At 37.3% G+C, this 60,948-nt stretch overlaps 1 protein-coding gene across 2 annotated transcripts; it reads left to right on the plus strand.

Annotated features, from left to right (window-relative positions):
- Window positions 1-26,619: 26,619 nt before the first annotated feature.
- Window positions 26,620-54,220, plus strand: TMEM64 (transmembrane protein 64). 2 transcript variants are annotated; one of them, XM_079902062.1, is made up of 3 exons: window positions 26,621-27,527; window positions 44,792-44,947; window positions 51,123-54,220. In XM_079902062.1, the coding sequence occupies exons 1-3, from the start codon at window positions 26,712-26,714 to the stop codon at window positions 51,312-51,314; spliced, it is 1,164 nt and encodes a 387-aa protein (XP_079758188.1). In that variant the 5' UTR covers window positions 26,621-26,711; the 3' UTR covers window positions 51,315-54,220. The 2 variants fall into 2 exon arrangements, with proteins under 2 accessions (XP_079758189.1, XP_079758188.1); XM_079902063.1 differs by lacking the exon at window positions 44,792-44,947 and having other exon boundaries at window positions 26,620-27,527.
- The last annotated feature ends 6,728 nt before the right edge of the window (window positions 54,221-60,948 follow it).

The raw sequence follows: 60,948 nt of genomic DNA on the forward strand, positions 1-60,948 counted from the left end.
AGTCTGATATGCTAAAACTACTTTAGTTTATTCTTTACAACACATTTTCTCTATTTGTGACAAGTATTATGAATTATTTTTAATTCCAAGTTATTTTGTTCTTTAACAACCCCCAAAAGTCAGTTAGGTAAATCATGAGGCTAAAAACAGAAGACTTCAAATAAGCACAATTTACTAGCTGATTGATCTGTGACAGACATTAGCCCTCCCACAGATGATATATCTGTAGACATTACCAAAACATGACATGAGGCTATCTGGTATTAATTACCCTAACATGTAAATATTTTTTTTAAAAAATTGCAATACAGGTTTGCAAAAGCAAACAGGGTAACTGATAGTTTACAATGAAAAAATGACCATCCGCTCCATCCCCTCTTTTTTAGGAAACTGGTGTTTCCAAATTAATTAGCAAAAAACTGAACATGGAAACAGGAACTCCTGCTTAAAATAATTAGGACAAGAAATGATATAGGCCTTTCTATGAGGCTTTAACAATCATTAAAAACCCTTATTTTAGCCAGAAATGTATGAATGTATAACTCCTGTTGGCTTCAGTAGAAAACATCTTTGTGTAAACAGCTGAAATATTTAGTCAGGGAGGTACATTTTCCAAGATTATTTCTAAGAATACATGTATTTGTACAATGAAGTTTTTCTTTAGTATTTGTCCATGCTTGCCTTTATTCTCATTTAACTATATATCATATAATGGCAAACATTATTTCACCAGGTGGAACATTTTTCAATTTGAGAATATGAGTGTTTTTATAAGTGAATGTTTTAAGTCTTAAAAACAAAAACTCTATTCTTTGTCTCATTTGAATTTTTCTTTTTTTGTGTTTTGAGGTTGAAACTTAACATTTGAAAAGCAATATTACTAGTTTCATATTTCTCTTTTTTTTTTTTTTTTTTTTTATGGTACGCAGGCCTCTCACTGTTGTGGCCTCTCCCCTTGCGGAGCACAGGCTCCGGACGCGCAGGCTCAGCGGCCATGGCTCACGGGCCCAGCTGCTCCCCGGCATGTGGGATCTTCCCGGACCGGGGCACGAACCCGTGTCCCCTGCATCAGCAGGCAGACTCTCAAACACTGCGCCACCAGGGAAGCCCCATATTTCTCTAGTTATATATGTTATTTGAAAATATCCATATGAAAACTTGGCTGAAAAAATGTGAAAAAGATTCACTCCAAGAAGCAAAATGTCATCTACCCCAACAAAAATCTTAGAGTGAATAAACAGCAACACCAAAACAAAACTGAGTTTGTTGTTTCCCATTACCTGAATAGTGTTTAAAATAAAAAAGTGTTCCTGGCTGTTTTAATTTCATAGAACTATGGGTTTCATGTTCCTTTCCAAAGAGGTTAACAAGTTATCAAACATTATATTACCAAATACCAATATTACTAAGATAAGCTATATACAAAATTTAGTGGCAAAAAAAGACAATTAATAGAAATGCCATGCATCTACAACTGTATACAAATACATTCCAATCTGTACCTAATAAATTAGTAACCACCATATGGTTTTCTAAGATCATAGTAAATACCTAGGTACATATATAAAAATCTAATTTCAATACCATTTTTTAAACTCATGCTAAAATTGAGTATGTCAGTGATACCATTTGACTTTTTTCCACTGGGATTATAGCTTCTGAACATCCTTGTAAATATTTATTACTTAAAATGAATTTGGATTGAGTAAAATGTTTAGAAGGTTGGTTTCTTTTTGTCTGCTTGCCTTAGGATTGGTAAGAAGAATGAGAGCTCTTCAGTGCTACTTTTGCCATATAAGCACATCTAGGTAGAGATTCCTTAGAAGGGATTCCTTAGAAAAGATACTCTAGTCTCTCCATCTGATCCTGGGGAAGTCAACTGTGGGCTCAGTGTCTTCACTTGAGGATGAGCATTAGCAACCTCACTAAAATCTCCTTAAGCCTATTTACATTTGTAGAATAAAGTTGATACCTCAAATTGCAAATAAACAAACATAAACAAACATCAAAATAGATTAAATTTTTATTATAGAAAGTTAGAAAGGATAGAAAGCGCTAAGAAGATATTTTAAATTCACTCATAAATCCAACATCCAAAGGAGAGCATTTTGGTGTATTTTGTTCTAGTATTTTTATGCATACTTAATTTTCAGTATTTATTTCTTACACAGTAAGTCCTCATTTTATGTGTCAATGTAAGACCTTTAATGCCCAGCATAAAAGAGAATACTGTACAAGTTCTGCACTGAATGAAAAAATAGAAGTGAGTCAAAATTTAAAAATAAACAGACTAAAATACTAGGGGAGTGGTGAGGGGATAGAATTAGATTTTCACATTACCTATGTCATGTGGAAGACAGTAGGTGTAACTAAGGAAGATACTCCTCCCAATAAAAAAACCTAGTAGTGATCTTAGGTTCCAAAATAAAATTTAGAGGTAACTTAGACATAGATTCCATATTGTTTAGTAGCTTACCTGTAATACCAGGAAGGAAATCATTCTTTAGGGCACTCTGTAGCCTGTTGCACTAACGTGAAATGAATATGGGGGACAATCTTGGATTGCTCATACCAAAGTCTAAATGCAGCCCAAAGAATAAGGCTCAATGCATTCTTTCTATGTGATCACGGGACCAATTTTTGTTTTACCTGAGGAATGGCTCCAGTAAATATGTAATTTTGAAATAAATATTTTATTTATGGGGTGCCAAATATTAAAAAGTGAATTTTATAAACCAAGATGTGAAGAGGAATTATTAACAATAATTGACTTCACTTAAGAGAAATTTTCTTTGTGAAATAGATTTTTAAACCTTATTTTAAATTGGTGCTGCTATGAACATAGGGGTGCATAAATCTTCTTGAATTATAGTTTTGTCTGGGTGTATGCCCAGGAATGCGATTGGTGGATCATATGGTAATTCTATTTTTAGTTTTCTGAGGAAACTCCACACTGTCTTCCATAGTGGCTGCACCAACTTACATTCCCACCAAAAGTGTATGAGAGTTCCCTTTTCTCCACACCTTCTCCAGCATTTGTTATCTGTAGACTTTTTAATGATGGCCATCCTGACTGGTGTGAGGTGGTACCTCATTGTAGTTTTGATTTGCATTTCTCTAATAATTAATGATGCTGAACATCTTTTCATGTTCCAAATGGCCATCTGTATGTGTTCTTTGAAGAAGTGTCTATTAAGGTCCTCTGCCCAGTTTTTGATTAGGTTGTTTGTTTTTTGTTGTTGTTGAGCAGTATGAGCTGTTTGCATATTTTGGAGATTAAGCCCTTGTCTGTTGCATCATTTACAAATATTTTCTCCCATTCCATAGGTTGTCTTTTCACCTTTTTTATGGTTTCCTTTGCTGTGCAAAAGCTTGTAAGTTTGATTAGGTCCCACTTGTTTGTTTTTATTTTTATTTCTATTTCCTTGGGAGACTGACCTAAGAAAACATTGGTATGATTTATGTCAGAGAATGTTTTGCCTATGTTCTCTTCTAGGGGTTTTATGGTATCATGTCTTAAGTTTAAGTCTTTAAGTCATTTTGAGATTATTTTTGTGCATACTGTGAGGGTGTGTTCTACTTCATTGATTTACATGCAGCTGTCCAACTTTCCCAGCATCACTTGCTGAAGAGACTTATCTTTTATCCATTTTATATTCTTGCCTCCTTTGTTGAGGATTAGTTGACCATAGGTGTGTGGGTTTACTTCTGGGCTCTATTCTGTTCCATTGATCTGTATGTCTGTTTTTGTACCAATACCACACTGTTTTAATTACTGTAGCTTTGTAGTATTGTCTGAAGTCTGGGAGAGTTATGCCTCCTGCTTTGTTTACTTCCTTAGGATTGCTTTGGCAATTCTGGGTCTTTTATGGTTCCATATAAATTTTTGGATTATTTGTTCTACTTCTGTGAAAAAATGTCTTGAGTATTTAGATAGGAATCACAATAAATCTGTAGGTTGCTTTGGATAGTATTGTCATTTTAACAATATTAATTCTTCCAGTCCAAGAGCATGGGATATCTTTCCATTTCTTTGAATCCTCTTTAATTTCCTTTATTAATATTTTATAGTTTTCAGCATATAAGTCTTTCCCATCCTTGGTCAGGTATATTCCTAGGTATTTTGGGTGGGGGTATTATTTTAAAAGGTATTATTTTTTTACATTCCCTTTCTGAAATTTCATTCTTAGTGTAAAGAAATGCATCCAATTTTTTAATGTTAATCTTGTATCCTGCTACTTTGCTGGTTTCATTTATTAGACCTAGTAGTTTTTGTGTGGAGTCCTTAGGGTTTTCTACATATAGCATTGTGTCATCTGCATATAGTGACAGTTTCACTTCTTCCTTTCCAATTTGGATACTTTTTATTTCTTTTTCTTGTCTGATTGCTATGGCTAGGACATCCAATACTGTGTTGAATAGAAGTGGTGAGAGTGGGCATCCTTGTCTTGTTCCAGACTTTAGCAGGAAGGTTTTTAGCTTTTCACCATTGAGTATTATATTAGCTGTGGGTTTGTCATAAATGGCTTATATTATGTTGAGATATGTTTTCTCTATTACCACTTTGGTAAGAGTTTTTATCATGAAGCCATGTTGAATTCTGTCTAATGCTTTTTCTGCATCTATTGAGATGATCATATGTTTTTTTTTAACTTTTGCTAATGTGGTATATTACATTGATTGATTTGTGAATGTTGAACCATCCTTGTGAACTGAGGATGTTTTTGTTTGTTTGTTTGTTTGCGTTATGCGGGCCTCTCACTATTGTGGCCTCTCCTGTTGTGGAGCACAGGCTCCGAACGCTCAGGCTCAGCAGCCATGGCTCATGGGCTTAGCCACTCCATGGCATGTGGGATCTTCCTGGACCAGGGCATGAACCCACGTCCCCTGAATTGGCAGGCAGACTCTCAACCACTGTGCCACAAGGGAAGCCCTTTTTTGTTTTTTTTGGTTTTTTTTTTGTTTTTTTGCTTTCATTTCTTATTTTATTTATTTGGGTTCTCTCTCTTTTCTTCTCAGTGAGCCTGGCCTGAGGTTTTTCAATTTGGTTTACCCTTTCAAAGAACCAGCTCTTGGTTTTATTGATTTTTTTCTATTGTTTTTTAATCTCTATTTTATTTATTTCTTCCCTGATCTTTATTATTTCCTTCCTTCTGCTGACTTTAAGTTTTGTTTGTTCTTCTAATTCTTTTAGGTGGCAGGTTAGTTTGTTGACTTGAGATTTTTATTGTTTTTTGATGAAGGCCTGTATCACTTTGAATGTCCCTCTAAAAACTTATTTTGCTGTATCCCATAGATTTTGTATGGTTGTGTTTTCATTATCATTTTTCTCAAGGTATTTTTTTAATTTCCTTTTTGATTTCCTCGTTTACCCTTTGGTTTTTTAGTAGCATGTTGTTTAGTCTCTATGTAGTCATTTTTTTCTCATTTCATTTCCTGTGGCTGATTTCTAGTTTCATGCCATTGTGGTCAGAGGAGATGCTTGAAATAATTTCTATACTCTTAAATTTGTTGAGATTAATTTTGTGCCAAAGTATGTGGTCAATCCTAGAGAATGTTCAGTGTGTGCTTGCAAAGAACGTGTATGCTGGGTTTTTTTTGTTTTCTTGTGTTTTTCTTGGATGTAATGTCATGAAAATATCAATTTAGTCTAACTGTTCTATTGTATTATTTAGGATCTCTGTTGCCTTATTGATTCACTGTCTGGAAGATCTGTCATTGATGTGAGTGGGGTGTTAAAGACTCCTACTATTATTGTATTCTTATTGATTTCTCCCTTTATGTCTGTTAGTATTTGATTTTTTGTATTTGGGTACTCTGATATTAGGCACATATAAGTTGATGAGTGTAATATCCTCTTCTTGTATTGATCCTTTTATCATTATATAGTGTTCTTCTTTATCTTTCATTATAGTCTTTAAAGTCTATTTTGTCTGATATGAGTATCACAACTCCCACTTTCTTGTCATTTCTGTTTGGCTGAAATATCTTTTTTCATCCCCTCACTTTCAATCTATGTGTGTCGTTTGCCCTAAGGTGGGTCTCTTGCAGGCAGCATATTGTAGGCTTTTGTTTTTTTTATCCAGTCTGCCACTCTATGTCTTTTAATTGGAGCATTTAGTCCCTTGACATTTAACCTAATTATTGATATGTATGTATTTATTGCCATTTTAAACCTTGTATTCCAGTTGAGTCTTTGTTTCTTCTTTGTTCCTTTCTTTTTCTTATTGTATTTCTTTTTGTGGTTTGATGATTTCCTTTTATTTTATGCTTGTGTTCTCTTCTTTTTCATTTTTGTGAAGCTATTTTATGTTTTTGATTTGTTGTTGCCCTGTTTTTCAAGTATGGTAACCCCTTCATATATTTGCTTGCTTTAGACTGATAGTCAAATAGGTTCAAACACATTCTAAAACAAAATAATAATAATAAAAAGAATCTGTATTTTCTTACTCTCCTTCCCATTATGATTTTTTAAAAATTCTCTCTTTCTCTTTGATATTTGGTGGGTTTTTTTTAATATATTAAGTAATTAATTTGGCTGCATCAGATCTTGGTTGCAGTGTGCAAGATCTTTTGTTGCGGCTCTTGGGCTATTCATTGAGGAGTGCAGACTTTTCTCTAGTTGCAGCATATGGGCTCTCTAGTTGTGGTGCACAGAATGAGAAAATATTTGAAGAGATTATAGTTGAAAACTTCCCTAATATGGGAAAGGAAATAGTTAATCAACTCCAGGAAGCACAGAGAGTCCCATACAGGATAAATCCAAGGAGAAACACACCAAAACACATATTAATCAAACTATCAAAAATTAAATACAAAGAAACAATATTAAAAGCAGCAAGGAAAAGCAACAAATAATACACAAGGGAATCCCCATAAGGCTAATAGCTGATCTTTCAGCAGAAGTGCTGCAAGCCAAAAGGGAGTGGCAGGACATATTTAAAGAGATGAAAGGGAAAAACCTACAACCAAGATTACTCTACCCAGCAGGGAACTCATTCAGATTTGACAGAGAAATTAAAAACGTACAGACAAGCAAAAGCTAAGGGAACTCAGCACCACCAAACCAGCTTTACAACAAATTCTAAAGGAATTCTCTAGGCAGGCCACAAAAGAAAAAGGAAGAGATGTACAAAAACAAACAAAAAACAATTAAGAAAATGGGAATAGAAACATACATATCGATAACTACCTTAAATGTAAATGGATTAAATGCTCCAATGAAAGACATAGAGTGGCTGAATGGATACAATAACAAGACCCATATATATGCTGTCTACAAGAGACCAGCTTCAGACTTAGGGACACATACAGACTGCAAATGAGGGGATGGAGAAAGATATTCAATGCAAATGGAAATCAAAGGAAGCTGGAGTAGCAATTCTCATATCAGACAAAATAGACTTTAAAATAAAGACTACTACAAGAGACAATGAAGGACACTACATAACGATCAAGGGATCAATCCAAGAAGAAGATATAACAATTGTAAATATTTATGCACCCAACATAGGAGCACCTCAATACATGAGGCAAATGCTAACAGCCATAAAATGGAAAATCAACAGTAACAAAATCATAGTAGGGGACTTTAACACTTCACTTTCACCAATGGACAGAACATCCAAAATGAAAATTAATAAGGAAACACAGGCTTAAAATGATACACTAAACAAGATGGACTTAATTGATATTTATAAGACATTCCATCCAAAAACAACAAAATACACTTTCTTCTCAAGTGCTCATGGAACATTCTCCAGAATAGATCGTATCTTGGGTCACAAATCAAGCCTTGGTAAATTTAAGAAAACTTAAATCATAACAAGTATCTTTTCTGATCACAACACAATGAGACTAGATAACAATTACAGGAAAACACCTCTAAAAAATACAAATATATGGAGGCTAAACAATACACTACTTAATAACCAAGAGATCACTGGAGAAATTAAAGAGGAAATCAAAAAATACCCAGAAACAAATGACAATGAAAACAGGATGATGCAAAACCTATGGGATGCAGCAAAAGCAGTTCTAAGAGGGAAGTTTATAGCAATACAATCCTACCTCAAGAAACAAGAAAGATCTCAAATAAACAACCTAACCTTACACCTAAAGCAATTAGAGAAAGAAGAACAAAAACCTCAAAGTTGGCAGAAGGAAAGAAATCATAGAGATAAGATCAGAAATAAATGAAAAAGAAATGAAAGAAACAATAGCAAAGATCAGTAAAACAAAAAGCTGGTTCTTTGAGACGATAAACAAAATTGATAAACCATTAGCCAAACTCATCAAGAAAAATAGGGAGAAGACTCAAATCAATAGAATTAGAAATGAAAAAGGAGAAGAACCAACTGACACTGCAGAAATACAAAGGATCATGAGAGATTACTACAAGCAACTATAGGCCAATAAAATGGACAACCTGGAAGAAATGGACAAATTCTTAGAAAAGCACAACTTTCCAAGACTGAAGAAGGAGGAAATAGAAAATATAACCAGACCAATCACAAGCACTGAAGTTGAGACTGTGATTAAAAATCTTCCAACAAAAAAAAGCCCAGGACCAGATGGCTTCACAGGCAAATTCTATCAAATATTTAGAGAAGAACTAACACCTATCCTTCTCAAACTCTTCCAAAATATAGCAGAAAGAGGAACACTCACAAACTCATTCTACAAGGCCACCATCACCCTGATACCAAAATCAGACAAAGGTGTCACAAAGAAAGAAAACTACAGGCCAATATCACTGATGAACATGGATGCAAAAATCCTCAACATAATACTAGGAAACAAAATCCAACAGCACATTAAAATGATCATAGACCATGATCAAGTGCAGTTTATCCCAGGAATGCAAGGATTCATCAATATATGCAAATCAATCAATGTGATACACTATATTAACAAACTGAAAAATAAAAACCACATGATCATCTCAATAGATGCAGAAAAAGCTTTCAACAAAATTCAACACCAATTTATGATAAAAACCCTCCAGAAAGTAGGCATAGAGGGAACTTACCTCAACATAATAAAGGCCATATATGACAAGCCCACAGCCAACATCATTCTCAGTGGTGAAAAACTGAAACCATTTCCACTAAGACCAAGAACAAGACAAAGATACCCACTCTCATCACTATGATTAAACATTGTTTTGGAAGTTTTAGCCACATCAATCGAATAAGAAAAAGAAATAAAAGGAATCCAAATTGGAAAAGAAGGAGTAAAGCTGTCACTGTTTGCAGATGACATGATACTATACATAGAGTATCCTAAAGATACTACCAGGAAACTACTAGAGCTATTCAATGAATTTGGTAAAGTAGGAGGATACAAAATTAATGCACAAAAATCTCTTGTATTCCTATACACTAATGATGAAAAATCTGAAAGTGAAATTAAGGAAACACTCCCATTTACCACTGCAACAAAAAGAATAAAGTACCTAGGAATAAAAGTACCTAAGGAGACAAAAGACCTCTATGCAGAAAACTATAAGACACTGATGAAAGAAATTAAAAATGATACAAACAGATGGAGAGATATACCATGTTCTTGGATTGGAAGAATCAACATTGTGAAAATGACTATACTATCCAAAGCAATCTACAGATTTAATGCAGTCCTTATCAAAGTACCACTGGCATTTTTCACAGAACTAGAACAAAAAAATTTCACAATTTTTATGGAAACAGAAAGGGCCCTGAATAGTTAAAGCAACCTTTAGAAAGAAATACGGAGCTGGAGGAATCAGGCTCCTTGACTTCAGACTATACTACAAAGCTACAGTAATCAAGACAGTATGGCATTGACACAAAAACAGAAATATAGATCAATGGAACAGTGTAGAAAGCCCCAAGATAAACCCATGCACATTGGTCACCTTATTTTTGATAAGAGAGGCAAGAATACACAATGGCGAAAAGACAGCCTTTTCTTTTGGTTTTGGGAAAACTGGACAACTATACATAAAAGAATGAAAGTAGAACAGTCCCTAACACCATACACAAAAATAAACTCAAAATGGATTAAAGACCTAAATGTAAGGCTAGACACTATAAATCTCTTAGAGGAAAACATAGGCAGCATGCTCTATGACATAAATCACAGCAAGATCCTTTTTGACCCACCTCCTAGAGAAATGGAAATTAAAAAAAAAGGGACATAATGAAACTTAAAAGCTTTTGCACAGCAAAGGAAACCATAAACAAGATGAAACGACAACCTTCAGAATGGGAGAAAATATTTGCAAGTGAAGCAACTGACAAAGGATTAATCTCCAAAATTTACAAGCAGCTCATGCAGCTCAATATCAAAAAAACAAACAACCCAATCCAAAAATGGGCAGAAGACCTAAATAGACACATCTCCAAAGAAGATCTACAGATTGCCAATAAACATATGAAAGAATGCTCAACATCATTAATCATTAGAGAAATGCAAGTCAAAACTACAATGAGATATCATCTCACACCAGTCAGAATGGCCATCATCAAAAAATCTAGAAACAGTAAATGCTGGAGATGGTGTGAAGAAAAGGGAACCCTCTTGCACAGTTGGTGGGAATGTAAATTGATACAGCCACTACGGAGAATAGTATGGACATTCCTTAAAAACTAAAAATAGAACTACCATATGATGCAGCAATATAACTTCTGGGCATATACCCTGAGAAAACCATAATTCAAAAGCAGTCTTGTATCACAATGTTCATTGCAGCTGTATTTACAATAGCCAGGACATGGAGGCAACCTAAGTGTCCATCAACAGATGAATGGATAAAGAAGATGTGGCACATATATACAATGGAATAGTACTCAACCATAAAAAGAAATGAAGTTAAGTTATTTGTAGTGAGGTAGAGACCTAGAGTCTGTCATACAGAGTGAAGTAAGTTCAGAAAGAGAAAAATAAATACCATATGCTAATACATATATATGGAATCAAAAAAAAAAAGTTCTGAAGAACCTAGGAGATGGACAGGAATAAAGATGCAGCCGTTGAGAATGGACTTGAGGACATGGGGAGGGAGAGGATAAACTGGGACTAAGTGAGAGTGTGGCATGGACTTATATATACTATATACTACCAAATATAAAATAGATAGCTAATGGGACGCAGCCACATAGCACAGGGAGATCAGTTCCGTGCTTTTTGACCACCTAGAGGGGTGGGATATGGATGGTGGGAGGGAGACGCAAGAGGGAGGGGATATGGGGATGTATGTATATGTATAGCTGATTCACTTCATTATAAAGCAGAATCTAACATGCCATTGTAAAGCAATTATACTCAAATAAAGGTGTTAAAAAAAAGAATAAGTAAGGTGATCATGTAAGAAAAAAGAATAGTTTTGTTTTTTTTTTCTTTTTGATCTGTATACTGGCTAATTTAAGTGATTTACTTTGTTTGTGATTTTCTCATTCCTATATCTTCTTGCTTCTTTTCTATTTAGAGATGACTTTTCAGTATTTCTTGTAGGGTAGGTTTAGTAGTGCTGTATTCTTTTAGTTCTTGCTTGTCTGAGAAATTCTTTATTTCTCCTCCTATTTTAAATGATAATCTTGCTGGGTAGAGTATTCTAGGTTGCAGATTTTTCTCTTTCAAGACTTTGAATATATTTTTTCACTCCATTCTGGCCTGCAGTTTTTCTGTAGAGAAATCATCTGATAGCATCATGGGGGTTCCTTGTAATTAACTCTTTGTTTTTCTCTTGCTGCTTTAGAATCCTCTCTTTATCTTTAACTTTTGCCATTTTTATTATAAGATGTCTTGGTGTACGTCTGTTTGTGTTCATCTTGTTTGGGAGACTCTGTGCTTCCTACATCTGGATATCTGTTTCCTTCTTTAGGTTTGGGAAGTTTTCAGCCATAATTTCTTCAAATACATTTTCAATCCCCTTTTCTCTTTCTTCTCTTTCTGGAATCCCTATTATGTGCAGATTGGCCTGCTATATTTTATCCCATATGTCTCATATTGTTGTGTTTATTTTTTTCATTTGGTTTTCTGTCTGCTGTTCCGATTGTGTGGTTTCCATTATTCTATCTTCCAGGTCACTTATTTTTTCTTCTGCATTATTCATTTTGCTCTTCACTGCCTTGAGCTCAGCTTTCATCTCAACAAATGACTTTTCTAATTTTTCTTGGCTCCTCCTTATAGTTTCTAGTTACTTTTTACAGTAACCTGCATTTCTGTAAATAGCCTTTCTTAATTCCTTCAGTATTTTCATTACCTCCTTTTTGAACTTGCTGTCTCTTAGACTGAAGAGTTCTGTTTCCTTGTTATTTCCTTCAGGGGAATTCTCTTGGTCTTTTAACTGAGAGTGGTTCCTCTCCCTCTTCATTTTGCTTATATTTCTCTTTGTGAGTTTAGGAGAAACAAATATCTACTGTAGTCTTAGGGGGCTATTTATATGTGGGAGCATCCCTGCATAGCTTGTGTGGCTTTTAATTTTTTTTTTTTTTTTTTTTTGGTGTGAAGACTGTTTTTGGTTTGGATGCTTGCTGTCCCTTTCCCCAGTATGTGCTGGCTGTTATCCCCTTGATAGGCGGTGTGCAGCTGCACAGCACTTGCCCATGCTCCCAGGTAGGCGGGAGCAGCCACTGGCTCCCATTGCAGGTCTCTCAGCAGAGGTAGCTGGCTGCACCTATTCCTGGGGAGGTGGGGGCAGTTGTTGGCCATGGGTTGTGTGACCCTTGGCAGCAGTGGTGAGTCATGCATGCCCCCAGGGAGGTGGGGGCAATTGTTGGCCCTGGGTCGCTCGTTCCTTGATGGAGGCGGCTGACTGCATGTACTCCTGGGGAGGCAGGGGCAGAGGTTGGCACCAGGTCATGGGACCCTTGGTGCTGGTGGGCAGTGCACACTCCCAGGAAGGTGGGGGCAGTGACCTGCACCCACTCACAGGACCCTTGACAGCAGCAATGGTTTTCACCCGCCTCTGGAGTCCAAGATGGCAGCTGTGGCTCACATCTGCCACCATAGCTCGTGTATGTGGTGCCCTGATACCTGAGAGTGTGCAGAGAAAGAAGCTCCTATGGCAGGCCCACCCCTCACCTTGCACACACCCCCAACAATGGTGCATTTCCTCTGGTGGGCTCAGGCTTCTTCCCGGACTCCTTTGGTTGTGGCACACCATACCCTAGCCCCCTCAGGCTGTCTTTGTGCTGCCAACACCAGTCCTCTCCCCAGGGTCTGACCTCTGAAGCCTGAGCCTCAGCACTCAGCCCCTGCCAGCCCCAGTGGATGAGCATCTCAGGCTGAGTAGTGCTGACTGGCACTGATCGTCTGTGCAGGTCTCTCTCTCTCTGCTTTGCCCTAAACAAACCTGTTGCTATACTCTCCTCTGAGGCTCCAAAGCTCCCCCTCTGTCCTGGCTGATCTCCCCACCAGTGATGGGACTGCCCCACATGTGGAAACTTTTCCTCTTTCACACCTCCCTTCCAGGAGTACAGGTCCCATCCATATTCCTTTCTCTCCTCTCTTTTTTTTTTTTTTCTTTGTCCTACCCAGTTACGTGGAGATTTTCTTGACCTTTTGGAGGTCTGAGGTCTTCTGCTAGTGTTCAGTAGATGTTCTGTGAGAGTTGTTCCACCTGTAGATATATTTTTGATGTATCTGTGGGGAGAAGTGAGCTCCATGTCCTACTCCTCCACCATCCTGATCCACTTGCAAGTCCTTTTCTTCTACATGTTATAATATTGTTCCATTTCAATCAGTCATTAAGTGGTAATATTTGCTAAGAATAAAGCTTTTAAATTCCTTTCTTTCTAGCATAATTCTCAAGTCATTAATTATTAACATTTAAGTAAATCAGTTGCTATTTTATTTTAACAAATTCTTTTATAAAGTGAATTGCTTTAGGAATACAAGGAACTTTTTAAATAACAGTTTTTATCAGATTTCCCAGATAAAATTATCACTATGTACAAATTGTATATCTGATTTTCTTAGATGGTCAAACTTGTTTGTTCAGCAATTCGGTGGGTGGTTTTCTCTTAACCAAGTAGCCTATAATTTTGACATGAAGTTTCTTTCCTTTTAGTTTCTTTTTAAAATGAATCAGTGTTGCTGATGTACATATATCCTCTCCAAGGAGACTATGAACCTCTTGAAGGTTAGGATTGTGTCTCACTTTTATACACCCTGTACCTTTCAGAGGCTGACACATTTCTGGCAATCAGAAAATGTCTTATGAGCCAATTTTATATTAGTGCTCTATGCTCCTTTCAGTACTTCATAAGGAAACAAGAAATTATTCCTTTTATTTCTCCTGTCCAAATTCTTCATCCTTGTTATCAAATTTTATTAGGTAGCTGTATAAGTTTCCTAGTGCTATCATAACAAATTACTACAAACTGGCTGGCTTAAAAACAATAGAAGTTTATTCTCTCAGTTTTGGAGACCAGAAACCTGAACTTGAGATGTAGGCTGGGCCACGCTCTCTCTGAAAGCTCTAGGGGAGAATCCTTCCTTGCCTCTTCCAGATTTTGGTGGCTCTAGGAGTTCCTTGGCTTGCAGATGCACCACTTAAATCTCTGCCTCTGTCTTCACACGGCCTCCCTCTCCTTTCTCTCTGTATTTTCCTCTTCTGTCTCTTATAAGTGCATGTGTCATTTGATTTAGGGTTCAACCAGTCAATCCAGAATGATCTCATTTTGAGATTCTTAATTACATCTTCAAAGACCCTTTTTTCCAAATAAGCTGACATTTACAAGATCTAGGTAGATTTATATTTGCGGGGGGGGCCCTCTATTCAACTGACTATAGTACCTAATTGTACAGATTTCTTCCTATTGAATATTTTAACAAATATCATATAGAATAGGCATAATATTTGTACTATTTGGTATATATGTTGACATTAAAAAAAGACCCATGAGTGGTGGGGGTGTGGGATGAATTGGGAGATTGGGATTGACATATATACATTAATATGTATAAAATAGATAACTAATAAGAACATGCTGTATAGCACAGGGAACTCTACTTCACTTTGCTGTACAGTAGAAACTAACAAAATTGTAAAACAACTATACCCCAATTTTTAAAAATGATAAAAATGTAAAATAAATAAAAATAAAAAGAGACCAAAAAATCACAGTGGCCTAAATAGGTAGAAGTTTATTTCTCTCTCATCTTATAGTCTGGCCAGGCTAGGTTAGTAGAAAGGCTCTGCTCCATTAAGTCATTAAGGGTCCCTGGAACCACTGGTCTCTGCCACATCAGCATCTCAGCCCAAGAAGGGGAAAGAAAGTGGAGACCAAGTCATTTCCATTTAAGCAAGTGAGGTTGGAGTTGCACACATCACTTTTACTTTGCCATTTCATTGGTGAGAACTTATTCACATGGCTACCCCTAGTGGCAAGTGAGACTGGGCAATAGTTTCTCTAGCTGGTGGCCATGTATCCAGTTGTAAATTTACTACTATGGAAAATGGAAAAATGGTGTGGAGGATAACTAACAGCATGTGACAACTTTTAAAAACTTTAATTCCTCTAATTATATATATATATATATATATATATATATATATATATAAATTAAATAGATAATTGGTGGAATCAACACAACTTATGCATCTAAATACAGATTTTGTCATCTTCATTCATAGCCTGAAAAATAAATATTAACTTTCCTGATTTTCTAAAATTCCTAATTGTGTGACATTAATTATCTTAAAGGAAGAAATTATTTTTCTACAGTTCAGAAGTCATTGTTAGACACTGTTATGGTTAACCATTGTTATTTTCTTTAAAATTCTATTATAAAATATCTGGTTTCCACGAGGAAGTGTTTATCTTGACTTCTTGCCACTCTACCCCTTTACTCCTCCACATGGTGGTGGAATGAATTACCTGAGAGGAGGGTAAGAACTTAGGTTAATGTGTCTGCCCTCCAGATTCAAACTTTCCCTCTACTGGGTTGTCCAAAGGACTAGACTGGCAGCAGGTTGTTATACTTGGGTCTCACTCTAAGATACATTCTTCATCAACATTATCAGTAATAGAGTTAAAGTTTTGAACTTCATTTTCCTGACTCATGTCTCTCTCAATTAGTTCAGAATTTATATGGTGAGAAGAAGGAGTAATTTATTAACCCCCTCTAATTCCAATAGTAACTAAATGCATTATGAAGCTTTTGTTTCCCACAGGAATTATGAACATAAGAGAATGAATCAGAAAAGTCCCTGGAAGGCTGCAGCCAAAGGCTATGTTTAATATTTAAAAACAGAGTAGCATTTTCTGTCTAAGGCAGGGATCTGTTTCCAGTTTAGACCCAATCTGAAAGTTACTCTTCTAGTCAAAAGGAGCAAAGTATACCATGTACCTTACCCCCATTCTACTCCATTCTCTCCTTCCAACCTACCTCTCCCTATCATTACCAAGGGGCAGAACACAGAGGCTGCAGCCCAATGCAAGAAGCACAGAGGGTTAATGGGCTGCAAAAACAAAGAGAAGTTAATGGCTTGTAAGTATTTAGCAAAGAGGATTGAAGAAAGCAACCTCCTTAGAAATGCTATTGGCAGAGATTATACTGATGGAAAAATTTTTTAATAACAAAAAGGTAAAAAATGGTTTATACAAGGAGCTGACCATTTCAACAGCCCTGCAAGAGAAAAGAACAGCACGAACAGAAGAGGGTCAGCAGAACTTTAAGAACAACAACGTTCAGAGAAAAAGAAAGCAGATCAGTGACATTTCCTTAGTTACACTTGGCTAAGGGATCAGTTGCTAGAAGGAGAAACTAGAAGTTAAAATCAAAACTTCACTTCACGTTACAATGGGTTTAATAGAATTAGGATCAAGTTAGTCACATATACTTCTTTCCATTTTGTGGTTTCAGCCTGTCTCAATTTATCCTTCATGTTGCATCTATAAATTCCTATGTATTGAGGGAACCTCCTACAGTTAACAGTATACTAAGGTCTTTCCAGACCGCAACTGATACTTGCAGCCAAGGTTCTGATACTCAGAGTAGGCACACTGGGTAAACAGCACCCCTAGATGGAAGCTTCCTTAGGAATGCTTGATCTTACCTGAGTAGGCTTCATGTCATACATTTTTAAGGTGTGACTGCTGAATGACCATGGCCAAGCCATCTCACTTTCTTTAGATGTAAAGGTCTAACCTGTGACACTGGCAAGAGAATGATCTGAAACTCTGAATGAATTGTTGGACCCCATTTTTAAGATTTTGGTAGGATAAGATTCTTTGAATACCTAAGTATTATAATGTTTCATTTACATTATGGAACATAATTTTAACATTCTGAGATTCCTTCCCTTTCCTTCATTCTCCATATTCAATCATTCCAAGCAATCTTGATCACACCTCAAGTCATTCTATTTCATCTTTCCAAAAATATGTTGAGGCCCATTTACTCTGTCTCTTAGACATGTGAAATAATCTACTAATCCTTCCATGATTCTCCTCATAACTTCCAATAAACTTTCTAAATTCAAATCTGACTCCTTTATCAGCTATAAAAATTCCAGGTATTCTCAATTGACTATAGAATAAAATCCAAACTCTAGAAAGTGGTTCTTAAGGTGTGTCCCAAGACCAGCCTCATCAACATCACTAGGGAATTTGTAAAAAATGCAAATTCTTGATCTCCCTCACCCCAAACCTTCAGAATCAAAATCTCTGGGGGACCCAGTAAACTGTGCTTTTAAAAGTACTCCAGGGGAACTGATGCATGCACAAGTTTGAAAGCTACTACTAGAGAATGGTGATATCTGCCTCGCTTCCTCCAGACTCACAAGTGTGCTCTGTGCATCTGTCCTCAAATCTCACCACTTCCCAAGCATATCGTACTTTTTCACACTTCTGTGCTTTGGTACTGCCTGTGTCCAAAATGCAATTCCACTCTTCCACTGTGTGGTCAACTCTTACAAGGCACATAGAATCCTTTTGGAATGAGCAGGATATAAATTAGTGTATACTCATCCTTTAACACAAAGCTCAAATAATCACCTTTGCTGCAAAACTTTCACTCCCAGACTTAGTTATTCCTTCCTCTGTGCTGTCATTGTGTGTAACATGCTGTGTTACAGTTGTTTATGGCTGTAGCACTGGAAGATGAATACTTGAGGCCCAGTCTCACCCTCAAGGTGCCCTTTAAAATACTGGAATTATAGATTTTCCCAAGTAAATTATCGAGTAAGATCTTACTGGGTGGTTTAGTAGACAAGCCTATCTACATCTCCTGTGTTTGTTTGTTTGTTTTTAACTCCTTTCTCTTAACTGAAGATGAATCCTCTTCTTTCTGGGGAGATTCCCCTCTTCATCCTCTTCAACTGAGAGCACAGATTTGAGAGGGGATGACACGAAGAGATGAGGTAAAAAAGTATCAGCCAGATGGGTTACTTTATGCCTGGAGATCAGCAGAGTATGCCTTTCCTCCTTAACTCATACCTAATAAATGAAACAAATACTCTCTATAAATAAAAATAGACTATAAATTTTTTTTAAAAATACAAATTCAAATTTTTTAAATGCTCTCTAATCATATATTGTCTTTCAATTTTGACTTATGAGAAGAGTTGAAAGCCATAAGTACTTAATAAATATTGGAGAAGATATACTTCTGTGCATGTGTGGCTAAAAAATAAAGGATTCATTTTGTGGAATTAATCAATATCAGTCTCAATATCAGTATCTAATCATATTTTCTATACTGAGAAACAAGGCTCATTAGCAGTAGGATATTCTAAATTTTCCTTTCTCTTACTTTCTAACAAAAATTTAAAGGTGATATTTTATACTCATTTTTCTCCCTGATATCCTATATGGTATTAATTAGTGTAGAGGCTAGACTGAGCAGTACTTTGTGTGTACATCAACTTACACAGTAACAGAATTATAACAACTGCAAGGTTTGGCATTTTCATCCAGTATCATGAATAAACAACAGTTTTCTAATTGAACCCTGAGTTACTATTTTCCACAGAATTGAAACTACTTGAAATGGGAAAGACAAATCTTTCTGACTATTCTGAACTGGAAGTTTTATCTGTAGAGTCAGCCTATTGCTTTTCATTTTCTTACTGTGAGTAGTAATTACTAAACAATTACTTAGCTGATATGAGTGCATTTTTCCCTTCTTTCCACTAATCCTTACCTGCCATCTCTGACAAGATCCACTTCTTTGGGGTCAAATATATAGTGAAGAGCAATGAAAGAGGAGAGGGGAGCTGGAGATACTCCTCAGGAAGATGTATACTTGGTAAAGGATGGACAGGCATGTAAGCGTAAGGATGGCAGATTGAGTCTGGATGAGATTGTTGCATTTCCCACCATAACTGTAATGCTGGACAGAAGGCATTGTAGAAGATTGATTATATTCACAATTTAGCTCAGGGAATTAAGGAAGCCTTTAATTGGAAGTATTCTAGTTAAATACAACCCAGGAACAGAAGTAATAGCACTCTTTGGAAATGACTACCCCATCAGTAATTATCTTCCTTGTCTCTGCCATCCCAAACCTCTTGGCATCACTCTGATGCAGCTATCACACATGATTTGTAGTGGAGTTATTTTTCTCTTCTCCACAATTAGACTCCCCAAAGGTAGGAAATGCCTTTAATTCATCTTTACATTCTCAATGGAATCTATCAAAGTATGTATCTCCAATATGCTCTTGTTGAACAAATAAGTTAAATACACGTCATTCAGAAAGAACTAGTTGCTAACATGAAATAGCAACTTCATACAGGGTCCAGATATACTCATTTAAATTATATATCTTAAGCAGGTCTGAAAAGAGAAGGCATTTGTCTTTTATACAGTGCTCCAAAAGGGTGTTCAAAGTATCCATCTTGCTAGCTAGAGAGCCTACTGATGAACAGCACTGTTCTCCTGTTACTACCTTTGATGCAGTACTTACACTTCCATTTCCTTTGGCTGCAGTAGTCATTGAAAGATGCCTGACGTGTGTTTATTTGACACAGAGTTTGTCATGAAGAATTCAAAGGCTTCTGGAAGCCTATTATAAAATAAGCCAGATTCTAATTTTGATCCCAGAGCCCCAAAATCTCCCCCAAAACATACAAATCAAAGACATAAATAGAAGCAAGAGAAAGGCAAAGACATCACAGACCACCCAAGTCAGAAGAAAAAGAGATGCCTAATTGTGCATGAGAAATAATTTGCATGAATAACAACAAATCACAGCAAAACAATTTTAACTGTTAGCTTCAATATTCACATATCAAACTGTATTTATCACTACTTAAATTTAAGTGAAGGTAACATTTTACAGTACATGGAAATCCATAATTGTAAAATAGATAATTCAGAGTTTGCAGAGTAATTTACCATTGAATTAGTTTTTAATAGCATCTTCCCATTTTGCATTTAAATATGATTACTTAACAATGTTTGACTGAATTCCCTCTTCTACCCCATTCTCTGTTCTCACAGATACTAACAAAGTAAGGTATCTAAATGACAAGCACAGTGGAAAGTCTACAACAAGGAGGCCGGAAAAATGTACCCATTGTATGACTGACACCTGAAGAGCTGAGAAGACAAATCAGTCCTTACTTGTGATGAGGGAAATTCATGGAAATCATGCCCTAGGCTACCAAAGGAGAAAGAAAAACTATCAGCATCTCCCCAAATACATTCAAATAAACCCTCAAATGACAGACTCCATTACAATTAGAAATAAGCACTGGCAACTCTGCATTCATTTCTATATCTCTTCTTTGAACTTCAAGCATTGTCTCCTCTGCATCTAATCCTTTCCCCAGATCTTAATCCCATTCCTTCTAATCTCCTTCAGAGCCTGGCTTCATCACTTACTTTCTCCCTTCTGTTCCTTAACTGTTTTCTCACTCCAGCCTTCTTTATCTCAGTTTATAAACACACTGGAACATCTCACTTATAATATCCCCATCTTCCTCATCCTGCATTACCTTCTAGCTGTCATCCTTTCTTTCCTTCCTTTTTGTTCAGGATGATCAAAAGAGCTATTTAAACTCACTCTTTTTTTATTTTTTCTAATTTTCTATTGTAAATTACTTATAAAATTTACCATTTTAATCACTTTAAAAAATTTTATTAAAGTATAGTTGATTTACAATGTGTTAGTTTCAGGTGTACAGCAAAGTGATTCAGTTTATATATATATATGTATATATATCCACATATATATATTTTCAGATTCTTTTCCATTATAGGTTATTACAAGATATTGAATATAGTTCCCAGTGCTGTACAGTATGTCCTTGTTGTTTATCTATTTTATATATATCAACAGTAGTATGTATATGGTAATCCCAAACTTCTAATTTATTCCTCCCCCCCTTTCTACTTCGGTAACCATATGTTTGTTTTCAATGTCTGTGAGTATATTTCTGTTTTGTAACGAAGTTCATTTGTATCTTTTTTTTACATTTCCCATATAAGTGATAGCATATACTTGTCTTTCTCTGACTTACTTCACTAGGTATACTTGTCTTTCTCTGACTTACTTCACTAGGTATTATAATCTCTAGGCCCATCCATGTTGCTGCAGATGGCATTATTTCATTCTTTTTTATGGCTAATATTCCATTTTATATATATATATATATACACACACACACACACACACACACACACACACACACACATACACACATATACCACATCTTCTTTTTCCATTCATCTGTTGATGGATATTTAGGTTGCTTCCATGGCTTGGCTATTGTACATAGTGCTTCTCTGAACATTGGGGTGCATGTATCTTTTTGAATTAGAGTTTTCATCTTTTCTGGATATATGTCCAGGAGTGAATTTCCTTTTTATTGAAAGTAGTTTACCTAAGGCCCTAGTGGCTACTTTTGAAATAGATACCTAAGGGGCACTTATTGGTCCTTCTCTCACCTTGAATCCTTTGCTACATTGGGCACTGCTGACTCTTCCTTCTTTCTTAACATTCTCTTTTCGTTGGATTTCTAGTATAACAGTTTCTCCTGATCTCCTCAAATTACCTGAACTTACTTTGAATTTGAAACCTGATTCCATCACTTTCTCTGTATAGCCTTCGGCAAGTTATATGAACTCAGGTGTTGTGTTGAACTCATCAGTCTCTGACCCGTCCACCTATGTCAGTCAGGGTCCCAGCAGGCAACAAGAGTCTAATCAAGGGAGTTTTACAAGGGATGGTGAAGCATCAGGAAACCATTATCAGAGCTAGGAAAGAGCTGGAAACTTAAAGGCCACTCAACAGGAACTTTGGACATGGAAGAATTCAGTTACTACCAAAAACACAGTGAAGCTGGGTTGGGAAGAGATAAATACCCTGACCACCTCTCACTCTACTATCTTCCAATCTTCTTCTGGTGACACTCATTGGTCAAACCTAATTGGAAACCCAGAGCACAATGAAGATTGGGTGATGCAAACTCTAGAAGTCAACCTCCTGAGATGCACAGCAAGGCAGGGAAGAGTAGAGAATGAACCTGGATAGAGGACTAGCAAAAAATAGCCAGTAGATGAGCACACTACCTACCATCTCCTTCATTTACTTAAAAAGTATTTTGTGGGGCTTCCCTGGTGGCGCAGTGCTTGAGAGTCCGCCTGCCGATGCAGGGGACACGGGTTCGTGCCCCAGTCCGGGAAGACCCCACATGCCGTGGAGCGGCTAGGCCCGTGAGCCATGGCCGCTGAGCCTGCGCGTCCGGAGCCTGTGCTCCGCAACTGGAGAGGCCACAACAGTGAGAGGCCCACGTACCGCAAAAAAAAAAAAATTATTTTGTGTGTAAGGGACTATTCTCAGGAATACAGGGGATCACAAGACAGAGAAGATGCCCATTTTCATGGTGTTTTCATTCTCTTGGGGAAGACAGATAGTAAAGCAATAATCATACAAGACAATTTCAAATGGTAGGTGCAATGAAGGAAAGGAGTATATGACTAACATAGATGAGGTGATGGCAGAAGAGCTTAAAGTGGTTAATAAGAAGAAAGGAATAATAAGAAAGCTTTCTAAGAGGTAGGGGAAGAGTATTCAAACAAGAGAGATCATCAAAGGCAGAGTACAAACGTCCTGACGTTGAAACCAGTTTGGCTTATCCAAGGGAGAGACAGGAGGCCAGTGTGGCTGGGGGAAGTGTGGCAGGAGATGAGGTAGGAATGGTAGGTAAAGGCCAGATCATAAAGGGCCTGTAGGCTACGCAAGGAGTTGGGTGTTTTTGCTAAAGCAACAGAAAGGTTTTAGGCAGAGGGTGGGAGGTTGGAGCATTTGTAGGTTAAGACACATCTAATTAACATTTGTAAAATATAACTCTCACAATTCTTTGAAAAATAAATTTTGGTGGGACAAAAATGGAAATGTCCCATTATAGTCTGACCAGAGCTCCCATGTTCAGGAGTGGTATTTTGCAAAGCGGTGGCACTGTTTGGATCAGGATGGGCACCTGATATAACAGTGGCCCAACCACAGGCTGGTTGGCAGCCCATGATGTGGCTTAGAGCTATGGGCTCTTGCAACTGAATTGTGCTCCTCTGAAATGTGTATTATAAGATAAGAAGAGGGTTAATTAGCTGTCAGTAGTGTGAGAACTGATCAAAGAGGTAGAGAAAAACAGAGATACAATGGGAAAGAAAAGAACAGCTTCTCTTTAGAGGTGCCTTGATTCCTAATAGCTACTAATATATCCATATAAATACTCCTGCTTCCAACCCTTTTAATTAAGGTGGCTTCTTGATCTCTCTTTCTTGCATGAAAATAGTCTAATGAGCACACTGGTGTATCCAAGTTTTTGCTCTTCTTCTCATTCATTCAGTAAGAAGTGACAAAGATTTGCTCTGAAAACAAACAAACAAAAACACCCTCAAATCTCAGTTGCTTTAAAGAACCAAAGTTGACTTCTCATTCACTTTAAATACCATTATGAAGTGGATGGGACACTATTCTGCCTCAACCTTCCAAGACCAAGATTAATGGAGCATATTCTCTGGAACATTGTTGATTGCCATGGCAAAGAGAAAAAGAGCTCTGGAAGGTCTTGCATCAGCAATTAAACTCTGTGCTCATAAGTCACGGGCAGAATGTGTCACTTAGCTCATCCCAACCACAAGGAGACTGGGAAATGCAATCTTACCATGTACCTGAAAGACAACAGGAAATATTTGACACACCCACCACCATTCACTCATCCATAACCATGACTTTAACTGCTGTCTATATACCAATGTCAAAATTTCTAGGAGAGATGCCCCGTTTTCCCTCTTTATCCATATTTTCAACCACCTACTGACATGCCACAACTGGATTGTATCATAGACATTTCAAGTCTCATGTACCAAGACTGAACCCTTCATCTTTCTCACAAACTCTGTATTTTTTCTCTTGGTCAGTGGCTCCAATATCTATCCACTACCTCAAATAGAAAACCCAGGTGTTATCTTTGACTCTTTCTCTCTCTCTTCTAACATCCAATCAGTCGACAAGCCCATAGCTTCTAATTTATCCCAATTCTACTAACTCCATGACCATTACCCTACTTTAGTCCCTCATGGATTCTTGCCCAAACAATTCTGTTAGCCTCCTGTCTGGTTTTCCTGCCTTCATACCCTCCCTTGTAAACTGTAATTTATTCATTCAACAAACATTTAAAGAGTGCTTACTGATTCTTAGATTAAATAAGTAATGGGCCCACCTTGAAGAAATTCAGTGTAAAGAGGGAAACATTGATGTAAACAAAAAATTTCAACACAGTGGACAAATGATAATAACTATGTAAAAAGAGGGGTGGGAACGGAAAGGAGACACGAAACTGGGTGTGATGGTGATGGGAAGGTAGTGTTGGAAGCTTCTAGGGAGAAAGTAAAACTTTAGCTAAATAAGGGAGTTGCTCCTCCATGTGAACCACAGGAGTTAAAAAAGAGGTGAAGGAAGCAGCTTGTGCCTGACATCTTTGAGAGACTTTGACTCAGTCAAACCAACATGGATTGAGAGGAATGGCATGAAAGAGAAAGCAGGCACCTAATCGGTAAAGACTCAAAGTGTCCTGGTGGCTACTTGGCTGATAAGTGGGTGGAAGATCATCCACTGAGGTTAGAAAAGAAAGAGCAAGTCTATGGGCTACAATACTTTTTTTCGTGTGTGTGGCATGCGGGCCTCTCACTGTTGTGGCCTCTTGCGTTGCGGAGCACAGGCTCTGGACGCGCAGGCTCAGCGGCCCTGGCTCACGGGCCCAGCCGCTCTACGGCATGTGGGATCTTCCCGGACTGGGGCACGAACCCGCGTCCCCTGAATCGGCAGGCGGACTCTCAACCACTGCGCCACCAGGGAAGCCCTACAATACTTTTAAATTATGGATACCTTCCCATATTGATTCCAGGCACAGTGCCAAGTATCTTTATTATTTTATTTAATCCTCACAACAGTTTTATGAGGTAAAATTGTACTATTGTCTTCATTTTGCAATTTAAAAACAAATACTGAGATTCAGGGATTCATAACCAGTTACATAGTTACCAAATCTGTTCTGCACCAGAGCCCAAGTTGGTATCTTTCTACCATGCTATGCTGAATTTGAGGTGCCTACAGGAATTCCATCTGGATGTGTCCACAGGCAGGAGTGCAAGGGAGGGATAGGAAAAGAGACACAGACTTGGGGCTTATCAGCATATGGGGACGCAGTGGGATCAAAGCTATGGGCTCAGATGAGAGGGTTTAGCGAGCTCTAAATAGGAAGAAGGAAAAAAGAGGACCTGGGGAACACTAACCTTAGAGGGCAAAAAGAAGAAAGGAAACCAGCAAAAAAATAGTTTGAGAAGGAGCCATCTGATACTGCGAATCCTAAAAATGTCCTTCGGTGAATCTTTTTGAGAAGTCCCTAGTCCAGGTGTCTGGCGCTCAGTAAAGGACTTCTGGGGTCAGAAGTGGCATTCTGTCAAGGTTGGGCCTTTGTACCTAATTCCTTCAGTTCTTTAAGGACCAAACGACGACCTGAAACCTATACGGGAACTTCACTACCTGGGTAGGTAAAAATTAGCAAATCCTCCTTAAAGCAGATCAAGAACTTTTTCCTCTAGTGTCCCAAAGGAGCTGTGAATGTGAACGATCAGAGGTTACTGCAGAAACAACCAACAGGTATTGGGCAAGGATCCAAGCAGCTGGCGGACTGCGACTGGGTCCGAGAAAAGGAGAGCTTGCCCTGACAGGCAGGCACGCGCACGCCTAATAGGAAGGCCGGGAGCGCCCGGCGCTCCCCGCGCTCACCGCGCGTCACCCGACTCTACACCTCATTGCAGTCCCCTCCTTCTCCGGTGCCCGCATACTCTCTGATCTTTCTGCCCTCCCAAACGCTCCCCTCAGCATTCCAGCCCTCCCTACGCGGTCACAACCCCTCTCTTTACCCGCTCAGCCGGCTGGGCTGTGCGTCACGGTGGCGGGGCCAAAATGTAGCTCCCGCCAGGCCCCGCCCCGCGCGCCTAAGGCCCCGCCCCCTCTGGCCGAAACTGGGAGGGCACTGCTTGTGTGGGGTCCGGAGTTTTCTAACTCAGCGGCATCATCCCACCGTCTCCGAGTCCTTGCCTTTTTCTGAGGCCCTCTACTGCCACCTGAGCGAACGCGGGGAGTCAAGGCCAGGCGTGCGGGGCGCCATGAACGGCCGCCGCCTGATGGGCGCGGCGGCGGCGGCGGCGGCGGCGGCGGCGGCGGAGGGACTGGTCGGCTGAGGGCCTGTTTGGGGCCGAGGCATGTGGAGCCCCAGCGGGAGCTTGCTTCAGACTCTGCCACGACTTCTGCAGCACGACACCCTTCCGGGCCACGCAGAACTGCCGCCCCGCTGGGCCCTGCCGCGGGCGGCGGGCGGGGACGACTCGGCGGACCGCCTTCCTCGCGGGGGCGGGGCGAGCGCGGCGGAGGCGGCGGCGGCAGCGGCCTCCGGAGCCTTGCTCGGAGCTTATCTGGGGCACCACGGTCAGCCTGCGGCCTCTGAGCTGCCGGCGCCGGGCGCGGCCTTGGCGGGCAGCCCCGGGAGCGGCGGCGGCGGCGGCGGCGGCGGCGGCGGCGTGGTGGTCGGCGTGGCCGAGGTGAGAAACTGGCGCTGCTGCTGCCTCGGCAGCACCTGTTGGTGCCGGAGCCTGGTGCTGGTCTGCGTGTTGGCCGCTGTGTGCTTCGCTTCCCTGGCCCTGGTCCGCCGCTACCTGCAGCACCTCCTGCTCTGGGTGGAGAGCCTTGACTCGCTGCTGGGGGTCCTGCTCTTCGTGGTGGGCTTCATCGTGGTCTCGTTCCCCTGCGGCTGGGGGTACATCGTGCTCAACGTGGCCGCCGGCTACCTGTACGGCTTCGTGCTGGGCATGGGACTAATGGTGGTGGGCGTCCTCATCGGCACCTTTATCGCCCATGTGGTCTGCAAGCGGCTGCTCACCGCCTGGGTGACCGCCAGGATCCAAAGCAGCGAGAAGCTGAGCGCCGTTATTCGCGTCGTGGAGGGAGGAAGTGGCCTGAAAGTGGTGGCACTGGCCAGACTGACCCCCATACCTTTTGGGCTTCAGAATGCAGTGTTCTCGGTAAGTGGTGTCCCGCTGGTCCATCTCTCTCCAAGTCTGTTTTTGAGCGATCTTGTGACAGCCCTGGGAGGACGCTCCAACAGATAAATGCCAGCAGAGAAGTGACATTAACAACAGGAATTAAAATTACTTTCCGTCGTGCCCTGAGAAATCTCAAACAAAGCAAATCTAAGTCCGGCACTCAATAGGAGATTTGGTAGAGAAAGAGCTACTCCTTTTTTGGCGTATGAGTTTGATTAAAAATGAAGAGCCCTAGAGAGGGTGGGAGGGAGGCTCAAGAGGGAGGGAATATGGGGATATACGTATACATATAGCTGATTCACTTTGTTGTACAGCAGAAACTAACACAACATTGTAAAGCAATTATACTCCAATAAAGATATAAAAAGAAATGAAGAGCCCTTTTAACTATGAGGGGAGATGAGTGGAAATATCCATTTTAAACATTTGTCATCTGATTTCTGTAGCAGCTTTGGCAACAGTCAGGGGGTAAAGGCTTCACATGCCTAGCTTTCTCTCTAACCTGCGTAAATGCATCCAGTGTTTTGACTCAGGTTTTTAACAACGTGGGGCTAAGGGAAGTGTTTGGGTAAACAGTGTAGAGGGTAGTTACAGACTCCATATTTTGGAGTTTCCTAAAATTTTTAATAGGCTTTTTTTTTCATCAAGTAATGTGCTTTTACAGTGTAATGGGGGGGAAGCCTCCGTTTTATCTTATTTTGGAGGAACTTCATTTTGAAATCACTAGGTAGTAGGATAAAACAAAATAGGACAGATAACCTTTCTCCCAGTGAGAATATATTTGTCTTTCTACACACCTTCTGTGCTCTTTTTGCCTTGTATTCATATGTTCTGCTTATTCAGTTTAGGTATTTCTAGTTAATGTACATCACATTGTAACTGACTGAGGAAGAGAAACACTGCGAAGTGAGGAAACCATCCCATTGGAAGAAAGGAATCCAGTATTTACAAACTTAGTGTCTTTGGAACAAATTATTAACACTATCTGCCCTTGCTTTCCACTTTTCTAAGGTGAAGGGGTTGAAGTGGTTACTGAGTTCCTCAAATTCAATGATTCTAAAGTTCAAAGAGTTCATATAGAGATTCCCAGGAACTCAACTCTTCAGCTAGACCTAAAGAAAACTGTGTGAAGAAAGAAATTTAGCACTCAAATCCATAGGAATCAATGTATTTTATGTTATTCCGACACATTCTTTTGTCTCAAAAATAAATTGGTAGTCTCTAGAAACTTTCTCATTTGTTTTATGTTAAGAATAATTCTAACCAACCTACCTCTCTGTGATGAAGTTAAGATTTTTCTCTTTTTTCTTCTTTTCTTTTTAAATGCCTTTTGCAAATCTCATGTTGATTCTAACCAACAGCAGTAATGACTGTAGATTGAAGCTTGGGGAGGCATGGATATAGATAAGGAGTTTTCTGTACAGATACAGTTTGGTGTTTACAGGCAGTGTGGTATGTTCGCTTCCTTAAACTTTTACCTTTTCACAACCTCCTATAAACATGAACTTTGACCCAACCTTGGATAATAATAGGTCAAGTATCCTAAGACTTTGAAAGAGAGTGGGAACTAAGGAACCTGAATAGTTTCATACCTTTAGTTTGCTTCCTCTCTAGTATAATTTCCATGTGCATTTTCTTGTCCACCTACATGTGCCTACTATCCTAGGCTCTTTCCCACATATTATTTCTAATCTAAACTAACCCTGCAGAAGGTGATTATACATATTTTATAGACTATTGTCTAATAGTCTGGAACACAGGGCTGGTGCTCTGGAATTCTACTGTCCCCATAGAATCTGTTGACCTTGGTCAAGTTACTTATCCTCTCTGTGGTTCATTTTCTTATTTGCAAAATGGGGAAAGTAACGGTACCTACTTCATAGGATTATTGAGACAATTAATAAAATAAATACTGCTACTGACCTTGGATTAACAAACACTCACATGTTGGCTTTTGTCACCATTACTGTTGTTATTACCCAGGGTCACCTAGGTAGAGTCAAACTTTGCACTATGGTTTGAAGATAGGGTCTCAACCCATAACTCTGTTTCTTCATTGTATATTTAATACCTAGTATAGTCCCGGGTATATAATGTGGACTCTATATATTTCTTAATTAAAAATAAGTTAGGTTTTTTTAAAAGTAATCTCTTAAACATATTAAACATGTGATTAAGAAGTTATACTTCGTACTTGGAAATAATTTAAGGTAATTATGTAATTGAAACCAAACTTGACAAGGGGCAATTCTCAGTTGGCCTTGTGGGGTCAAGAGAAAAGAAGGAAAAAAAGAAAACTGGCCTCTTAAAATAGGTATTATTGGTACAGTTTTACTGAGGAAGAAATGGAGGCCCAAGCATGCAGGAACTTGTTCAGGATCACCGACCTACCAAGTGGTGGAGCTGAGTTATAAACCCCAGACCAGCTGAAAAAGTGCATGGTACTGTGTGTAATTCTCACTCTTGGCCATAAGCAGGGGGTTTGTGGAGCCATTGGATATAGTCTATTATATCTTGTTCATTTCTATTATTGACTGTCTGCTTAGTAGCTCTTTCAACCAAAACTGTTTACTGAATTCACCCAGGGTATGTGAGTGAAAAGAAAGCTTAGTTTAGGCTGATTTTTGTTTTAGCCTGACTTTCCCTTCTGCCTTCTAGAACTTCATTCTGCCTCTAACCTCTCTGCCCTTCTACCCCTCAGGCTACCCACAGCTGCCCCCTTTCCAGGCATATTTCTTTTGTTTTTTTCTTCCCTACTTATCTTTTTTTTTTTTTTTTTTTGCGGTACGTGGGCCTCTCACTGCTGCGGCCTCCCCCGCCGCGGGGCATAGGCTCAGGACGCGCAGGCCCAGCGGCCATGGCCCACGGGCCCAGCCGCTCCGCGGCATGTGGGATCCTGCCGGACCGGGGCACGAACCCGCGTCCCCCGCATCGGCAGGCGGACTCCCAACCACTGCGCCACCAGGGAAGCCCCCTACCTATCTTTTAAATTATCCCATTTCCCCGCTATTTCAGTTAAAACTCATCTTCAGTGTCCACGATTGATTGATCTTTAATCAATGCCCATGATTAAAGAAATTTATCTGGGCCTACTTCAAAGAGGAAGTGAAGTATAGTGGTCATGAGGGGCACAGGCTTTGGAAATAGACAGTCCTTGATTAGTCTGTGCTGAGTTATGAGGCTTAAATAAGCTAATGCAGTGAAGGCATTGAGTATTTGCCTGGCACATACTCAATTCTCAAAAATTATTAGCAATTATTATTCTTAGTGGTTTTTATATTTTAGAGGCAGGAGCTGATTGTAAAAGGTGAATGTATAGAAGAAGGAAAGGTGCTCTCCCTTGCTTCCTATCTATTCTTTATTTCTTTCCTTCTCCCATGTGTGCTAGAAAGGGATAAGCAAACTGACACTCACTTTTGAAAAGCTTGAAATGGAAAATAAGTACATAACACTTCATTGTATCAATTCTTAGATTATAAGAAATATAATTTCCAAAGGACATATTTAAATTTTTTCCACTTTTAAAAATGCACTCATTGTTTCTGTTGGGAAATAGTTAACCCCTCTCCCCCGACCAGTGTTTTTGATGTAGTCTTGTATCCGTAGGTATTATTGTACATTAAGACAGATTTCTAGACATGCAGTCTGTGTGTGTTTCTAGATACTGTTCTTATCTGGGCACGTATCTAGGATGACTGTTTCTTACTGCTTCAGTCAGGATAGGCTAAGTTATGCTACAGTAACAACCCCCAAACCTCAGTGGATTAAAAAGCAAAGGTTTGTTAAAAATGCAGCTTGAATTATTGTTTATGATGAAAAGGAGATAAATTTAATTTATATTTTGAATTCAGCTTTTATGATTTGGGGGACTATAATATATGCTTCCAGCATTTATAATACAATTAAAAAATTTTTTTGATTAAATAGACTCTATATTGCATATGATGCCATATTTTTCCCATGACTTCTCATAAATATATGTTCTTTAAGTATAAAAAAGAAAAAAATCAAAGGTTTGTTTACTTACTTGACACAGATCCAGGTTCAACTTGGTTTGGGGAAGGGGTGGGGAGTCTCTGCTTTATGTCGTTTTTACTTTGGGATCCAGGATGACAGAGCCACCATTTTTCACTTGGTTTATGTGACATGGTGAATTGCGCACTGGTTTTTAAAGCTTTCACCTGGAAGTAATCTCACTTTTTACTGGCCTGAACAAGTTACATGGCCACAGCTAACTTCAAAGGGGTAGTGTGTGTGCCAGGAAGGAGAGAGAACTGGAGTGTTTGGTAGCAGTCTTCATGACTCTGGCACTTGACTTATGGATTCTGCCTCCCAGGCCCTTCAGTTCAGTCCACTGCCACTACCCTGGTTCAGGCATCTCAGGCTCCCATCTGGTCTCCTTGCTTCTTAAACAAGGGTTTCTAATTCTTTCTAGAATGCATATCCAATCTTGGTACTCCCTGCAGGGAAACTCTCAAGTGGGTTTTCTTTTCCCCTCAGGATAAATTCCCAGTGCTCATCTTACCTCTATAGCCTCTCTCTTATCATTCCACAATTACTAAGTGCCCTTTGATGTGTTAACTATTTCATCCTCATTCTAAGAGGTAGACATGATTATTTCTGATTCAGACATAGCAAATCTTGTCTGTAGCCTCAGAATTTCCTTTTTGTTGATAAAGTTGAAAACTGTAAACATTCATAAGAATAACATCCCATGCTGTATTGAGTAAGCATTAAAGCATTCTTGTAAGGTTTCCTATAAGATGCCCCCTTGGAGACATCTGAACTTCTACAGTTTAAAGTTACCACCTGTGAAATGTCAACTTTAATCCAAATATATTACACGATAATTGGTTGTTATGGGTAACAGTATTCATATTGGTGCTTGCAACTTCCAAAGGGGTTTGATTTTGTTGTTGCTGTTGTTCCATAGGAGATCCTAAAAATCATTCTCTGTTTTCACTTCGGTTATAGAAAAACTTCTCAAACAATTCCACATGGGAAATTTTCTTTCCATCATGGTTAAATCTTTGAAACCTCAAATAAAAACATAAAACATAGTATGGAAGCTCCTCTTTTTCATATGTTGTATACCACTTTACAGTATGCAGAGCAAATTTACATACATGATATTCTTTAATCATCACAACACTCCTCTGAGGAGTTATTAGTGACTTATAGGCAGTTATATAGAGGACAAAATATCACACACTTGAAATTAGATTTAGTTCTAACATTTACTCTGACGTCTTGAGCTACTCTTTTGAGCCATACTTTCTGTTGTAAAATGTGTTTACTAATACCTGCTACAAAGCTGTGGTAAAATATATAGCTTGCTCATTACTTACTATTTCTTTCTGTCTATCCTCTGCGTTCCAAAAAAAGGACATTGATACTCAAAGTTTTTTTGGTTTGTTTGTAATTTAACCATTATTTATATTGTACTTAATAACTGCCAGGCACTGTTCTTCTAACATGTACACATTACTTATTTAAGACTCATATAAACCCTAATCCTCATCTTAAGCTAAGGTAGTTGAGGCAGAGTGATGAAATAACTATCCCAGAAACATACAGTTAGTAAATTGTAGAGTCATGAACTTACCTAAAATTCTATTGTTGATCTGAGCAGAGCTGGGTTGATCAGAGATCTCCTTATTCCATTGATAGTTGCAGAGCACTTGCCCTAGGGCCTCCCATGTGTCAGGCACTGGGCAAGGTTCTACACAGTTGAATTAGACATCATCCCAGGAAAATGATTTGAAAAAATATCAGAAGAATAATGTTTTGTGCATGTGAGAATTACATGAAATTGGAATTTTAACATCCGTAAATAGTGTTATTGGAATACAGCCATGCTCATTCATGTATGTACAATTTGTGGCTCTTTTTAAGATAAAACAGCAGAGTTAAGTAGTTGTGACAAAAACCCTATGGCCTGCAAAACCTAAGATATTTCCTACCTGGCACTTTGCAGAAAAAGTTTGCCTTAGAGCTACAGCAGTCACAGCCACCAGGCCTGAGCCCCTGCAACTGTAGGAGGAGGCCGTTAAGCTCTCATATATATATTTTTACCTTTGTATTTAGCAAAACCCTTTTTATAAAAAAGACCATATGTGGATAAAAAGAAAAAAAAAAGAAAGAAAAGAAAAGCAATGAGTAAATTTAAAAGTGCAAGGCCTGACCCATCATCCTGGCTCACTTCTCAGTGGAACCACTTTAAAGAATTTTATGTTACCTAACTGTTAGTTACTTTGACTATTTTTATTAGCCCACAATAGGTTAGAAGCAGCAACAGAAAGGTTCTTTGTTTTGGGAGGGGCAGGGAGCTGTGAAACTGGTGTACTGACTAAAATAATGACAGCAAAATAAGATTAAAGACAAAGTTGAAGCAAATGTAACTGTAGTGTATTTTCCTAGAGTTTGCCTTGAGTAATCAAGAAAAAGATACATTACTTCTAGTAATTTAGTTCACAATCGAACTGAAATTTATTATAATTAAATAAAAGTATTTTATTAGCTAGTGACTGAAAGACCAGAAAAATGGTAAAATCTTAGCCTCATGGACTCTTTGGGGACCTTAGGTTCTGTCTCAGCTCCTGTGTGACTTTGGTGAAGTCATTTAATGATCTGGCCTCCAGTTTTTGTTATTTGTAAAATGAGAGAGGTTAGACCAGGTCTCAGAGTTTGCTCTTAAAAAGACAAATGTTCTGAGTAACTAGCATTACTTTTTATTTAACAGTTTGGTGATAGTATGTTTTATAAAAATGTTTTCTCATCTTCTTACATTCTGATTCTGTGTTACAGATATAATCATTCATTCATACACAGATGATGGGTCATGATACTTGTCACTGTACCAGTATATCTAATGATTATTTCTTCTTACTATTAAAGGATACTGATTCATTGCCAGTGGTACAGTTCAGGTGGAATAGAAAGACAGAGGCACAGTCTGTGTTTTGAAGGAGCTTGGAGTCATCAAGTCTTAAAGGTTGAGACATGATGACCAAGTTGAAAAATGTCATGCCACCTTAGCCCACATCCTTAGACCTCACAGTACCACTGAGTATAGCTGGCTCTTGCTTCCTCAAAACTGTGTTCTCCTGTTTGTGCCTCTTCAGTTATCTCACCAGCTTCTGTGGTTTTCATGTATCATATATGGGGTTAGAATTCACAGATCTGTATCTCTAGCCTGTTGTATCACAGTAATGAATACAGTATATCTTATTACCCCTTCCTAGATAAAAAAAAAATTTCTTTAGAGACAGAGAGTCTTATTAAAACTTATTTTAACAGTATTTGCTTTTTCGATGAAATAAGTATTCATTGTAAAAACTTTGAAAAGTATAGTAAGTACAAAGAAGAAAAATCAGTAACATTTCAGTGTTTGTTTTTCTAGTCTTTGCGTTTGTTAATGCATGTGTTTTCATTATATAACATTGTGGGTGAATTTTATAAATGATTTTTGTGACTTTTTACTGAATGTAATGAACATTTTGGTCATTAAGTATACTACAAAATGACTTAAAATGACCACACAGTCAGCTGTGGTTTTCTATCTTTGTATCTTTATCCTTGCTTAGACCTGGGCCTTACGTGTAGAAGGCATTTGATAAATTTTTGTTGAATGAGTAGAAGTAATAAACCTATCGTTTGTCATAACTCTATAAAGAAGATCTTTTTAACTTATGTTCCAGAAATTATATGCAGTAAGATATATATATATTTCCCCCCCCCCGGAGAGGAGGTTCAATGTGTGTATTAATCAGATTCTCAAATGGATCACTGACCCCTAAAATATTTAGGAACCATTAAAAGCAGTTCCTAATTTAGGGATAGTAAACTAATGAAAAAATCTGTATATATGAAGATGGTTTCTGCATTGTAGACAGATTTATTGTCCTATCTCTGTCAGTAGAAGCCTCTACACTGATGCTCTCTCTACCTGTTATTGTGGGGTCTCTCAGAGCCCTTGCCTTGTTGGGTTTTTTTTTTTCCGGTAGCAAGACTTTTCTCAGTACATTGAGGGTTGCTGCCTGAACAGAGGGTCTTAACCTTGATAACAGGTTGACCTCAGAGGTTACTGGAAATGCTTTTAGTGTTCATTCAGTATTCACTCAACAAGTAACTGATAGGTACTACTCTGTGCCCACTGCTGTTCTAGATGCTAGAGATACAATAGCAATGAATAAAGCCATCCCAGATCCTTCAGGGTGCTTGCAGTCTAGTGGAGAAAACATTCTGGATATATCAAGGCTAATATTTTGCTGATAATGAATTAATTTCCATTTAATACATTATTTCTCTGAGGGGAAGGGGGAAAGCATGTTTAGTTTCTGAACAGCCAATTACAAGTGGACTTTGCCTCCTAGCCTGTTTATAAACTGGCAACTATTATAAGTCTCCACATTTATAAACAAAACAATTTTAATGTTGGTACAGTCTACATCCAATCAACATATATTTAGTATCTGATATATAGTAGGCATCATACTAAAGACTAGAGACACAATGAGGACCAAGACAGATGGGTCCCTTCCTTTACAAACTTATAGTCGGAGGAAGGGGTAAAGGGCAAACAGATGGTGAAACCTTCCGTTACTCTCTAGTGTGAAGGGACTTGGCAAGTAATAGTGTCTGTCAGAGAACTTGAGAGCAGTTCTTAATGCAGACTTGGGACCTTGGGATAGGTGTCCTAGAGAAATTGATGACTGAGTAGTGAAAGATAGTTTGGGACTTTGCCCAAATAAAAGGAGTGGGAGGAAGGGTCTAAGTGTTCTTGCCAGAAGGAACAATGTATAAAGGCCCAAAAAGAAGAGAGCAAGGAATGTTCTAAGAACAAGAGAATTTTGATGTGTCTGGAACATAGTGTGATATGAAGCATGAGACATTCAGAGGCCAGGTCATGAAGCAGTTTGCATGTTGAAGAACCTGACCTTCATTCTGATGGCAGTAGGAAGGAGTTTAAGCAGGATTGGATTTGCATTTTTAAAAGATTTCTGCAAAATTTAGCATAGGTTGTGAGTGGAGGGTAGGTCTAGAGTATCAAGACTAGAGAGGGGGAGACTGAATAGGAATAGGCACAGACAATGGGTAGATTTCTAACATATGTAAAAGGTAGAATCCATAAGAAAGGGTAGATGATTGGATGTGAGAATGAGGGAAGAATGAGTGGTGTGACTGACTTCTGAAGTGTTTAGCTAGGGCAACTGAGATTGGGAACCCTGAAAGAGGTATTTTGGGGAGGGAAGGGAATGGGCAGTTAATGTTTTTCCTTTAACCAGTTTTTAAAATTTCATATTTCTGGAAATGAAAACTACTTGCCATTTGTTGACTATTTCTCCCTCTCTGTTTCTGAAATATTGATAGTAAGTATCAATATTTAGGATATATATTATAAAATATATAATTTATCAATAATATTTAGATGAAAAGAGCAAATGTAGTCATTTTAACTTCTTTTGACCATTCCTTAAAAATTATTATAGGGATTCATGATTTTTTTCTGTATAATATTACTAAATATATATTTTAATTGGAATTTACTTTAATAGTAACTTTGTCAATAAGCAGCATTGCTTTTATATAAACTAAGAAACACACCTATACAGGAAGGTGTAATTTGCCAAAACTAATAGAGATTCACAAAGCTATGGATAAAATTTGAGTTCTTCCATACACAGATCACCTTTATATTCTTCACTCGATCTGTGTCAAGATATTCTTTGTAAAAATGATAAAGTTTCTTAGTGTGTTAAATTAAAGCCCGTAAAGCCATTGTGTAAACAGCCATAAATAGAGAAAGCAGAGGGGCTGGAGGCAGGATTGCCAGGGGAGCTGTGCGTTGTGCCGTGCCTGAAAGGACAGCAGGCCTCAGGTTCAGTGAGCATCTGAGTGATCCATCTAAAGACAGAGTTCTCTTATTGTCAGCTTCAAAAATATGTGTTCAGAGAAGAATCAGCTCTTGCTATTCAGAATTAAGTGTTTGTTTCTCTTTTTTTTCCTTCAGATGGGCACGTCTTTGTTTTCAGGATCTATCTGGTATATGGTAAAGTAATATTCTACAGTAACCCCTACTGACCCAGACAAGTGAGTTACATCTCCAAGTAAATCACAGTACCTCTGAGAATAAGAATGTGTATACTTTCATGGTGCTTCTAGAGTTTTAAAAGCATGGGAAGATGGCTATCAGGTAGCATTCACCATCCCTGGAACACTCACTGGAGTATTTCTGATCACAGAATCTAACCAGCAGGATAACACTGACATCCTAGGCTGAGATTTCTAGGAGTCTTTGGAGTAGGAAAACAGTCCTGAGCCAAGATCCCAGGGTATTGTAGTCAGGAATTCCAGTGGGAATACTCTAGGCTCACATTTAATGTCTTTTTGGAAAGTAGGACAAGGAGTCATGTTTTGTTTTGTTTTGTTTTAAAATCTTTATTGGAGTAAAATTGCTTTACAAAGGTGTGTTAGTTTCTGCTTTACAACAAAGTGAATCAGTTATACATATACCTATGTTCCCATATCTCTTCCCTCTTCCGTCTCCCTCCCTCCCGCCCTCCCTGTCCCACCCCTCCAGGCGGTCACAAAGCACCAAGCTGATATCCCTGTGCTATGCGGCTGCTTCCCACTAGCTATCCACCCTATGTTTGGTAGTGTATATATGTCCATGCCACTCTCTCACTTCATCACAGTTTACCCTTCCCCCTCCCCATATCCTCAAGACCATGCTCTAGTAGGTCTGTGTCTTTATTCCCGTCCTACCCCTAGGCTCTTCATGACATTTTTTTTCTTAGATTCCATATATATGTGTTAGCATACGGTATTTGTTTTTCTCCTTCTGATTTACTTCACTCTGTATGACAGACTCCAGGTCCATCCACCTCACTACAAATAACTCAATTTTGTTTCTTTTTATGGCTGAGTAATATTCCATTGTATATATGTGCCACATCTTCTTTATCCATTCATCTGTTGATGGACACTTAGGTTGCTTCCATGTCCTGGCTATTGTAAATACAGCTGCAATGAACATTGTGGTACATGATTCTTTTTGAATTATGGTTTTCTCAGGGTATATGCCCAGTAGTGGGATTGCTGGGTCATATGGTAGTTCTATTTGTAGTTTTTTAAGGAAACTCCATACTGTTCTCCATTGTGGCTGTATCAATTTACATTCCCACCAACAGTGCAAGAGGGTTCCCTTTTCTCCACACCCTCTCCAGCATTTATTGTTTCTAGATTTTTTGATGATGGCCATTCTGACCGGTGTGAGATGATATCTCATTGTAGTTTTTTTGTTTTTTTGTTGTTTTTTTTTGCAGTACACGGGCCTCTCACTCTTGTGGCCTCTCCTGCTGCGGAGCACAGGCTCCGGACGCGCGGGCTCAGCGGCCATGGCTCATGGGCCTAGCCGCTCCGCGGCATGTGGGATCTTCCCAGAGCAGGGCACGAACCCGTGTCCCCTGCATCGGCAGGCGGACTCTCAACCACTGCGCCACCAGGGAAGCCCTCATTGTAGTTTTGATTTGCATTTCTCTAATGATTAATGATGTTGAGCATTCTTTCATGTGTTTGTTGGCAATCTGTATATCTTCTTTGGAGAAATGTCTATTTAGATCTTCTGCCCATTTTTGGATTGGGAGACATGTTTTTTTAAAAGTCGGTGGGTAAAGGCTTACCAGGGAAAGAAGGTTGGATGGGTCTTTTTGTGGGAACAGGTATTCTAAATTAGCTTTGTTTGTCAAAGACTGGAACTAGGTGCAGATTCTGAATAGGATCATGGCTTATAGGAAATGCCATATTAGAATAATTTAGAAACTGTTTATCTTTAATACACTTAGTAATAGTTGAAAAACTGTATGTGTGTGTATTATTGTTTTGTTCTATTGGTTAAATTATTTGACACGCCAGCAAAACAGTTTACAATGATTACCTGAAATTAGTTTCTTTGCTTTATTTAGCTATGCAGCTTTTCAGAAAAGAACCGTATTTAAATAATAACACTTGCTTTTTCTGTAGGATGAGGTTCGGTCATGAAACGTTTGATAAACTTTGATTTATGCTTTGGACAAGGGTCTTGTTAAAGAGTTAAGTGGCAGGGTTGTTTCAGATTTATGATATCTGTTCTTAAAATAGCCGTTTGGATATTATTGACGTCATCCATGAATGCCAATTATGTGTTCTCTTTGGAGAAACTTCATTACATTTAAAGATTATGAACTGAAGCTTTGCATTCTGATATTTTGGAACTTAAATATTTATTTTAAAAATAACTTCCCTAACATATAATGTTATTATTAACTGCAGTGTAATAATTTTTATGATTCATTTTTGTCATATTTACTTATTTTATATATTTGACATGTTTAATTCTAAAGCAAGTTTTCCATTCCTGTAAGTGCTCCAGACTGATAGAGGAACCTTCCTAATACTTAGCCCCATTCATGTCATTCATGTCATTAGACTCCCCAGAGCTTTTCTACTGAGTACAAACTCATTCGCCTTTCACCCAAGGCCCATAACAAGTATCACCCCAAATACTTGCCCTGTCTTTATTTTACAGGATTCCCTTGCCCTATAAATAATCCAAACTGTACTGCTAACTTTACTAATACATCCTGTATGTTCCCTACCACATTGTCCTTATTCATTCTCTTCTTGGAACACCTTAACTTCCTCATCCCACCTATCTTTGCCTGCCAAACCCATATTAGCTTGTGGAGTTCATTTCAAATTCCTCTTATTCCACAATATTGCCCTTTGGCACCCCCCCACTCCTACAGAGATTTTAATCCCTGTTTACTCTTTAATACTTTCTGTGTAGTTCTTCTCAAGGCTCCCTTTCTGCCTGTTTCTGAAGTAGTGTGTGTACTTGTCAGTGTGTAAATTCTTCAAGGTAAAAGTTGTGTCGTACTGCCTCTCTTGCAGGCACCTACCAGAGCATCTTGCATGGAGCAGTCTTTGAGTTAGTAATTGTTTAGGTGAATCTTTAACAAGCAGTCACTGCGGTATTTCTTTCTAAACCAGCAGTGGTGTATCTCCAATTAATCATCTATGAGTAGAGATAAATGTATCTTTATTGAAAACATGATTTACATAATTATTAGGTTAGATTGTAGTTATAGAGTAACCTGTAGCTGATTAAAATACCAGACTCTAAAAATTAATGAAAGTGAAATTTAATAAAATAGCCACTAGCTTTCTTATATAACAGTAATACCCAGTTAAGGATGTGGAAAAGTTATTCTCAAAATTAATGGCAGTAGCAACAACAACTATAACACAGAATGCTTAGAAATAAACTAATAAGAAATAACTGATACATGTGAATAAAACCACCAAACTTTAGTAAGAAATGTGGAGGATTTTTAAGTAATTATAAAAACATTTCCTGATAAGAGGACTGAATATTCTGGAGATTGCATCTCTGTCCAGATTAATTTATAAATTTACCTTAATCCTAGTTTAATATTTACTAATTTTTTTGAGTGACAGAGTGATCCTAAAATCACTCTGTATCTGTAAAAATGAATAGGTAAGAAGGTTATACAAATTTTAGAAAGAAGAGTAATAGGGGTTTGAAGGATGGGAAATTCCTTATGAGATATTAAATTGATAGTCTTTACAATAATTTGGTTTCAACACAATGTTTAAGATATCAGTGGACAGTATTAGAGTCCCAAATAGAGCCCTTTATATACAGTAACTTCATTTATAATAAAGTAAACATCATAAGTTGCTGGAGAAGTTATTGATTATTCAATAAATAATGCTAGGAAAATTGGCTACTGGGGAAAGGGAGGAATAAGGAATCCTCACCTTTAATTCAAATAAATTGCAGAAGGAATAAGTGGTAAATATTAAAAGGAAAATATAATAAAAGAAATATAGGAAGAAATTAACAATGGGTTCTGAAAAGACATTCTTAAGCTAAAAGCAATGGAAAATCAGAGGAAACAATTAATAATATATATAAATAATATATGTATAAATTTAGAAACATTTGAATGTCAAAACATAAAATTAAAGAGACACTTTAAAGGAAAATATTTACCACATATAATGGACAAAAAGTTGCCCTTACTATAAAAAGAATAAATATCATGAATAAATAAGAAAACACTTAACATTTCAATAAAAATGAGCAAATGTGAACAAATAAAGCCATAAAGATGTGCAAATGTATATTTAAAACTAATGTAAATATAAATTAAAATAGTACAGATTAAACAATGATCAAACATTATTTTTACCCCTATCAAACTAAGAAAGATTGAAATTTAAAACTTAAAGTTGGTAAGAGTATGATGAAATGGACACACCTATACATTACTTACTGATAGGTATGTAAAACTGTGAACCTTCTGGGAAAACAGTTTTTACTGTTTGATCCAGTAATTCCATTCCGAATGATCTTTCCTAAAATAATGGAGTTGCATATTAGTCATTTCTTGCTGTGTAACAATCACTCCAAAACTGAATGGCTTAATAAACATTTATTATCTCACAGTTTCTGTGGGTCGGGAATTCCTGTACAGCATAGCTAGGTGCCTCTAATTCAGGTTCTCTCTCAGTACTACAATCAAGATGTTGACCAGAAAAAAAAAAAAAAAAAGATGTTGACCAGAGGTGCAGCCATCTTATGGCTCCACTGGGGGAGAATCTGCTACCAGACTTACTCTGGTGGCTGTTGGCAGGTCTCAGGTATTTGCTAGCTGTTGGCTGAAGGCATCAGTTCCTTGGTACAGCAAGGACCTCTCCATAGAGCTGCTTACAACATGGTAACTTACCTTCTTGAGGGAGAGATGGAAGTCCTGTTTTTTTTGTAACCTAATCTTGGAACTAACATCTCATCCTTATGCTGTGCAGTCTGTTTGCTAGAAGAAAGCACTAGGTCCAGCCCACACTCTAGGGGAGAGGATCACACAAGGGCATGAATACTATGAGATGGATTTATTGGGGATATTTTAGACACTGTTCTCCCACAGAGGTTAATGTAGAAAGGTTTTCATATAGGTTTAAAAAATTTATAATAGCAAAAAAAAATACGTAATCACATATACACAAAGAAGTAACTAAGGAAACAATTTTAGATGTTCTACAGCAAAAGAATGGTTAAATTGTGCTACATCCACGCAGTGTTATTGGGTTGGCCAAAAAGTTCCTTTGGCTTTTAAGTAACAATAAAGTATACATTTTTCATTTTCACTGAGAACTTTGTTGACCAATGCATTCACTGTTTTGTTCCACTACCTTCTGCCATTTTCAGGCAACTTCATAATTCCATCTTTCCAAAACTTTTTTTGAGCAAAGAACTGTTCCAGGTGCCTTTTACATCCTTCCAGGAAATTGAACTTTTTTCCATTAAGAGGAAAAAAAAAAAATATATATATATATATATATATATATATATATTTGTGTGTGTGTGTGTGATACGCGGGCGTCTCACTGTTGTGGCCTCTCCCGTTGCGGAGCACAGGCTCCAGACGCGCAGGCTCAGCGGCCATGGCTCACAGGCTCAGCAGCTCCGCGGCATGTGGGATCTTCGCGGACCGGGGCACGAACCCGCGTCCCCTGCATCGGCAGGCGGACTCTCAACCACTGCGCCACCAGGGAAACCCTATTAAGAGAATTTTTTAAAGACATAAATAAATGGAAATCCGAAGGTACAGTGTCTGGTAAATATGGTGGATGAATCAGCACTTCCCAGCCAAGCTGTAACAGTTTTTGCCTGGTCATCAAAGAAACATGCAGTCTTGCATTATCCTGATGGAAGATTATGCGTTTTCTGTTGACCAATTCCGGACGCTTTTCATCGAGAGCTGCTTTCAGTTGGTCTACTTGGGAGCAGTACTCGTTGGAATTAATCGTTTGGTTTTCCAGAAGGAGCTCATAACAGAGGACTCCCTTCCAATCCCACCATATGCACAGCATGACCTTCTTTGGATGAAGACCAGCCTTTGGTGTGGTTTCGCTTGCTTCACGATCGCTTCCATTCCATATTATTGTACAGTATCCACTTTTCATTGCCCATCACAATTTGTTTTAAAAGCAGAATGTTTTTGTTACGTTTAAGTAGAGAATCGCATGCGAAAATACCATCAAGAAGGGTTCCCCCCACCCCACCCCCCCGCCCCGCTTAACTTACAAGGAACCCAAACATCAATGCGATTAACATAACCAAACTGGTGCAGATGATTTTCAATGCTTGATTTGGATATTTTGAGTATGCTGGCTCTCTCCCATGTGGTTTAACGTTGATTGTTCTCAATTAATGTCTCGATTTGATCACTATCAACTTACCTGGTCTACCTGACAGTGGAGCATCGTTCAGCACTGGAACTTAACAAACCACTGTTCAGTCATAGCACCTTCTCCATACACTGCATAAATCTTTTTTTGCGTTTCAGCTGCGTTTTTACCTTTCCTGAAATAATAAAGCATAATATGCAGAAAATCTTGCTTTTTTTCTTCCATCTTTAATATTAAAATGGCTACACAAAAATTCAGTTTTGATAAGTTATTGTTTAAATGCACACCGATATGACAGCTGTCACAATACAATCTAACAAAATTGTTTCGAATGAAGTTAAAGACACCTAAGTGCTACTAGAGCCATCTTATGGAAAAAAACTGAATGAACCTTTTCGCCAACCCAATAGTGTAATTGTATAATAATAATAATTTCTACCTTTTTGAGTGTCAGTCATGTGCTAGCATTTGTTAAGATATTTACAAATATTTCTCATCCTAACAACAACCATGTAAGGTAGTGGTTATTATCCTCATTTTACAAATGAAAAAACTGATATTCAAAGACTCCGCCCTTAAATGTCATTCTAGAGTTACCTGGCTTCAAAGCCCAGTGACCACATTGCCATTTAAGTATGCTTATGAAGAATATTTAAATGACATGAGGAAGACTTAAAAAACTGTTTTTACAGAGTGATCTGTGTGTGCACATTTTATTTACGTGTAAGGAAAAAACAATAGTCACAAATGTTAGCTTTCAATGGCAGAATAATAGAATATTAAAATTTTTCTTTAAACTTTTATTTCATCTTTTACATTCTGTATGTATTCCCTTTATAATCATTTTTAAAAACCAGAATGCTTTGAAAAGTAGTTCAGCTTCCTCTACTCCAAGGGAAAACTGCTAGCAAGACTTGTACCACAATTTTATGAAAAGTTGAAATTTTATGTTGTAATGAATCATTCCATTTAATCTGCTCTTCTAGATTACTGATCTCTCCTTACCCAACTATCTGATGGCATCTTCGGTTGGACTGCTTCCTACCCAGCTCCTGAATTCTTATTTGGGTACCACCCTGAGGACCATGGAAGATGTCATTGCAGAACAAAGTGTTAGTGGATATTTTGTTTTTTGTTTACAGGTGAGTTTAAGGCCAAGGCTTGTCTTTTTTTGTTTCCTTTTTGTATGACATTACTGATTCAAATCTAAGAAATTTCACTGAAAATAATTTAAGAAGATTTTTTCCTTTTTACACCTTTTCTTGTTCTTTCAGTACTACTTCATATTTTGACAACACTTACATTTTTAATTGTGTGGATATATGGAAATATATAGAACTGAATTGACACTTATTGAAAATTCTCTTAAACACAAAAAAAAGGAATGACAAAAATAGGTTTCTTTTTGCAGTGATTATTTTCAAAGTCATGACTAAATCAAATACTGTTTTGAGTTTGTATGAAGTGTTAATACTACATTTCTAAAGATAATGAGATTTGGTGGGGTTGGGTTTTTATCTTAGTTACTTTACCTTCAAATTTTGAAGGTATTGAACTCTTCTATTTGTATTTTTTAGATTATTATACTGGCAATGTAAATTTATTTCTAGTACAATTTGATGTGAACAAAAATTTTTTAGAAAGTATTGCTTTATAAAAAGTATAGAAGTATTCCATTATAAGTTCAAATAATATTTGTATAATAAATTATTACTACCATGCAGATTATAGCATAGTTTGGGGTACATACAATTCAATATAAGAGGTTAATAAAAGAGGAAAATCCTGCTATGTAGGCAGACTTATTCAGTGCCTTAAATTATATGCAGGAAGAGTTAAAAATTCATTTGCTTGTGATACATTTCATTCCTGAGATTTACCAAAATATAAAATCACCATAATTTTTGATGATTTAGTAAGATGATGATGATGGTCACTAACATTTATTGAATGCTTTATATGCCATATATTTAAGCTCATTTAATGCCTACCAAAACCTTAGTAGGCATATAATTTTATTATCTATTATCTCGAGCCAATTGTACATTCAGTGATGTCACACTGGTAGCTTGAAATTGGTCATGACGGGGGTATCTACAGTTATGGAAAATGGCAAGTGCTCTAAGTCAAGCTTCCCACCTCTGATCCTTAAGAGCTAGTTTACTAGCACACCATTGGATAATAATTTGTCTAATGTCTGAGCTGCAAGGGGTAGGATCAGTATTTGAACAAAGGCAGTTGGTTCTAGAGACCACACTTATAACCAACGGTCTACTGAGCAGATAATACTAGTGAGATAGCTGACTTAACTTACTGGTCCCTTGACTTGTAAGTTTTAATTTATACTGTTATTGAATATATGGTGTCACATTGCAATTTACTGTTAGTGGTATTCTCAATTTATTGAGGTACTATATTGTATTAAAAATACTACGATAAATAAAGCCAGAGTTAATTTTCTTTGTGCTTATGCAGTACAAGTTTAGTAAACAAAGTAAGCCCAGGAATATTTACATTAAACTATAAATAAAGCTTGTCAGTGAAAGGGCTTGCTTTAACAAAAATTTTGTAATAGTTTTGATATTCAGGAAGTCAGTTTTTATTTTTCTTTACTATTTTTTCTTCAGAGCTACATTTTTTTAAGATAACCTGCTATAGGTTTAGAGTTTTTGTTACAGTTGGTTTATTTTTATTAATGTAGCATGCCAATCACATACTAAACTTTCTATGTGTTACGTAGTATCTATGTTAATAATTTATGTTTATAATCATCCCAAGGTACTCTAAGATTCTGATGTACACTACATTCTCAGATTGATTTTTTTAGTATATTTAAGCATATTTTATGTTTTTCAAGTTTCCTGAAAACAATTTGAAACATCTTTTTTTCTTGACATTGTAATTAGAATTTCTCATTATTAGTAGTTTTCAGAAGATATTCACTATTTGATACTTTATATTTCTATGCATCTTAGTAAATTACTCAACTATAATCAATGGAATTGTAATAGAACAAACTAGTTCATGCATTTGTCAGTGGTGCTTCTTAAAATATAGGATGTTCTTTTTTCTAAGCGATTTCTTACCCCTTTGCTTGAATTGGCAAATTATTTAAGCTTAGGATACAAAACAGGGGGAAAAAGGTAAATGTTTCTTAGCCCAGACATTTACAAAAAACAACCACCACAACAACAAAAAAGTGAAGGCATGTTTATGCCTTGATTGGATATATTGGTGATGTTACTTGTAATTTGTTTCAGGGAGGATTTAATTTAGCTTACAAAAGATATACAGGAGAATAAAAAGAGAGGAGAAAGAAGTCATCTTGAAGGAGAAAATTAGCATAGGAAAAAAGGATGAAGCATAGGTTAAAGTTAGCAGAGTAAATAACATGAGGTTCCTCATATTCACTAGAAATGAGCCACAAATTTGTCTCCCACTGTAGCCACCTAAATAGAGTCCACAGTGTCTGTAAAATCAAAGAAATACCAAACAGATGTTCAGAGGAAGGCACAAGTATTTACTGTACTGAAATCCAACTTAGATTCCATGGTTTGTCAGTTCAGTTAATCTTTTCCATATATTTTTGTGTGTACTCATCAGCCAAAACCCCAATCCTGGATAAATGCAAGTTTTGATCTGCTTTAGCACCTGCTCTTTTGGGGAAGTCATACAACCAAGCAAGTTGGTGATATTTAATTCATGGTTGCAAACCTTCAGCTGGTTTCTCAACACTGCCCTATATTCTGTTTCCTTTGTCTTCCCATTCCCCCATTTTCCTCAATGACTATTTCAAACTTATCCTCACCCTCCTCACAGTTTTTTCCTCCTCTCCTGGCTTCCTTCTTCATTCTCAACAGATTACCTCTCTTGCTTAACAGAAAAATCAAAAGTCTTCAAATGGGAAACCCCTCAATTTCCAACTAAGAAATGTACTAACCCTCTTATGTTCTGCTCATACTCTCGGCTTGCTTTTCAGTTAACAGCGGAAGAAATCACTTTCTGTAGGCTTTCCCCTTTAAAACTTGTCTTTCTACTTGGGTTTGATTCTTTTGTTTTTTTGTTTTTCTTTTTGTTCTTTTTTTTTTTTTTTTGATTCATTTTAATAGGGAAACTTTTAAAAAAGTTTTTTGTGTTTTTGTTTTGTTTACTTCACTGGGCTGTTGGGAAGAGTCAGTACACATTGCCAGGCCCTGGGCTCCAGAAAGGCATCTGGGGGAAAATCCCATGTAAAGATGTAGCCCATTCACCCTTGCTGGGAACCCAAAAGACTTTTTCAGTGGTTCTAAACTTATTTTCTGTGGCCTCACCAAATTCTTCCCTCAAGCTTTCATCACTAATCTTCTCTAAATCAGATACACTTTCCAGTTCTCATCTTAACAACCTAAGATTCTGTTGACTATGCCTTTTAAAAACACCTTCTTCTCTTAGCTTCTTTGATAACACTCTCCTGATCTTTTTTGCTGTTTGCCTGGCTCATTTATCAGCACCTCCTTCTCTTTTCACCCCTAACTTGGTCTTCCTCAAGATTCTAGCCAGAGCTTTTTAGTCTCACTCTGAAAACTTTTCTTCTTGGTAAATCAAGTTACTGTGGTTGCTGCTATTATGTTTATTGCAAGGACTCCCTAATACACATCTTCAGCTCAGCCTTCTTTCCATACCTTTAGACCCATTCACTGAATTGCTTTGGATATCTAATAGGCACCTCAAATTCAGCATGTCCTAAGCAGAACTTAGCATCTCATCCACACCCTCCCCCAATTAGTTAACATTTTTTTCATCTCTTTACATTGTATCACCATCCACATAGTATCAAACTTAGGGTGTTCAATAAGTATGTCTTGTGTTTTTAAGAGAGCTCATATGTTAGAGAACAAAGACAAGATTTAAAGGCCTACATTTAAAATAACTAATTTGGGGCTTCTCTGGTGGCACAGTGGTTGGGAGTCCGCCTGTCGATACAGGGGGCAGGGGTTCGTGCCCCAGTCCGGGAGGATCGGTACAATGAAATAACAATGTGGTATACAATGAAATAACTACTCAGCCATAAAAAAGAATGAAATAATGCCATTTGCAGCAACATGGATGGACCTAGAGATTATCATACTAAGTGAGGTAAGTCAGACAGAGAAAGACAAATATCGTGATATCACTCATATGTGGAATCTGATTTTTAAAAAAGATACAAATGAACTTATTTACAAAACAGAAACAGACTTACAGACATCAAAAACAAATGTATGGGGCTTCTCTGGTGGCGCAGTGGTTGAAAGTCCGCCTGCCGATGCAGGGGACGCGGGTTCGTGCCCCGGTCCGAGAGCATCCCACATGCCGTGGCGCGGCTGGGCCCGTGAGCCATGGCCGCTGAGCCTGCGTGTCCAGAGCCTGTGCTCCGCAGCGGGAGAGGCCACAACAGTGAGAGGCCTGCGTACCGCAAAAAAAAAAAAAAAAAAAACTTATGGTTACAAAAGGGAAACTGGCAAGGGAGGGATAAATCAGGAGCTTGGGGTGAACATACGTACACTACTATATATAAGATAGATAACCAACAAGGACCTACTGTATAGCATAGGAAACTCTACTCAATATTCTGTGGTAGCCTATATGAGAAAAGACTCTAAAAAAGAATGAATGTATGTGTATTTGTAACTGAATCACTTTGCTATACATCTAAAACTAACACAACATTGTAAATCAACTATACTCCAATAAAATTAAAATATTTAAAAAAAGAAAATGTTTTAAATAAGGATGAATAAAATAAATATCTTTGTTTCCTATAACATAAAAAATAGAATAAAATAACTAATTTGATTAGACTTGTATTAAGTAATGGGTATTCGCTTCATGTACAGATTCCCTTGTGCAAGTTCCAGGTTCCCCCATCTACTCAACCTACCTTACTCCCAGTATCCTGCCCTTCCCCCTACCTCCCTCAACGCTTGTATTTAGAATATTTCTCCCATAAAATTATAGGTAGGCTTAATTGAAAGTGTTATATTTAAGGATCACTATGCTTAGAGCAGCCTTTGAAAGCTTGCTGGGACATTAAACAATATCTACTGAGAATATTTGCTCCGAACTCTAAAGAACTGCTTTAGAATGAACTTTGGAATAAATACCATTTAAAAGATGTAGACTGCTTAGACATTCATTGTGCTGAATTGTATGTAGAATGTTTAAGCACAGAGGGACCACAACTTTTGGACAGTGGGAGAAGCCCATGTGGTTTAAAGGGACTTACCTGAAATCACAGCACTAGTGAGTGGCTAAACCAAGACTAGAACCTGATTTTCAGTTTAAAGCTTTTTCTAGTTATCCCTTTGACTGGCGTTTTTCCCCTCACCGTGTTCCTTTGTTTTTGTTTTGAAAAGTATAGACAGTTTCGTGTTCACAATCTCTAGTTAATTTCTTTTGAAGCTTATTGGCATTTCATTTTTTTTAATTGTTTAAATTAATTTATTTATTTTGGGCTGTGTTGGGTCTTCATTACTGTGCGCGGGCTTTCTCTAGTTGTGGCAAGCAGGGTCTACTCTTCGTTGCGGTGCGTGGGCTTCTCATATGGTGGCTTCTCTTGTTGTGGAGCACAGGCTCTAGGCGCACAGGCTTCAGTAGTTGTGGCACGTGGACTCAGTAGCTGTGGCTCGTGGGCTCTAGAGAACAGGCTCCGTAGTTGGGGCACACAGGCTTAGTTGCGCCATGGCAAATGGGATCTTCCTGGACCAGGGCTTCAACATGTGTCCCCTGCATTGGCAGGTGGATTCTTAACCACTGCGCCACCAGGGAAGTCCAGCATTTCATTTTTTAAAAGTGTTTCTTAATATTTTAAATTTTGGCTGCACCAGGTAGGTCATTTGCAAATGGTAGTGCTTCTCTCTAAGTGGGCTTAAAAATACCTATGGATATTTATAGTTCTGCACAGAAATAATACTACATTATTACATTAATAAAGTTTAGCCAGCTTTACCTCTATTGTAGAAATTTTTTTTATTCCTTGAAGGAAACTTTTTGGTACAAAGAGAGAAGCTTGACTTGTATCAAACAAACATCATTTAATATGGACTAAAAGGGATGTATAGTTGCCTTGTGTTAACCGGATACCATATAATGGTTACCCTGTAGATTTTGGCCCTCCACACCCGGCAGCCAAAGGAAGAATAAATGACAACTGTGTGTAAACTATTTAAAAATTTTACCTAACGGTATTTGACAAGCATCCTGTTTGTAACATTTCTAAGACAAATATTTATTGGATATATTTCTCCCCTTTTTCCATGTAAAATATTGTTAACTGTAATATTTTATTTTTATTCACAGATTATTATAAGTATAGGCCTCATGTTTTATGTAGTTCATCGAGCTCAAGTGGAATTGAATGCAGCTATTGTAGCTTGTGAAATGGAACTGAAAACCTCTCTGGTTAAAGGCAATCAACCAAATATCAGTGGCTCTTCATTCTACAACAAGAGGACCCTAACATTTTCTGGAGGTGGAATCAATATTGTATGATTCTAATGAAATGTATGATTGTCAGAGCCTAGTGTGTGGTCCAAGGTCTAGCAGTCCCCTCGCTAGTGGGCAGATGCAAGTTCTAATTGTATTACAGCACAAAAAAACAAAACAAAACAGAAACTGACTAGTTTTTAAATTGCACATTTTTTAAAAAGCAAGAATAATTTTCTTGATAAGTAAGTGTAAATGTAGATGCAATTTTGGCTGCAACTCTTTATCATTTATTATACCCATAATGGCCTATAGGTCTGCACTTTAGTTTTTCTTCATCGTTTTCTTTATGGGTACTTATGAATAGAGAAATAATCCAAATATTTTTTTGCTTAGTGTCTTTATTTATAAAGTCTATGAATAGTTGTAAGCATCTTTCCTACTTATAAAGATGAGTAAAAGTATGCAATTTTAAATGTATAATATTATTGGACATTCTTTGCTTTGGTAGTCTTTCCAGAAAGGATAAACGGTGTGTTTTTTTTTTTTTTTTCTAATTGTTTTAGGTGGGACCACTTGGCTTTCCTTTTCCTTGCTAGTTAGAAAATAAACGTGAACTTTTGTTTGAATGTATTTTTGTAAGGATCAATTATACCGATACACACAAGCTTAAATCCTACATTGTGGGACTGAAGTGCTCTTAAGATACCTTTTTTAGTTTCACTGTGTAATATGCAAAGCAAAAGGGAAATTATTTAAATGGGTGGTGGCTCAAATTAGAACTTGAGTTCTAATTTCATTACATTGGTTTTACCCTCCTTAGGTCTTCCATCAAAGGGCTGTCCTATTGCAGTCTTACTAAAACATTTTATTAAAATAAACTTCTTTTTCTTTTTATATTCATAATTAGGCTTTGAAATAAAGATGTTATTCCTTTAAAGTGGTGGGCTTACCATCATTAAAGATGTCACTCAGGTGGCCTTGTTTGATCAAAACGCCTTTCTAAAACACTAAGCTTTAAAATCATGTTTATAATTCCATTGAAGTACATATATATTTTTCCCATAGTCTTCATCTTTAAAACTATAAGTAATGTTAACTTAATGCCCAGATTTGTATTATTTGCCATACTGTAGAGTAGGCTTATTTTGTTTGGTTTCTGGTACTTATTTTTCTCTAAGACTCAGGAATTCTGAAATGTGAAATTAAGTCTCGCAATTCTTTCTCCTGTAGAATGAATTGAGTGTATTTATTAATAGCACTTATATGTATAGAATATAATGATTTGGCAATATGATTCATATGACATATTATTCATTTATCACCTTATATTTTTTAAATAGCTTAATTGTGAACTTAATGATTCATTTTTTTTACGATGGAGATTATAGATATGAATGCAAATTTTCTAATAGGTATCTCTTTTTTAGCTATGAAGATGTCACCTTATCAGAGACCTCCCATATGCCTTTTCATTAGGGTAAAATCTTTGCCCTGATTTACTAAAGTGCAAAAGAATTATTTGTAAGCATATTATTTTAGTTTTATGCTAAAGATGCATTTGACCACTTTAATGTGTAAATTTTTTGCCCTGTTGCAGGTATAATTGTTTTCCTGTCCTTCATAATGCCTAAGTTTGCTCACCTTTGAGTAACAGTGAAGTTCATATGTACATACCAAGAAGAACTCAGTGCAAATTATCTTATAGGCACCTGGGTCTAGTCTATAGCATTCAATTGGCCTACAAATCCTTCCTTCTTTTATTGGTAGAAAAAATATATAGTATTGGAATATTATTATTCTTTTTTGAATCCTAATTACTTGTTTGGTTATCTTTAAAAATTATTTAGTTTAATTATCCCAATAAACAATATGTTTGATTTATTCTTTTCTGTCTAACTTGACAGTATTTCTCTTGTGCTTCTTGTTTGTGTTTAGTATTTGGTAAAGAAATCAATAATTTAAGATCACTACTTTCATACACTTGTATTACACTTCATGTATTTTGAAGTGCATTTATTTAATTAGCATTTTGTAACTTGAATAATTTTGCCAAATGAATACCTTTTGGTAGTTCGTCATGAGTTCTTCCAACTGTTGCATTTTGCTTAGTACTTAAAATAAATATGTAAAGGTAAAAGAGAAGTAATTTTCTGTATTCTGCCAACATAATTTTATATAATAAAATCATCCATTTTTACTTAAAATAGTATGGATTTACTATTTCTAAAATACTAATCTAAAGCTGCAGTTTTCCTTTTGTTCATCATCTCTAGCCTCCACATAAACTATTTTCCCTTATAGCCATGCTATTTGATAGCTGGTTTTTTATATGAGCTGTCTATAAATTGTACAAAGCATTACCATGCCTTATTCACTCCATCTTTAACTCTGTATCCCAGATTTCTGGCAGCAACAAATTTCTACAGGATCCTTTTATGTTGCCCAAATATTACATCCAGTCGTAGAGTATATATTTATAAGAGAAAATGTTTTGGATTTCTCAGATCATTTAAGTGCAGTATAAAGTTGCTTTATGCATATTTTTAAAAGCACACAATATACCTTATCTCAAATCTGATGAAAGATATGTTCTATTTTTAATTCGTTGGGCCTTTTTCTTAGTTTTCCACATTTTCTGGGTTATTACTAATGATTTTGTTTACTCTTTGCCAAGTTCTGTCATGTAAATTATTTTTAAACAGCAGCACCTCTTTTTAAAAACATAATAATTTACTAAATGTTTTCATGTCCATTTTCATTTGATCATCTGATTTGTGAAATAACTTGAAATCTGTACTTTGGTTTGTGAAAATAATAGAACCAAATCTCTGTCATTAGAATGTGTATTTTGAGTTTATGTTCAGAAGTGACTTTGTGGGTTTGTTCAGAACCAACCATACTCTCCTTTTAAGCACTTTGTAACCAACTGCAAACCTTTTAAGAAGACTTTCCCCTGATAGGATCAAGCCTATGACTATAAAACATTTCCCTCCCTGAGAAGCTATTAAGTTCAGTATCTACTCTTATTTACCATTGCTCTAACTGAGCTAGGTGGTGGAGCTACAAGCATATACCAGTATGTGTTTGTTAATGTGCAATGCTGATTGGAACTGTTCTTAGGAAAGGTGCTATGGCTTACATACGTCAATATTTGTGGGACTTTCTTTAGAATGCTGAAAGTTGCTAGGTATGTGCCAGGTTGATGCAGGTAAATCCTGAGATGCATGGTAAATCCATGCTGTTCAAAACCAGTCAGCATTTGCAGAGAATAAGAGAGCTTTAATGAGGACCTCAGGAGCAATGATACTGACCTAGGTTGATGACTTCAATGATGGAATTTTGTTTCAGACACAGGCCACTCAGTGTACCAGAATGGTGGTCTGAATAACACTATCTGGTTTTTAAATTGGACATTGCTAATTTCTGTTATAATAAACTGTTCAGGATATAATTTTTTTAAAGGTCATGTCTTTAACCTAAAAAGCTTAAAAGAAGGGAGTGGAATCACTTGTTCCACAGGATATTTAAAGCTAAGGAGTTCCAATAACCTCACATATGTTGAATGAAAACTGTTAAATAATTCAACAACTAAATAATAACTTGGTACTTCTGAATTGCAAAGTGATTGCTGCAAACTATTTTCTCAGGTAGCTGAAGATTTAAAATAGATAATTCTAAAGGTAAATCAGTAAAATCTTTTGATAATTGGTATGCCAGATCACTTGTGTGCCTGAGAAAATAAAAGATTATGCCAGGGGAGGGAGCAATTCAAGAACAAAGGAGGACATGCTCCTAAAAATGGGAATGCTGGTAATTGACCTTAGATGGGGGTGGTTATGGTTATAGCAGAGGCCCTGTGGAGAAATGGTTCTGATGTCTTACACTGACACTCGATCTTCTGTGTTTTTTTTTCTAATATCCCCAAATCATGAAATGCTACCTGCCAGTCAAACAATTGTTAGTCATGTATCTCAGGCTGCAGTAATGCTTATGATGCCTTTCATAATGTTACAGGACTTTGGTAAATCTAATTTCCTGTTGACCTCTACCCTGTTTCTATGACTGTTTCCTTGAGGCCCCATTCCAGCTGCCATAAAACTTTCGTCTTAATACTGAGAAAGACACTTGTTCTTGTTTATTTGTAGCAGATCCCATCCTGTTGCAGGTATACGTTTCCTAGACATTTTAGGTCAAAATTGCTTGCTAGAGCATAAAATAGGCCAAAGACGGGACACCACATGTTGCAGACTGCCTTCAGCTGGGGTGGTGCAGTGGAACACTCACTGGATAAATGTGTTAGCAGTGTGTTCATTACCCAAGATTGTACAGTACTTTCTGCCATGCTCACTCTCCTTGGCTGAGGGTGCCTGTCAGCACTCAAGAGTGTGGGGAAAACATATTTTAATAGTATACAGTATTATGAGTTAAATATTATGAGTTAAATATTGAACATTTTTAGGGAAAGCATTATATGTGTGATAGTGTTAAAACAGGATATATGTAGGTGGTAAATTTATATTTAATCATTCTGTCATGTTTCAACAAACCTGATTATCTGAATTAAGTAATTACTAACTGATACTACTGTCTTAACAGTGACTAATATTCTGTGGGATAACCTGTTGATTGAAAGCCTTAAAAATCATAAAATATGCACGAAGCTGAATAGAAAAGAGTGAGTAGAATATATATTGAACCAGAAAAAAAGAGTAATTTGAAAATTATAAAATTCTTGAAGTAGGTATACAATTATGTTTTAATGTAAGTATATTTATCCGAGGATGCATAAAACTCATAACCATCATAAGAGTGAATTCTTTGATTCTGTCTTTGTTAGTTATAAAGCCATTTTCAGTAGAAATGTTTTGATGCATGGCCTGTTTCATGCTCATTTCTTACAATCCTGCACTCAAGTTGACCACAGCTGGGAGGACAGGGAACTGAGTAGTTTTCCACTAAGGTTTTTCAGTTCATTATTCTGCTATTAAGTTAACTAACTGGTTTTATGTCATCATATTTCTACTTTAAATGTATAATAGGACAGCTTTGCTTGGAATCAGCATTCTAGGTAGGTTTCATAGCAGTGCATTAAATTATTAAATGGACTTGGAACAGATTCTGGTAACATTGAACCTGAGAGTGTCTTTGCTTCCCTCCACTTGGCTGCTAGGATCAACTCTATTATGAGTTTGTGGGGGTCTTGGTATAGAAAACCAGAGCAGGGGTTTCTCCTGCATGGGCTGCCAAATGCTGGTAAGAAAGGCTGGAAAGCTGCAGATCTTGGGGAGACTTCAGCTTTGAAATCCTGTGGGTTTCCGAATGGAAGTTTGATATCGGTCGCACAAAAATATGTCAGCTCTCCCTGACCTCTAAAAGGCTGAGAAGGAGCTGAATGACTTTAATATTCCTTGCTGCTCGAAGAGGAGAGAATTCAGGAAGACCATATATAGAGAAGCTTCCTGCAAACTTCCTCGAAGGAATTCGCAGCGAGCCTACTTCACATTCCACCTCTGGCATTTCTGATGCCCCATATTAATTGCAGCATTGTTCTTAGTGCCAAACAACTGGAGACAAAGTGAACACAGTTCATAATAGGGGAATGGCTAAATAAATAATGTACCATCCATACCATGGGAGATTGACTAGCCACTTCCTTAGAAAGGAAGAACCAGATTTATGCCAGTAAATTAGAGGGATTTCCAGGAAGTATTGTTTTGTGAAATAAATGAGATGCAGAAAACTAAGTAAAAATACCACATTTTTGAGAAGAAGTCCTATCTCACTTTCCTGTGCATGAGTTTCTGTATGTGACTTTCTATACATGAATTTGTGTGCATGTGAATAGGTGCATCTCTCCATATCGGATTAAATGAGTAGCGAGAAAAATGTGAAAAGAAACCTACTAGCTTAAGATGGGTTATTTTGATGGTGGTGGAGAGCAGGTGTGGGGGACTAATAGAGAAGAAATGAAGAGGAGAGAGAATGAAGGTAATACAGCCAAAAGGAAAGTGGGGAAAATTGCACTAATTTTTTTAAAATAGGTAAAGTGAACCTATATTCCTTTCTTTGGCATGGTAGAAGTCATCCTCTTATTAAACCATCCCAATTGACAGATATTCTGTTCAAGTACTCGAGGTCATATAGTACAATATTGAAGTTGGCTCTCTTAAGGCCAACTGCCAGTGGTCAAATCCCAATACCACTGCTTCCTGGCTACATGACCTTGAAACACTAAGAAGTTACTTAACTTCTCTCTGTGCTTCAGTTTCCTCACCTGGATGATAGCCTACCTCGTGGGGTAATTGTGAGAATTAAAGAGATTAAAATGGGTTAAGTGCTGAGAGAATACCTGGTAGGTAGTAAGAATATAATAAGCGTTAGGTATTATTACCCAAAACCAACCTTTTAGGAGTTGAGAAGCACTTTGACTATTTGAGTGTATATTTGGCAGACTACATTGAGTTGATCATTTATGGAACAGAATAGGGGAGAGTATTAAAACTTTTACCTGGCTCCTGTGTTTACAGAGCACACAGTGAAGTTGGAGAGAGAACATATACACAAAATAACTACTATATAATATGTACAGGGTAAAATATCAGTGAAAAATTATAGCACAAATTGAGTAATTAGTGAAAGGAGTACTTAGATCATTGTATTTAGGTAAAGGTTGGGGAAGTTTTCTAAAGAAGATTTAGCTTATTGTTTTTTTTGCAGATAGGGGCTGTAAAGTACATGGTTCTCAAAGGGATCTGTGACTAAAAAAGACTAAGACACATTGTTATGTGTCTTAGTCTTTTTAGGTAAAAGGTGAAAGTTGTGCAGATAGGAATTTTGTTCCTTTCCTTATTGTGTACATAGTTTGAATTGATGCATCAGTATATTTATGTCTCTCCTCTTCCTTTACACCTCATAGACTCTATTCATGTCTGTGAGGCTAGCCACTTTCTAAATGCTAATAAGAAAACAAGTTTCACCAAAGAAAACTGTAATTTATCCTACTTTATGCTATTTGAGGGTTGGTTTTGTTTGTTTGTTTGTTTGTTGGGAAATGAAGGAGTTTTCAGTCTAGTAAGTTTTCCCCAGTGGACTGCTTTCTCTACCAGCAGCTCTTTTAATTTTTTAAGCCAACATATAACTTAGACGTATTTGAATTGATATCTTATGAACCTAAGTTATTTCCTTCATAAACAGTTGACTTTAAGTTTATTGCCTTATTGTGGTTTGTGATGCCAATATTACCCTTTTATCAAGATTCGAATTTTCTGAACATTTATTGTCAGTCATTTTTTCAGAAAATACTGAAAAAAAATTAGCTAGATATCAGACATTCTGCTAGGCTTTGGAGTTAGAGAGATAGGAATAATACTAGAGGAACTCTCATTTAGTGGGAAAGGTAGAAGAATAAAGGAACAATTACAATAAAATGTGATCAGATCCACGATAAATGTTTATACCATAGAGGCAGAAGGTTAAATTAGAATCAAGAGTTGCAACAAGGACAAAGGGAACTGGGGGTGGGGGGGGAGGGAAATGAACCAGGGTAGGAAAGTATTCCACAGTTAGTGATAACTGAATTGAGTTTGAAAGGATACGTGCAGATTGTCCAAGGGAAGAGGAAGAAGAGCATTCTAAAGACAAAAGCACAAGAGCATGGCAAATAATTAAATACAGCTAGAATATAGAGAGCAAGTGGGAATATTGAATTAAGGCTAGAGAATTACATATATGATGTGTGTGTACGTGTGTGTGTTATATACCCACATATATATCACATGAATAGATTTATGTAGAATATTAAAAAGTAAGAAGTTAGGATTTTATGTTCATGGATGAGGAGATATCAAAGTGGCAATTGAGTCTGCATTTTATATGACACTAAGAATATTGGAGGAATTGAAGAGTCGAGACTACTACTCACTCTGAAGACCAGGGGAGAAATGATGAAGGCCACAAATAAGACATAACAATAAAAAATTAAAAAAGAGAAAGTGTTACATTTGAGAGGTATAGAAAATAAATTTGGTGAGTATAGGATGAGGGTGCCAAAAAAAGGGGAGAAGCTGTGATGGCTCCTCAGGTTCTGTGAATGGTGACATATTTATGAGCAGTTTGGAGATGTGGGAGATGGTGAGTTTGAAATGTCTATGAGGCATGGAGATCAAGAGGATATGATCTCTCTGATTAAGTGGATATGTGGGTCCAGAGATATGGGCTGGGAATAGAGGTTTGGAACTTATCAACACACATAGATGGTATTTGAGGCTTTTGGTGTGGATTTGGTACCAAGTGAATACGATGGTGACTAGGAGACTGATAGAGAGCAGCCAGAGAGAATAGCAACCAGGAGGGAGTGTCATAGGCAATGGAAGGAAAAAGTTTTGAGAAATAGGAGGCTGTTAAATACTACAGAGAGGCCCAAATAAGTTAAAAACTTGAAAGTATTCATTGGGTTTGACAATTAGGCAGTCATTGGTAACTTGGTGGCAGTAATTACAAGCAAGTAGGGGGTGTGCAAGCCATGTGCAAGTGTGTTAAAGTGTAAATGAAGACTGCAAATGTAGACCACTCTCAATAAACTTGGCAGTGGGAGCATAGAAAATTACAATTAACGTTGAAATTAATTAGAAAAGGACCTGCTTTTCAAAAAGATTTGCATTTCTTTACCTACTCTAAAATTTGCATTGCTTGTATAGTTTCTACATTAATTATGTCATTTAAAGTTTTTAAAAGGCTATGAATTAAAGAGGAGAAAGCAGTAGCTGGGGAGTGGGGAAAGATAAAGGAGGAGGTAGGACTGTGGTTCTCTCACATAGAGTCACCTGGACACCTTTCAAAAAATATCCATGCTTTGCCCTTACTCACCTATTTTCATAATCTCTGCAGGTAGGGCCTAGGCACTGACTATTTTTTAAGAGCTCCAGGTACCTTGATACCCACTGAAGGTTGAAACCACTGAGAAAAGATTTTTCTCTTAAGATGGGAGTGACTGAAGACTGTTTAAATACTGAGAAAAATGAACAATCTATAATTTATATAGCTTATTGATTATATGTTATAATTTATTGATATGAGATACCATTAGCTTATATCAGAAGATACTGTTATTAGAGAATTAAATAGATCATTGACCTGGGGGTTAAGAGACATATGCACTTTATTTCTGACTGTCACCAATTTGCTATATAATTTTGTGCAAGTCAAAAAATATCTACACATGTATACAGTGTGGAGGCTATGATTCTGTACCAAAGGACCATTTCCATCTCAATTTCATTTTATTTTTCATCTACTTCTTGAGCAGAATCATGGCTCTCTAGAGTAAGTATCTAATTTGTATCTGCAGTTAAATATAGTTCCAATTCCAATTAATCTTAGGATGTTTCCTTAATTTTCCTTTTCTTCCATCTCTGAAATAAAAATTTCAAAATGTTTACAGGATGAAGCACATCCTAAGAACTGCATGGCTTAGAGGAAACTCATACTGCGTTTACTGCATTCTCTTCTACTCTCAACATTCATACTCCAGGGAAATTTATTTTTAAATTAGTTTGTTCAATTTTGGAAAAAGGTGTTTTAAAGCTGAAAAGAATGAAGATTCATCTAGTTCTGCATTCTCATGTTGAAAGAGGAGGACACAGGATCAGAGAAAGTTAGCAACGGAGCATCTTATTCCCCCATTCTGTGCCTTCTATAC

This window comes from Stenella coeruleoalba, assembly GCF_951394435.1.
Source record: "Stenella coeruleoalba genome assembly, chromosome: 17".
Lineage (NCBI taxonomy): Eukaryota > Metazoa > Chordata > Mammalia > Artiodactyla > Delphinidae > Stenella > Stenella coeruleoalba.

Bases quoted from the DNA above. Each gene is read 5' to 3' on its own strand.
- TMEM64 (XM_079902062.1), top strand. From the start codon at position 26,712: ATGTGGAGCCCCAGCGGGAGCTTGCTTCAGACTCTGCCACGACTTCTG. The intron at 27,528-44,791 runs GTAAGTGGTGTC...CTGCTCTTCTAG, and splicing joins TTCAGAATGCAGTGTTCTCG to ATTACTGATCTCTCCTTACC. The intron at 44,948-51,122 runs GTGAGTTTAAGG...TTTTATTCACAG, and splicing joins ATTTTGTTTTTTGTTTACAG to ATTATTATAAGTATAGGCCT.